The 69,674-nt window shown below is 51.7% G+C and overlaps 3 protein-coding genes and 1 long non-coding RNA gene across 4 annotated transcripts; 1 reads left to right on the top strand and 3 right to left on the bottom strand.

The window, feature by feature from the left end:
* Window positions 1-23,494: 23,494 nt before the first annotated feature.
* On the bottom strand, window positions 23,495-29,386 carry LOC134521173 (uncharacterized). Its single transcript, XR_010072668.1, has 3 exons — window positions 28,321-29,386; window positions 27,184-27,388; window positions 23,495-25,260 (listed from the first exon to the last, which is right to left on the bottom strand). It is a non-coding gene; the product is annotated as an uncharacterized LOC134521173 (long non-coding RNA).
* Window positions 29,387-30,999: 1,613 nt separating this feature from the next.
* On the bottom strand, window positions 31,000-39,189 carry MRPL46 (mitochondrial ribosomal protein L46). Its single transcript, XM_063346741.1, has 4 exons — window positions 38,937-39,189; window positions 38,324-38,516; window positions 37,526-37,699; window positions 31,000-36,831 (listed from the first exon to the last, which is right to left on the bottom strand). The coding sequence occupies exons 1-4, from the start codon at window positions 39,159-39,161 to the stop codon at window positions 36,581-36,583; spliced, it is 843 nt and encodes a 280-aa protein (XP_063202811.1). The 5' UTR covers window positions 39,162-39,189; the 3' UTR covers window positions 31,000-36,580.
* MRPS11 (mitochondrial ribosomal protein S11) lies at window positions 39,124-43,091 on the top strand. The gene is made up of 6 exons (XM_063346742.1): window positions 39,124-39,267; window positions 39,470-39,568; window positions 39,800-39,889; window positions 40,665-40,794; window positions 42,222-42,287; window positions 42,723-43,091. The coding sequence occupies exons 1-6, from the start codon at window positions 39,224-39,226 to the stop codon at window positions 42,828-42,830; spliced, it is 537 nt and encodes a 178-aa protein (XP_063202812.1). The 5' UTR covers window positions 39,124-39,223; the 3' UTR covers window positions 42,831-43,091.
* Window positions 43,092-52,258: 9,167 nt separating this feature from the next.
* DET1 (DET1 partner of COP1 E3 ubiquitin ligase) lies at window positions 52,259-66,333 on the bottom strand. Its single transcript, XM_063346843.1, has 5 exons — window positions 66,202-66,333; window positions 64,306-65,414; window positions 60,664-60,854; window positions 58,827-59,018; window positions 52,259-55,055 (listed from the first exon to the last, which is right to left on the bottom strand). Exons 2-5 carry the CDS (start codon window positions 65,386-65,388, stop codon window positions 54,866-54,868), a joined length of 1,656 nt encoding a protein of 551 aa, XP_063202913.1. The 5' UTR covers window positions 65,389-65,414; window positions 66,202-66,333; the 3' UTR covers window positions 52,259-54,865.
* Between the last annotated feature and the right edge of the window lie 3,341 nt (window positions 66,334-69,674).

The following is a 69,674-nucleotide window of genomic DNA, read 5'->3' as shown; positions in this document are numbered from 1 at the left end:
AACCCGGGCTTGTTAGACGTAGGCAGCTCTTTTGGGCCTGTTTTGTAAGTGGAAACGTTGATGTGTGTCTCTTGCGATGCAAAGAGATGTCTGAGTGCACAGAAAGGAGGGTTACGAACCTGCTTTGAATGCATTTATTATTCCCATTAATTACTATGCCTGCTAAAGAGGACCAGCTGTTCTAGGAGGCTGTGGTACCAATTTATCAGGAGAAGATTCCAACAGAAGTCGCAGAGAGTTTTCCTCTGAACTTGGAAGGATGGAAGATGGAGGTTTTTTAATTAGAACTTGTTATTAATGGGAACGTAGCAAATTAAAAATAGTCTCCCTCCCCCCCTCCCTATTATATGAAGCTCTGATCTCAATTAGAAAGATCAGGGACTAACCATTGAATGGGAATTACTGAGATGAAAACTGATTGAAAGACAAAAAAAAACAAAGACAGAGGCATCACAGGGAGAGAATGGAGATGGGGAGCAGCAGGACCAGGAAACAATGAGCAGAGGCTGGCGGAGGCTGCCTGCAGCTGCCGGGTGTCGGAGGCACAGATGAGAGCTAGTGGCTTTCTGCTTTCCACTGCGGCGAGGACACCCTTTCGGGGATGCTGATAGCAGGGGCTGTCCCGTCGAGAGCCGTGGCAGCTCATGTCTGTTTGGACTGGGGCTCGAATCATGCTGCTGAGCATCGTTTGTAGCCCAGCTTTGCAGTTTCAGCAGAATGGGACTATAGGGTCTGGCCTATGTGGGCATTTCTATAGGAAGGGCAGGTCCCTGTTCTCAGGCTCGAGGCCACCTGGGGTGTTTCTGTGTGAGCCTGTTGGCGGGTACAGGCTCCTGTCTGCTTGTCACTGCATCTGCAAAAGTGTCCTTAGCACCCATCTTGTCTCACCTCCGTTCCTCAGTCCTCCTCCCATCTCACCCCACTGTCATTCTATGGCACCAGCCCAAGGGTCCTCTCCCTGGGCTCTGCCCTCATGCAGGCTATGAACAAGGTTACATAGAACCATAGAACGGTTTGGGTTGGAAGGGACCTTAAAGGTCATCTAGTTCCAACCCCCTGCCCTGGGCAGGGACACCTCCCACTAGACCAGGCTGCTCAAAGCCCCATCCAGCCTGGCCTTGAACACCTCCAGGGATGGAGCATCCACAGCTTCCCTGGGCAACCTGTGCCAGTGCCTCACCACCCTCACAGGAAAGAATTTCTTCAACCCCTCTGGTCCTTGTTCTGCTGGTTCCCCAAATCCGGCAGCATTGAGCATGCCCTGAAGCTGCCGAGTTCTCAGCAATAAATGATCAAGTTGGTCCCCAACCCCTCTGCCCCAGGAGCTGTAGCCCCACCACCCAGGCGTGGAGCAGAGGCTGGTTGCAGTATCAGTCCCTTCCACATCTGGGAAGGCAAGAAGGGGGTAAAACAACCCAGTATGGGTTGGGATGGGGCTTTGTGTTCCGTTTGGGTTTTGCCAATCTGAGTCATGCCAGGCTGGGGAATGGGCAGTTGGGAGTCAGACCTGGGGTGATGCGAACGGGCGGCTGGGTCTGACCAGACCCGTCTTCTTCATCCCGCTGCTTGAAAAACTTGGTTAATGACTTCTTAATGAGAATCTCATCTGCTCCTTTCTCTGGTCACCTGTGGATCAGAGCCCCTGTCTTCCTTCCAGCAGATAATCCATGCCACATTCTAGGGCAGGCAGGGACCTTAGGCTGAAATTACAGCCTTGCTTACTAATTGCTGCATGTTCTCTCTCCGTAGGTATATCATTGCCAGCAATTAGCGCAAAATCCTTTCCCACTCTTGTTAAGTTCCTGTGCTGCAGTTAAATACTCCCAGATCCCATTTAAATGATTTCAAATGCAATTCATTCTGGCTCGTTAAATAATTCCACAGCACTGTTTGTCGTCTTCTCTCTCTGTTTTCCAACAGCCACTTTCTCCCAGAAAGAATATGATGACTGAAGGACAGAGAAGAAGGGGGAAGGGGAAGTGATAGGAAAACTGAGAAATTTGGGGTCCATCCTCCACACCCATATTTTCACTTCTTTTTTTCCCTTCTTCTCAGGCTGAGACTTCTCCTGATTGATAGCTGGATTTTGAGATCTTACGGCCTAGGGAGAACAGGTTGTGCCAGGGCTCTGCCCGTGGCATGCTGCACCTCGTAACCAACCACAGGGAGCTCCTTGTGCTTCCTGCTGTGTTTCCCTCAATCCAGGGCCACGGATGGGCAGGGTTGAGGGTCAGTGGGACAGAAAGTGGCTGCTTAGGTCCAACTCAGGTTGCCCTGGGGACAACCTACCTGTTCCACGTGTGTTTCTCCCACTTCCAAGCCCTTACCCCTCCTTCCTCCATCTTCTTCTCTTTTCCTTCCTGAACCAGCCACCTTCCGTCCCCGTGTCCCCGTGCTGCTGGCCCAGTGCCCCACGGCATTGACCACCTCTCCTAGAAGACATGATCTTTACCTTGACTCACGGGTGAGGTGCAGAGGTAGTGGAGGAGGGAGGCCAGGATGGGCTGAGCCTGGTGCCTGCCCATCATCACCATCTTACACGGCATCCCACAGCATTCGCTGGTCATAAAGTCACAGGACATGGTCACAATCACAGAGTCCTGCCCTTTGACCGGGGTCGCGTATGCCCCCAAATACAATCCTCGTGCTGTCCTTCCTGACACAGCCATATTACATCATCTTTTGGTTTCAGCTCCCGGTGGCGCTGCCAAGTCTCACGCGTATGCTGCACACTTCCCAATTCTGGAGATTTTCCTTAAAGCCCCAGTTCCTGGAGACAAGTGATTCAGTGAGACTCTCAGCTTTCGGTTTATACTGGGGGGGCGGGGGGGGAGGAGAAAAGAAAAAAAAAAAAAAAGGGGAAAAGTTTTAGTTCTTGTGGCTGGGGGAAACATAAATAAAAGCTGTGAGTGGTATTTGAGTGCAACCTATTGGTTCCAGAGCCAGAAGGCAAGTGGAAAGAAAACAGCATTTAATATCTTTGTTTGAATTTGGAGACCAGACCGGCGAGATCTGAGTGTCTGGGGTCAGCAGTAGGGCATCTGTTGTGCCTCTGCGCTGGAGAGGAGGCGAAGGAGCCAGGCTCGTCTCCTTGGGCACATCTTTGTGGCTCCACAGCCAGGGCTCTGCTCACCACGAGGAGGGACGTTGTGGCAGGGAAGAGCTTCCCGTCTCCGTCAGGAATATCCGAATTCCCACTGCAATTTCAGTAGCTTCTTATTCCCTCCTGTATCCACACGAAAGACTGCACTTGCTAAATTTGATGGCTAACCCATTCCTACCCAGAGACATTACCTGAAGTGATCTCCATATGCAGCTTGATAAGTCGGTGGCTTTCAATCCGCAGTCCTTGAAGCCTGGGGGTCCAGCGACTACTTGCAGGGAGTCGTGAAAAGGTTGCCAAGAAAAGCAATTTCCTTTCTGCCATTCAACAGTCCGCGGCTGTGTTACTGTCGGGAAATTTGTAGTGGTCCTTGAGTCGACGAAGCTGAAAGCCACTGTGCTAAATGCATTAAAGATCCTGTGGGTTGAAGAACAAGAGAGAGCGCTGTCAACAGGAGGGCAGCTGCCAAACTGCCTGTCGGGGAAGGAGGAGAAGGACACGTGGGTGGAGGGATTCACGGGGTTCTCGACAGGACTTTGTGTTTATTGCTGCGGGCATTTGTTTGTTTAAGCCAGAATGAGTTTCAAGTGAGGTGCTTGGATGAACTCCTCAAGGCACTTTGTTTCCAGGGTGGGAGCAGGCGACATCAAGTGCTCACAGCTAATGGTCCTCCTGCAAGGCTTGGAGGAGAAACGTGAGTTTGGTCAGAAGGGAATTCGCACTGAAAGGGGTGAAAGCAAACCAGGAATGTCACAACAGTGTTTGCGCAGTAAAGTTTCCTACTGAAAATCAACTTGGCTAGCCACAAACCTCAGACTGGGATGCCGTCTTATTCCCTGGCAGCCATGGCATTGCAAGGATGGTCCTGAAAAACATCCTCTAAAATAAATGGGGCAATGTAAGGGAAATCTCTGCTTGAAAAATGTGTGCCCCCATCTGCTAAACAGTATTCAGGTGCTCCTGCATTTACGCTTCCTCCAGATTTATGCAGCGATGGCTTTCGAAGGCAGATTGTCTACGAGAAGAACAGATGGAGGGAACAATCCTCCCATCTAAGCTTTGCACCAGAACTGAAGAAGTTTGTAATCTGGTTCTTGTTTACAGAGCCAAGGTTTCAAATTAAGCCCCCTCTGGTCTGACTCGCCGGGTAGCTCAGGAACCTGCCACAGAGCTGAAATACTCCTTGGTTTTACTTATTCTTTTATGCTGGTTTCCCATCGAGGGCTATTCTGTGAATGCAACAACGGTGTCAGGGATGTTTTCTGCCTGGGCACCCACTGGGGTCAACAGGGGCCAAACATATGGCGCAGCCGAATCCAAATATCTTCCTTCCCCCTATATAGGGGAGAGAATTTTTTCAGGCGTCTAAGTCTGCTTCTCAAGCTTCATGATCAACTGGTGAGAAAAGTCTCTCCACTACTCTAAACCTTTCATCAGCACAAAATTTGCTGTAAAATGGAAAAAGTCATTTTGTGAAGGCAAAATAATACTCAGTCATATTGGCATCTTAGCTCCAATCTCTGTTTTCTGCATCTCTGTCGATGTTCAAAGGAAAACAATGTGATTGTTAATTACAAACTGTTTTGAATGCATGAAAGAAACCGTTTCAGAGCCAGAGCCAGCCGGAGGCAGGAAAGCTGAGAATACGACGTGTGCCATACTGCTTTAAAGGGCAGAAAGTCCTGTTGTAATGAAGGCTGATGCAATCATTGTAACCGACACAAGGTGGAAACGTTACCTTGCTTAGCTTCCCACTTGTCTCTTCCCTGCCTATTGGGTTTCGCTTTGGACTAGGTGGAAAATGCTGAAATATCAAGGGAGTGCTTTGCATTTCAAAGAAGTTAATGCATAAGTGATGGTGTGATTCACTAGTCGTCTATTGATGCATGGGTATTCCAGGGTCCACGGATAAATCGGCCGGTGGCTCCCCTACGCTCATCTTCTGCTGGCACGTCGGAGGCACACAGGAAGGAAGAGACCAGCTGAAGTCTGGCAACTCAGCCTTGGTGGGAAATAAAACGGAGCTGGAGCTTGGTGCGACAGTTAATGCTCAAAACACAGTTGCTTTCCCTCTCTCTAGATGATCTTTTTAATCCCTTAATGATCCATCCCACCACGGGGAAAGCAATCACAACAACCTGATGATGGATGCGATGAAAGAGAAGCACACACAGCTGTAAACAGAGAAGGAGTCTGGATGCAGTACATGTAGAAGGTAAAATATAGGTATGGAGTGAGGGGTGCGCAGTATCCCCATGACCCAGAACAGGCTCAGATGCAGACACACAGATGTGCACCACACACGTATGGAGATAACACACTCCCAGAGGAGGTCTAGGCATGGACAGCTGTGAAGCAGCAGCTCACAGTGGAGGGATGCTCAGAAGGTCCTGGGACCAACCCTGGGCACGGTGTGTTCCTGGCTTGTACACTCATAGCTCACTTCCTAGCAGAAGGACCACCCTTCTCCAAGCCCGGCTGGAGAAGTTGTGGAGGGTGGCATTTCACAGCAGAACATCTGTGGAGCAGGAGAGGGGGGACGGTGGCTGGAGCACGTGTTGGAGAGCAGGGAGGAGAGAAAAAAAAGGATGTCAAAGGCTGGATTAGACACCCAAACCCAAGGAGACCTTTAGACAGAGCCATGTGGAGGGGCTGTGGGAAGGTCCAAGGAGCCCAGGATGGCTTGCAGCACCAGTTCACAGTGACCTGCTCATCATCAGAGAGGGACTGCAGAGCCCAGTGTGCTTGTACCTGCCCAGCCAAGGACAGCCATGACACTGCCGCTGCCACCTCTGACTGCCCTGGCCTCTTCTCTGCCAGCACCATCACCAGAAACCACCAGCACCCCCTGGCCAGAGCTTTACGCCTGCTGGCTGGCACTTCCACCCGCCTTGAAAATAGGGCAGCTGCCTGCTTTGCAGTTCAAAGGCAGCCTGCTTTCACCTACCAGCTGGGCCGAGGCTAATTCGTAGGGAAGGAGATAGTGCAAGTAAGCGTTTGTGGTTACCCTCTCCTCCAATCTGCTGCCCACGTGCTCTGCGGGACTTGGAAGCTGCAGGTGGAAGGGGTTGGCAGGCTGGGCTCCTCTCCCAGCTGAGCCGTCGCTCCACGCTTCTCGGCTAAGTGTGCTGCTGTTGGGACCCCTTCTTCAGGACAGCCAGCCAGGCTGTCTTCTCATTGTCACCTCTTGGAAACTACCAAAGGGGAAGTCCGTTTGCTCAACCCTGCTCTGATCCCCTTGGAGCCCCCTAAAATGCTCTTAGCCTCCCCACGACTGACTTTCTCTGTCCCTGCTCTGGTTTCTTGCCCACACGGGTAAGACAAACCACCTGGGGTGCTTTGCTCTCCCCTCTCCAGCTCTATCCCCCTGCCCTCACGCTCCTTCGCACCCACCTCCTCCTCCCCAAAAAGGGATGCTCAGAAACGTGTCAGCTCCCTCACAGGCAAACGGTCGCATGGCTCTTTCCCTCTCTCGACCTAATCCCAGCCACATATCCCCACACCAGTGGCTCCATGCGCGGCCCAGTCCCTTCTCTCTGGGGGAGCTGCAGTGCTCCCAGGGTGGTTTATCATCTCCATGGTTGTTGTACTGACATCGGTGCCCCCCAACAACCTGCTCACAGCCCCCATCCAGGAGGCTGCCTGACCCCAACCCAGCCATGCAATTATTTTGTCCCCCCCTCCAGCTCCAACTGCAAGGAGCAGGACGGTCAGCGGTGACACCGCGCCACAGCCGGTGGCTGTCACTAGGGCTGTGGTCTTGCTCCGCGTGGTGGCTCCGTTCCTCCTCCTCCACTACTCGCAACCTTCCTCCTACGGGAACGGGTGACTAATGCTGATGGCACACGCTCCTCTCTGGCGTGCATCATCCCGGCACGCGTGGGTGTGCGAGGGTGAGCGAGCGAGCGCGCGGAGGAGTGGGGGGAGCGCGCTTGCGAGAGTGTCAGACGGGCTGCAGGAGCCTGCGTGTGACGGTGGGAGGGGGGGACAGCCCGGGGACCAGGAGGGCAGCTGGGCTCCCTGGCTGGGCGCAGCAAGAGTTGGGGATCCGGAGGAACGTCCAGGTGGCCCTTTCTAGCGGGACATTGCTCCCAGGGTCTTGTTCACCCAGAGCAAGCAGGGGCACAGACTTCAAGGAGCTGGGAGCACTGGGAAGACTGGGACTCCTGGGTTTCTCTTACATGAGAAACAGAGCAGAAAGCCAGGCAGAATGGCTGAGACCCTTAGGGCAAGCCATGCCCCAGCCCCCTGCCTCAGTTTCCCCCTGAGCAACACTTAATATTGCCACAGCCATTATTTTTAAGTGGTCTTCCAGGCTGCCATTCTCTCTGGCATGGTGCAGCTCCAGGACTCGATACAACACAGCTCATGATGCACCGAGCCATCAGCAGCGACCATGAAGGTCGATGCGTGGGAATAAGGAGACAATGAGGTGGCCCAGCATTGCCCTTTCACGGGCTGCTCCATCACCCACAGCGTGTCAGACCCTCAAGAAAAGGAGCTGCTCTGGATCAGACACTTAGGGGACCCTTCCCTCCCCCCGCAGTCCCACCAGTCTCCATTTAGCCCCATTCCCCACACAGGGCACTGGTTGGTGGCTCCTGAGGGACACGGGGTCCTGAGGGATGCAGGGGGGTAAAGGAAGCAGCCTCATGAAGCCAGATCCATGCAAAATCTCAACCCAGTCACAGAAAAGCACATTGCACTGAGGTCTCTTCTCACCTGCTGGGTCCCGGCCAGCCTTGGGTGCCCACCTGCAACTTATCTGTGCATGGCTGCTCTCATGGAAACCCTGGATGCTCCTCCCAAAGGCTGCAGGACTCCAGCCAGGGCTGCCCTTGCTCTGTAGGAGGACACAGCTGGTGTTTGTGGCTGGGATGCTGCTGGGGTCTCAGGCTTTGGCTGCAGGATAAGTCCCAGCATCCTGGCCACCAGGTACCGTAAAACCCCATCTCTAGGGTCCACTGTCCCCTCAGGCCAGTATGTTACACCATTTATGGCAGCCACAAACTGGTTTGGGGAGCTCATGCCACAACTGCCCACCTTCCATCACCCCACCACGCACCTGCCACCCATGCATGGCTGGGACAGCTGGGAGCGAGGTCCTTTGCCCTTGTCACCCCCGGTGCCATCGCCTCGTCACCGCGCTGCGGGGAGGCTGTCCCGTGGGAGGACAGGCAGTGCTCTTAAACAAGGCAGTTAACCATGCCTCTGGTTTCCAGGCACACGGGTGTGTGTTTTGTTTTTTTACAAGGCCACTTAAGAGCGGAGGAAGGGGCGAGGTGCCGGCTGCCGTGCCGGCGTCCCAGCGGGCTCCGGCGCCCCGTGCTGCCAACCGCAGCCCTGCGAGCCTGGCGTAATGGCCTAAAAAGCGGCGGAGAAAGCCAGAGCAGCCTGCTAATGCGAGCAGAGCAGACAGCCCTGCCCGCGGGCTCCTCGCCCCCCTCCTCTTCCTCCTCCCTTCCCCAGACAGGGAGCCCGGGGAGCCGGGTTTTCTCTCTCCCTCGAGGAGACCCCGTGCCCTGAGACCCCCGATGGGGCTGGATGGGGAGACGGGACAGGGCTGAGGCTGGGGGAAGCCTCTCCTCCCACCCTGCATCCCCCCAGGGAGTGCTCTGACACGGCTGCTCGCTCCCTGCCCTTGCCCTGCCGGCTCCATCCGAGCCAGGCTGAGGGACACCATGACCTGGAGCAGCGAGAAGGGCAGCAGGATCAGGCCTCCACAGCCAGCTTGGAGGCTGGGAGCCATCTAATTGACTAAGGGTCTTAATTACCTGTCTGCTGGATAGAGCCCATGGGGAAACGAGTGATGGGCAGGCAGCTGGACCAGTGGTTAGAAAACAGGGAAGGTCATCGCTGAAGGTTTGGGTAACAATATTATGGAGCGAGTGTCACTGAAACGACATCCGACAGCCGCCATTCTGCACACTGCGTGTCCATGGGCAGGTACGAGCCATCGAGTGGTAACCCTCTTGCACTTTCCTTCTGTAAAGGTCCCCGGACAGACCCTACATGGGGCTGGAAATGCCACCTCATCCCGGCAGATACTCTGTCTTTGAAGACTGGATGGGGATGCTGGAAGGAGCAGCTCACTGACAGGTGACCAGGGCTGGAGAAGAAACCATTTCTGCTTGTTTGGAAGGAAACAGAGCGGCAGCTGTTAGCATCTGAGGGCAGGTTAGACCAAGTCCCTGTTACTGGGCAGGAAGGAGATTCAATGTTCACAGCCTTGGCCCTCCCATTTATCAGAAGAGTGTTGTCTTCAAGGGAGACAGGATGGATCCAGAGCACAGAGGGCAGAGGTGGAGATCCTGCCCAGATTTCACCAGAGACATGCTATGGGACAACAAGGACAGATTTAGGGATGCTGAAGGTGTTCAAGCTTTTGTTTGCAAAGTTTCAAGGCACAACAGTCAGCGAATGTCAAGGCAGTAGGTCAGCATCAGCATTGACTTAGAGGATTTCTCAAGACCTAAAGAATCCCCACAAAAGCCCTCAGACCTCAAACCCCATCATCAACCCCATGACCACCGATGGCAGGTTTCACTACCTAGCAGCAGCAGTGATTTGTGACATAAACCTTGTCTTTTAGCAGAAGGATGGAGCCCCAACCAAGAGGTTTCATAGTGGGTCCTGAGGAGTTTTTGACACCTCCTGTTTGGATCAGACACACAGTCCTCAACAGGCACCTCCAACCATAAAAATGGACGGGAGAAGCAACAAGTACTCCTCAGTCTTTGGCATAAAAGAACTCATAAAGGAGGAAGAATAGCACTTCAGCGCATGTGGCAAGGACACACCATCTGCCAGCCCAGCCCCACATCCCCAGAGTCCTCCAGTGCAGGTCCTCATGCCCTCAGGCTCACCACAACCTGTCCCCTTGGCATAGAATCATAGAATCATAGAACCATTGAATGGTTTGGGTTGGAAGGGACCTTGAAGATCATCTAGTTCCAACCCCCCTGCCCTGGGCAGGGACACCTCCCCCTAGACCAGGCTGCTCAAAGCCCCATCCAGCCTGGCCTTGAACACCTCCAAGGATGGGGCATCCACAACCTCCCTGGGCAACCTGTTCCAGTGTCTCACCACCCTCACAGTAAAGAATTTCTTCCTAATATCTAATCTAAATCTACCGTCTTTCAGTTTGAAATCATTACCCCTTGTCCTATCACTACACTCCCTGGTAAAGAGTCCCTCCCCATCCTTCCTGTGTCCCCCTTTAGGTACTGGAAGGGGCTATAAGGTCTCCCTGGAGCCTTCTCTTCTCCAGGCTGAACAACCCCAACTCTCTCAGCCTGTCCTCATAGCAGAGGTGCTCCAACCTCTGATCATCTTCATGGCCCTCTGCTGGACCCATTCCAACAGGTCTATGTCCTTCTTGTGCTGAGGACTCCAGAGCTGCATGCAGTACTCCAATCTGCATGTCCCACCCTCAGCTGCCCCACAACATCCATCCATAGCACCGGGGACACATTTCCCAGTCAGCCCTCATCCGGAAGGACCTCAAAGCTTTTGGCAGCTGCTGCACCGCAAAGCATTTTCCCGGCTTCTACGTGAACATCTCCATTCCAGGAGAGCCCATAAACACCCGGCAGTGGTTTCGGCATCAGGGTAGACGCGGGATGGAAGACGCTGCCTGCCAAATGAGCAGTGCTGCGTACGAACGCCTCGGAGGGGTCTGTTGCAAGCAGAAAGCTGTCCAAATCCCGCTTATCAGATGGGATCTACCAATATCCCTGCTCACAGAGGTATGACTGCAGGTTTTTTTGTCAGCCGATGATATGAGGCTGAAATGAAGATAAATGAGAGCAGAAAAAAAAAGAGAAATCCCTCATCAAAACACATTTCAACTCGGGATAAAAAGCAACTCGGCGACAAGGATGTCTTTTTTTCTTCTCCCCGAACTTTGGGAACTCAGATGTGGGTGTGAATATCACTTTAAGGATTTATAAAATGACACATGGCCTCACCTGTCAGCATGCCAAAATCTGAATGTCGGTTTTAATTACACCGAATATTTTACTTTCTTATGCAGAGGCATAATCAATTATCTTATTTAAAGGCATTACGATAATGTGTGTGTAAAATGGAGCCATTCCCTGTATTGCATTAGATTCTCTAATTATAGGAGAATGTTTGGAGCTAAAATGTCAGCCTGTCATCTGGCGGGTGTGTAATTCATGATCTGCATTCGCCGGCGCGGATGGAGCTGACAAAAATTGTATTCATTCCCTTCCACTGCTTTGGCCTCAAATTTCCCTGGTCTGCAGGTGACAAATCCCACCCCATCTTCCTTCCTGGAGCAGAGTGAGTCCATCCCATCCTGTCCCGGGTGGATGATGCTGGGGGGAAGCTGAGTTTGACAAAGCGCTTTCTGTTGGTGGGTGTTTCTTAGATAAACCTCGGCGTGCCTGGAGATCAAATGTGGGGACATACATCAAGCTCTGGGCCAGTGTGGAGCTGTTAGGATGTGGTCGTGAGCTCTGCAAACGGCTTCCTCGGGGTCCCACCCAGTGGGAGGAGGACCCAGGCATGAGCAGAGCCGGAGGCAGAAGACAAAACCCACCAGGGACTTTTCAAAACACCCTCATGTGAATTACGAATAATGAAAGCCCTCCAACTCTCAGTTATTAAGGCAGAGGGATTAGATAAAAATAGTGTGCTTGTTCCTTGGGAGCTTAGTCCTTTCTTTAAGCGTTACCCAAGTGAAAGCAGCCGGGATGACTTCACTGCCTGTATTTTGCAGGACAGTTCATGATTGCATCTGTGTTGTCACTTCTAGGTGAGCAACCACAGAGCTGCGGGAGGAGAGAAACCCCTTTGGTTTGGGGCAGGGGGAAGGAGGAGCTTGTGTTTCTCGGAAGTTCGGAAACTTTTTCAGTAAGTGAGAAACACTGTCGGGGCGGGGAGGGGGGGGTGAATGCTGTGACAGCACCAAAACGGTGACCGCCATCCCTGCAGGGCAAGGGGTGGTGAGAAGCATCGCCCTGGAGGTGACACTTCAGCAACACCATGGCGAAGGGGATGCTCCTGAGGAGGGAAAGATAGCTGATGGCTTTGCCATTGACCAAAGGGACAAATCTCACAGGGGACTGCCATCGCTTTGTCCAGCTCTGGGTGATGCCGCTCCCTGGGCAGTATCTACCCAGTTACCCCAAAACCAGGCACTGTAGGACCAAACACGCCACACCGTGCGATGCCACCGGCTGTGGGCAGTGCAATCTCCCGGCCTGCCCCCATTCCTGTGTCCCGGCTCTCAGACCAGGTCACCTTCTTGATTTTCTGCAGTGACCTGGATCCGTGCAGCAGAGCAGGACCTGGGCACCCCTTTTTGCTTCCTGCATCACCCCTGCCTCCCCAGCCCCCCAGTTCCCAGCACTGCCCTCCCCGCACACGGGTATCCCAACGCAGGCATCATCCCAAGGCTGCTGAGGATCCACACGATGCCATTAAGCGGCTTATTAAAAAGTGATGCTCCAATTTAACACCTATTAGCCAGCACGTTGCCCTTTAGCGGTGCGGGGGAACCTGCAAATGGAAGCCCCGGCTCCCAGCAGAACCCTAAGTGGCTGAGTTTAACTTTATGGCTCCAATTAGAGGAACACTAAAGCAGCACCGGCGCTGCAGATTTATTAACACTCATCCCATCCCCAGGCCGCTGCTGGCCAATGCTAGCAGCAGGCACAAGCGGGTGCTTTGCCGGCCATGCCCGTGCCACGGCAATGCTCCATCCACCCCAAAGGAAGGTTTTGGGGAGCTTCTAGGGAAAGGATGGCATCAAAAAAAGGGGTATCAGGGGGAGCAGAGGCTGAACCCATCCCTGGCGGCTGCTGCGATTTGAGTTTCCTATTTTGGGGGGATGTCACCCTGGCAGGATGCTAAGGCAAAGCAGGGAAAAGTCTCTCTGGGTCCCAGCTCTTCACAGAATGGCAGGCATTGGAAGGGACCTCTGGAGATCATCTAGTCCAACCCCCTGCCAGAGCAGGGTCACCCAGAGCAGGTCACACAGGAACGCGTCCAGGGGGGTTCTGAATGTCTCCAGAGACGGAGACTCCACCACCTCTCTGGGCAGCCTGTGCCAGGGCTCTGCCACCCTCAAAGGAAAGAAGTTCCTCCTCATGTTTAGGTGGAACTTCCTATGGTCAAGTTTGTGCCCGTTACCTCTTGTCCTGTCGCTGGGCACCACTGAAAAGAGCCTGGCCCCATCCTCCTGACACCCGCCCTTTCAGTATTTATAAGTGTTGATAAGGTCCCCCCTCAGTCTTCTTTTTTCCAGACTAAAAAGACCCAAATCCCTCAGCCTTTCTTATGAAAAGCCCTCTCTTATGAAGAGAGAGATGTTCCAGTCCCCTAACCATCTCGGTAGCCCTTTGCTGTACCCTCTCCAGCAGTTCCCTGTCCTTCTTGAACCGGGGAGCCCAGAACTGGACACAGTGCTCCAGATGCGGCCTCACCAAGGCAGAGCAGAGGGGGAGGATGACCTCCCTTGACCTGCTGGCCACACTCTTCTGGATGCCCCCCAGGATGCCACTGGCCTTCTTGGCCACAAGGGCACATTGCTGGCTCATGGTCATCCCGTTGTCCCCCAGGGCTCCCAGGTCTTTTTCCACAGAGCTGCCCTCCAGCAGGTCAGCCCCCAACCTGTCCTGGTGCAGGGGGTTGTTCCTCCCCAGGTGCAGCACCCTACACTTGCCCTTGTTGAATTTCATAAGGTTCCTCTCTGCACAACTCTCCATCCCGTCCAGGTCTCTCTGTATGGCGGCGTAGCCCTCTGCTGTGTCAGCCACCCCTCCCAGCTTTGTGTCATCAGCAAACTTGCTGAGGGTGCACTCTATCCCCTCATCCAGGTCATTGATGGATATATTGATGGATATATTGTCCCTTCCTTTGGTGTGGACGAGCAGGGCGAGGTGCGCTGGGAGAGCGGGAGGGAGAGCAGCCGCCTTCACCCGCAATCTGGAGTTACTTAAAAAGCCTGTTTGTTCCAGGAGGTTTATGGGCTGCCTTCGCCCAATAAAGTGATTTTTTAGCATGTCACATCACCCTAATTACTTGTCACAATAACGAGAGACAGCTCTCGCGTGTTGTGCTCCCTGGCCCGGACGGGGGCAGGCACGGCTGGCAGGACAGACAGCAGGACGCACAAGTCTGCGGGGAGGACGGAGAAGCCATCATGCATTCCCACCCCTCCGCCCCAGCGTTAGAGGTCATTTCCCCACGCAGCTGCTGTTTCCCATTCCCCCATCACAGCTCCCCAAAGCAACAGCCCAAAGACCTCGCGAGGGGCCCGGGTTGCGTTGCCGGTGAGAACCTTTGCCAGCTGTGAGGATGAGAGCAGCATTTTGGCACCGTGCTGCTGCTCCAGGGTTGTAAAAGTCCCCACCCTGGGACAGAGGGATGTCCCCAGCCCTGAGCCACTAACGCTTGTTAAGGAGAGCTGGAGGGAGGCAGCACAGCAGGACCAAGCAGGTCGTATTCTGGACCCTCCATCAGCGCACCGTCCCCCGTGCAAACCTCCCATGGGGCTGCGGTCACCCCATGGCGCTGCTGCCCCAAAGGCTCACCCCCCCACCAGCCCTACCTGCCCCAGGGAGCAGCCACTGCCCACACCGCTGCCTGCACCGGCAAAGCAGGCAGGGCAGCTCCCACCTCGCCATCTCACCCACCCTTCTCCGGCTGCTGTGAAAGCCCAGGCAAGATTTTCATCGCTGCAATTTTCTCCCCGTCCCCACTGCTGGCTCGTGACCCGGCATGCTCCCACCATCATTTCCTCGCCGCGAACAACATCTAGCAGCTCTTTTTCCCCCCCTCTTCATTCAAACAAACAAACCAACCAACCATTCCAGGCCTTCATAACCAGAGGAAAATTAGTAGCAGGTGAAAGCAGATGTTAATGAGACCAAACTGTTCCTAATGTAGCCCAGGAACAGAGTTTTGTTCCCCTCCTTTTTGCTGTTCTGCAGTTTGAGTGGGTAAAAAGCAAATTAGCATAGGGAACACTTAAGCTTTTCCTGAGCAAAGTACAGGTCTAATGGCAAGCTTGTCCTGGGCACCTGTGTCTCCCCTTGCTCTCCATCATCCATCCTCTGGGGGCGAATCCAGCCCTTATTCATATGCAAAGCTCCACAAAGTGGGAACTTTTCAGGCTGAAGGGATAGAGAAAACCAAAAAATCTCATCCCAGTTCAACACAAAATGTTTTGTCTAATTCTTGTATTACTTCACTTGGTTTTTTTTAAGCCTTTAAAAGAAAAAAGATCAACTGCAAACCCCAAACCTCCAACATTTGGGAACAAAAAGTCTCAAGTTTGGAGAGGGTAATGGACCGCCTGGATGTGGTCACACGCTTCCCAAGAAACGCTGCATCTTTGAGCCAAACCAGGGTGTTTGACTTGAATTCATTAGTACCTTTTGTTCCTCCCGCCACTATTTTCTCTGCATTTGTTTACACGAAGAAAATCCCCCCCCTTCCCGTTCCCCAGCTCTCCTCACACACTAGAGGAACATTATAGAATATTTATAGCTCAGCTGAGCTTGCTAAATGCCTTCTTCTAGGAAAATAGTTCATCAAACTGTCTATCTTGACTCTTTGTTTAATCTCTCTTGCTCATCTGTTCCCGCTGCTGGAAGCTGGGCACCGCCTGAGCCCGGACCGGCACCGCTGGGCACGGATGCGCGGCTCAGTTTGGGGATGTCACCTGGGTCTAGCGAGGAGCAGCGAGTGTGAACACCAGCCCTGCTGCTGGCTTTGTGGCCATCCCTTTGGTGTCATCGCACCCCTGCAGCCGGGCTGGGCACAGCAAGGGAGCTAAAGTAGCCCCTGGCTAAGCCGGGGCGAGCCGAGTGCCCCATTGCTGGGGCTTTGAGTGGCCACGGGGCAGCTCAGACGGGAATAAAGGGACTCACAGAGAGGTTTGCCTCACTCCAAGGGAAATCCCAGTCCCTTGGAGCAGTTCTGGCCAGAGGAGAGACGATGCACTACATCTGCAGGAGAGGAGAGCAACTTTTTAGCTGGCTGCACCCGTTTATCGCATGCTGGGCAATGCAGAAATGGAGCCCCCCCGGCACATAAAGCAACATGCCACCTCCCACCCGGCCAGGAAAAAACATCCCCCCGGCACAGGACGCTTCGCTGCACAGCCCCACTTTCACTGAAAGCCTGGCAAACTTGACAAACTTTGAAGAAAAATCCTTGTGCTCGCAGGCTGCCAGCGCCAGCTGTAACATTTGCAAAGCGGGGAGGGGGACGCCTCCAAGAATCCCACAGCGCCACAGGAGGAACAGCTCGATGGGGGAAGCCTCGGCTTTTTTTTCCCCACCAGAGATTATTCGGATAATTTCAGAAAGGTGCCAGCCTCCTCCCTGTCCCTTTGCTAGCTCTGAGGCCACATCTGTACCGCCACATCTGTACCACCACATCTGGCTGGTGCCCCTCAGTGCAAAAGCTCTGCTCACTGCCCAAGGACACAGCTCTGAGACACGCCGCTAATCCCCCCACATCCCCACCTACGACCACCTGGACAAAAGCTCCTCCACTCCCCTTTCCCTTAATACATAGGAGGGAAACATCTGAGATCACTGCGGTTTTATTGTCAGATTTGGCAGCCTTTTCATATTTGCTTGGATTGAGATATAAATTGAATTTGGTTTTCTCCCGCTGACTCAGTTATTTGTTATAAGAATAAGCATGTGGTAATGGATTAGGCAGGGGAAAGAGATTTCTCTTTCAGCCACGTGCACGAGGTGGGGTTGGCCATGCCCTGTCCCGTGTTTTCCTGGTGTGGCTTTGCATCACCGACGACTTTGCGAGCTCTTTCCCCTCACTGTCCAGACACAGCTGGACATACGGGTTTGGCTTTTTTCTACGTGGAAGACTTGTGCTTCTTTCCTCAAGTTCTGCAATGTTTTAGCGCAGAGGAAATTTCACCAACAGTGAAATCATTTTCTAAATCTGGTCCCCACCCATATCCTTCCCCCTCCCTCGGTCCCCATCAGCCACTTTGCTGGAAACAGCGCAGAGCATTTCTGGGGCTCTTCAGCGGTGCCTGCAGTGATCTCCCTGCCCAAGGGGCTGCCAAGCTCCCTTCGCTTTTCCGTCTTCCATTTGTGCAGACCCGGAGCAGCACATGGTGCTCTCTGCATCCCAGCAGCATCCTTCCCCTCTCCCTGCTTGCATCGGGGCCACACCGCACCACCACCGGCAGAGGAGGGCAGTATGTGCAGCTTCAACCCCTGGATCTGACCACCAGCTCCGGCATTTCTACACTCCTAGTCCCAGTATCGCAGCTCCATCCAAGGCCCAGCACCCCTGAGCTTCCACCAGTTCCCCTGGATGCAGGCAGAGCCCCCCAAATCCCTAAGAATGCTGCAGGCAGCAGAGCCCAGCTCCGGCTCCCCGGCATCCCTCCTCCGTGGCACCTGCGGGGAGTTTTCATGGAAAACCCATAAAATCCTCCTGTCCCCGGCACTTGACGGGGCTGCGGGTGCTCGCAGCATCCCTGAAGCCACAGCACACTCTGCAGGCGCTCGCAACCGCAGCACCGACCCCAAACCCTCCGCCGGGTCCATCCATCCCCACAAGCGGCACAGCCCGGAGCCCCAGCCACCCCCTGCGCCCCCGGGGACGGCAGCACTGGGCTACAGAGGCGTCCGTGCCCAAAACCGGCCCTGTTCAACAGGCGGTGGGGCCACGCAGAGGCCGCGTCTGCCGACGCCAGGGGGGCAAGCAAAGGCGTCAAATAGAGCCCACCACATCACCCTCCCCCCTGACCCCACGGCTCTGCCTCCCCACTGCACCCCCATTGGCAAACCACCGGGCGCTCACTGCCTGTGGCTGCCCCACAGCAGGGCTTGGCAGCTGCCACAGGGCTTTGCCCTTTCCGATGCCGACCCCAGCCGCAGGGCCCCGGCACAGCACAGCCACGGCTCCCCTAATTGCATCAGCATAAACATGGTTTATAGCGCTGCCGCTGCTGCGTGTCAGCTTTTCTAAATCACCCCGCGCAGTGGTCTCCATCCCTTGCCGGAGCACCAGCCCCTCTCCCAACCCTTTGCTGAGGGTAGAGGTGCTGGGAGACCCCCCGCAGCAGCAAACGGTATCAGAGGAAAGCCTGCAAAGGGCTGTCTGGCAGGGATGGGGCAGGTCGGAGGCACCAAGAGCAGCCTCCAGCAAGGAAACTGTGTCTTCCTTGTGTGTGTCCAGTACTGTGTACAGTACTGTGTCCAGTTCTGGGCTCCCCGGTTCAAGAGGGACGGGGAACTGCTGGAAAGGGTGCAGCGGAGGGCTACAAAGATGATTAGGGGACTGGAACACCTCTCTTATGAGGAAAGGCTGAGGGATTTGGGTCTCTTCAGTCTGGAAAAAAGACGTCTGAGGGGTGACCTTATCAACGCTTATAAATACTTAAAGGGTGGGTGTCAGGAGGATGGGGCCAGGCTCTTTTCAGTGGTGCCCGGGGACAGGACAAGAGGCAATGGGCACAAACTTGAGCATAGGAAATTCCACCTAAACATGAGGAGGAACTTCTTTACCCTGAGGGTGGCAGAGCACTGGAACAGGCTGCCCAGAGAGGTGGTGGAGTCTCCGTCTCTGGAGACATTCAAAACCCACCTGGACGTGTTCCTGTGTAACCTGCTCTAGGTGACCCTGCTCTGGCAGGGGGTTGGACTAGATGATCTCCAGAGGTCCCTTCCAACCCTATGATTCTATGAAACCTCCAAACCAGCCAGAGAGCAGGTCAGCCCCTCCGCACCCTTAGACCACGTCATGCAGGAGGTCATTATTTAGGGAAGCAAAAACAAAAAAAGGGAAAAACAAAACAGCAACAAAAGCTCTAATAGAAAAAGAAAGGAAGGGCAACACAACTCCAGCCAGAGAAGAAAAATAAAACAAACACAACTCAAATCCCCTTCCCAACACAGCTGCTGATGCCCCCACCCCGAGCTTTTTCTACTTTGCCCAGCTCTCCCAGGACATGCCCAGTACCTGCTCCCAGCTCCTAAGGGCAAACACCCCATTTAACAAGCCCACATCAAGTGGGATACGAAGCAGCTGTGGCTTCTGATCCCCTCACCACACCCAAAAAGTCCTCACATCAGTGGTTTCACCTGCAGAAACCATCTGGCCCCAGCTCCTGGGCATCTCCCCGTCCCAGTGCCACATGCCCTAGTGTAGGGAAGAAGGCCAGTGCTTTCCAGAAAGCAGCAGCGTTTCTGAGCAGAGCTCTTGCAAAATCCCCATCCTTTCCCGCACAATGCGCAGCAGAAGCAGCCGCAACATTCCCACCTCGGAGGAAAGGAGCTGCGAGGCAGACGGAGTCTCTGGGCAACGAAGCACTGCGGTGCGGGCTGCCAGGAGCTGGCCAGGATCCTCCTAAAGAGCATCCGGCAAACCTCGACAAGGCAAATGTGCTGCTGAAGCCCCATGAGGAGGCAAAGCCCTTGGCTGCAGTTCCTACTGGGGAGGCTGATGGCCAAGTGAGCCACTGTGGGGTGTCCCAGGGCTGGACCAGTCCTATTGATGGCCGCTGCGGGGCCACTCTTGATGTCTGAGGAGGCTCCCCCAGAAGAAGTGTGAGGGTGGTCCCTGGAGACAACGAGGATGATGGGGGCCCTGGGGAGCGGGGCATTGGGGAAATCTGGCTCCAGCACGTCCCCACGCAGCCAAGGGGGACATGTGGGATGCCAGCTCGCTGCCTGCAGGGCCCGAGCCTTCAGAGATGCGCGCATGGGGGGTTAAAACCCGTGGCTCAGTTTGCACTCGCTGTCGGAGGCGGTGGGGTCCCCTGGGCTGCCGCATCCTCCCCACCGGAGATGCGCACCGCACCGGGAAGGGAGCTCAGCATCCCTCCCCAGGGGTACCCCCGCGCTGCCCCCCCCATGGCGGCCCTCGTGGCTGGCATCGCCAGGGCACCACGCTCCTAATCGGTCCTAGACGTGGAAAACTAAAGAGCTAAAGCAGCATGTTTCAGCACCTTGGGGACTTTTGTTGCCAAAGCTGCGGCTGCAGCGGGGCCTCTCGGCTGGCCCCGGCCACCACTCCTGTCTCCGTTGGGCCGAGCCTCCGTTCAAGCACATATGCCGCTCACGGGTATTTAAAAATAGAAATAATAACAACCTCTTCTCTCTTTCCTGCCTGGTTGGAGAAATAGCTTAATTAGTTAATAAGGGGTTTAATTTGTTGTGTAGCTGTGTGAAGAACTTGCAGAGGGTGAGCTAAGTCAATAAGCCAAAGCAATGAGCCTTAGAGGCAGGCTGGGGAGGGGAGGGGAAGGTGTCCCCACCGTGACCAGCCGTGTCCTGCAGGGAGACCTGGCGCTGCCTCCAGCCTCAGAGAGGATCTCCAGGCCAGGCCTGATGAGCTTCTCTTGGTGATGAAATGACTGCGTCCCAGCAGAAAAGTTGGGGCAAATCCACTTTTTCTGTTTTGCCGAACAATTTCTGCCCGCTTTAGCAGGGCAGCTGGATCTCAAGCAAGATGCTGCTGGCCCCAGACATGGGGGATCTCCCCCTCTCTGCACTGAGATGTGGGACCCCCAGTGACTCCCCAGCACTGGGGAAAGGCAGGGAGATGACCAGAGGATGGCTCTTTGTTCCCAAACACTCAAACCCCATGACAATGAAGATGCTGACTCTTGAATATGGATTTCAAAGTCTTTATCTCCAAGTGCACTGGGCTCGTACACCTGGGGAAACTTCCTGCATCTCCTGTGCCCCTGTCCCACCTGTAGTGGCAGGACCTGGTCCTTCAACACCTAGACCCTTTGGCCAGCGAGCAACTGGCCAGGGCATGCACTGTCTCAGCAAGCTCCTGCCTCGTCCAAACCAGCCTGGCAATTAGTGTTTATCCATAGCAACATTTTAAAAGGCGTAAAAAGGGTCTTTATGTGGAGTCACTGCCACACCACAGAAGAGGTTTCAGCAATCCTCATCCCCAAGACTGGGGCAGGGGACAAGGACCCTGCGACAGCAGCCAGGATGCTCACCAGCGGTTATAGCTCTCAGAGATGTCCTTACCCCCCTGGTTTCTGCTGGACCTCGTTAAGGGTGAGCTTTTAGACGGAGATGAGCAAGGTGAAGAAAGACGGAGGCCTGATCTAGCCTTTGGCACAGCCTTTTTCAGACTGTTAAAGCTCAAAAGTGCTGATGGAAAAAGCTGCACACGCACATATGTGCACACAGACCACGCTGGCAGATCCTCACCCTCTTCTCCACCTGTCTTCCCCATGAGGCACGGTCGTGCAGCCTTGTTGATTGATGGCTCTGGACCATATCGCACAGCACCGCTCAATTTAACACACGGCTCTATCAAGCCCACGGTGTCTGGGCTGGACTTCCCAGATATGCTTCCTTGACCCCACGGAGCACCGGCTGATTTCCCAGCAAGCGTAAGGGTCGGTGCTGGGATGCTGATGGAGCCAGAGCCGGGGAGAGCTTCTGAGGTCCACCAAGCGCCACATCAGGAGTTGGTGTTGTTCAGCCTGGAAAAGAGAAGGCTCCGAGGAGACCTTATAGCAGCCTTCCAGTACCTGAAGGTGGCTACAGGAAGGATGGAGAGGGACTCTCTATCAGGGAGCGTAGTGATAGGACGAGGGGTAACGGTTTCAAACTGAAAGAGGGGAGATTTAGATTGGATCCAATTTAGACTGGATATTGGAAATAGACGCAGAAGAAATTCTTTACTGTGAGGGTGGTGAGACACTGGAACAGGTTGCCCAGGGAGGTTGTGGCTGCCCCATCCCTGGAGGTGTTCAAGGCCAGGCTGGATGGGGCTTTGAGCAGCCTGATCTAGTGGGAGGTGTCCCTGCCCAGGGCAGGGGGGTTGGAACTCGATGGTCTTTAAGGTCCCTTCCAACCCGAACCATTCTATGATTCTATGCCGGAGGAGCCAAAGGTTTCTCCCAAGCCATGGCAAACTTGTATTTCTTCCCACATGGCAGCTCTCCGCATCCCGTTTGGGTGTCATTATAGGTAATTCCCTGCTTGACGTCTCATAAGAGGTTGGGAAGGGGGGCACCATTTCAAGAAAAGACAAAAGGGTTCTTTCTTCATCAGCATTAACCTCAGGCAGCTCTCGAGAAAAATTCTGGGCAATTAGTGGAGCATAAGAAGATTTATAATTGAAATCCAGTTTGTAGCGCTACAGGCGGCTCCCTCGAAAGACATTTCTCAGAGACAAAAAAAAAGGGGGGGGAGAGAAAAGAATAGAGGGAGACAGAAGGGGGAGAGGGAACTAGTTAAAGAGTTTTAAAATCTCGCTGAAAACTCCATTTAGTTTAACATTGCATGATAGCTTTCATAATTCAGAACAAAGTGCAAAGCTCTTTAATGAGGCCATTAATGACCCTTTAATTTACTCCACCAGGGCTGAATTCATAAAACATTTATGTTCCATTTACACAGGATTTTCCTGAGACTCTTCGGGGCAAGTCACCATCACAGAGCAGGTGGGATGAAACAGAGGGCTCTTCTCTTCTGTTCCCTCTCTTCTTCACCCTGGCGCTGAAGCTCCGCGTGTGTCTTTTAATTCTGCTGGAGAAGCTGCAGGGACCCGGGAGGGAGAAGAGCCATTTTTGACCCCTCTGCATGGTAAATAGATGCAGAGCGCTCTCTTGTATTTCTGCTCTAGGAAAAATGAAAGCCTTTTTAAGAACTAGCTGGGGCATCGACAGCCAGCCTTAAAAAACATATTTTTAAAAAAATCATTACAGCGCAACTCCAGTTCATTACTCTCCTGCCCGCTGGGAGAGGTCTCGCTTGCGATATCAGATTTGCTCTTGGGGTAGTGCTGTTGATCTCGGAGCACCTGGGGGAGATATGTCCCACCAGCTTTCCAGGCTGCTTCCCACCGCTTTGGCTGGTGATGGAGGAAAGGATGGGGAAGGCTTAAAGGATGCAGGTACGTAGGTGGGTGCTGAGGCTGCCGATGACTGCTCCGTGTGCTGGGGAGGAAGGGCTGGGAGCTGCTGCCAGGCTGAGCAGAGGCATGCACTGGGCTGCTGGTAGAGGTAGAAGCTGACATCGCCCCTTGGCATCTCAACATCTCCTGTCCCTGGAGCTGTGGGAAGGTCGGAGCGCTGCCAAGGCACCCATAGGGCAGCACCCTGCCGTTAGAACAGGGCTGGTTCCTCACCCCTATTTGGTGCTCTGTGAAGGCCACACCTGGGCTGCAGGTGATGGTCCAGTCTGGTTGTCCCTTAACCCAAACTACATTATTTGTCTCCAACATTTTTTCTGCTGTTACAAATGGCAAACAAGGAGAGACACCCAGGAATGTGTAATTGCTTGTATTGTCTGAAACAGCTTTTTTTTAAAAAAAAAAAAAAGAAAACAAAACCAAACAAAAAAAAAACCCCACACAGCACCTCTTCCTAGTTTATTCCAAAGACCTCACTCTCATTACTTCAGAAAACGTCAGTTTCTAAGCATCTTGAGATAAAGAGAGCCATAAATCATCATAACTGGGGTTCACAGCGTCTTAAGTTTGCTTTTATCAGCCTTCTCATCTGCTTTCTCAGCTTCAGGACTGTTAAGCACTTCTGGGCTGCTTGTGACCTAAGGAGGGTTTCTCGCACCAGCGGACATAATATTCATGGCAAATTCAGGAGGACAGAGGTACCAGCCCACAATAATCAGTCCTTCAAAAGGCTCTGCAGAGAGAGGAGGGGAAGATGCTCTCAGGCTGTCAGCAGAGGAAGAAGTTAGAGCCTGTTGGAGAGCGTTGTCAAAAATGAATGTTTCCAATATCCGTAAGTGACGGGAACAGTCCATGCCTGAAGGTCTGCAGAGCTGGGTCTCCCTGCAGCATGTGTCTGGTAAGGAGTGGGGACACAGGCTCAGGCGGAGTTTTATTTTCCGTATCACTTGCCGTCTCCCCCTCAAATTCAGGTTGGGTTGTCAATCTCATTTCCTTCTTCACCCCTGATTTTGCTGACGCAGGTTAGAAACCTGATGGACCATCGAGGTACTGACACCACTTGCGTCGGTATGGTTCATGAGTCATCCTCCTCGTTTCACAGCTAAAAGGACGGCTGACGCTGATGCCCTCAGAAAGGACACATCAGCAGGAGCATTTGAAACCATGTCAACGCTAATCAGCAGCAGGCTGCGTGCACGCTGGTTTGTTATTGTAGGGTCTCTTGAATGCACGGGGTTCTACGCACCGGGTTTGTGATTGTAGGGTCGCTTTTTACTTCAGGGGAAGGAACCAGAGAGGAAGATTGCTTGACCTGCCTGGTTCATTCGTGCAGAACTGCTTTGCAGCGTAGGGTCAAGTTTGTCAGAACACTTACATCACAAAAAGAAATTATGTCCAAAAGAAATTTTAAACATGGACAAGAAAGAAATAACAAAAAACCCCACAGATATACACTCCAATGGAGAGGAAAAAAAAATAGACACCGTTTTTCAAATATTCCAAGTGACTTTGGAATCTCACACTCAAAAGTGATCTAAGCACTAAAAGCAGCGGGACCCTGACAGGGTAACTGGTCCCAGTTCAAGTCCAAAGTGCCCAGTGTCAGCAATGCAAGTGGTGTTGCAGGAGATCAGTGAACGGGCACTGGGGAGGGAACCTGTGGCAAGAAGGACGAGGCAAAATGGAAGTGGCTGCCCAAGGGACCGGCACATTCTGGCAACAGAAGGTTGCCCACTGCCTGCCATAGAGGGATGCTCTCCGTCCCGGTGCGGAGATGGGACGCAGCTGCGTGGATGCATCTAGTCTTTGCAGACCACAGAGGCAGGAGAAGCCAAATTTCCTTGCCAAAATCACCCCCAAAGGAGAATGGAGAGGCAGGAGGTGCGAAAGCAACCGTGCTAAGGGGAGCCCACGAAGGGAGCCCAGGGGTAGGGTCATTCCTGGGACCCATCAGTGACGGGTGACTGACGGAGAGCAGGGAAAGGAGCCAGGTCTGGGCAGCAGAGGGACCTCTCGCAGTCACACAGAGCTGCCTGCGGACTTGGATGCTCCAGGGGCTCTCACTCCCTTCGGCTCCGGCAACAGCTCCGGGCAGCTCCAGCAACAAGTTGCCTTAGCTCGATTCTTATTTTATTTCCAGAAACATCAACGCAGGGATCCCATCCAAACTGGACCCCGGATTGTTTACTAAGCACAGGCTGCCATTTAGTTAGAAACACATGGGCTCTTATTATTACATTTTCCTAGGAAAAAAAAAAAAAAAACAATGGTTTAAATTAAAGAGGAAAATATTTAGTGAAAAATCAAAACTTGCGCTCACGCAGTGTCTCTGATGTTTCATAACCCCTCCATTCCCCGCTCCTCCATCACAGTTTCCTGCTCAGCACGTCCCTGCTTACAAACACCATCCCTAGGGAAGCCCACAGCCGAAAGTTTCAATTTGCTTAGGTTACCCACGTTGATCGTGTGGCCAGCCACATGGGGTCAAGACTTGCAGCCTACGAAGTACAGGCAGGCTCTTGAAGCTGCCTACACCCGCACCGATTTCTTAACATCGCCAGGTAGCTCACGCACATCCAGGGCTTCAAGAGCCAAGACCTCGCAGCTACTGCCCTTGAGGGCACGCGGTACTTGAAGCCAACAGACACACCACCTTTATGAGGATCGTTTTGTACTTTAGCTAAAACCAGAAATGCACGGTTTCAGCCACACTGGAAGACCCCTAACGCGTATATCCAAGAGTGCCCGGAGCTCCTCTGAGCACTCCAAGACCTCCCTCTACCACTACAACTGAGCGCACAGACACCTGAGGATCCTCATGCACCCATTTTCCTTCTTCTGCTTTAAAACCCCCGGGAGAGGGCAGCTGAAACATTTAAAGCCTCAATTTGGTCACTTCGATGGGTGATCAAAAATCCTCCCCACTGCGGGCCAGTGCTCGCAAGGTGTCTGGCCTACTGGTGGTGTTGATGCTGCCTGAAAATCAAGGTGGTTTCCCAGCCAAACCACGAGCTACAAACAGGAGAGGATCAGCAGGCCAGTGGGAAAGCCCTCTTTTCCTTAGTACAGCTGCTGGATCTTATAATCAAGGCTATCTGATACCCTGATGTCATGCTAGTAATGGCATAACTCTGTATCAGCCTAATGCCACAATGGGTTTACGAAAAGAGCGGTATATGCAGCAACACACATTCATGCTTGCTAATCTCTCGTAAGCCTGTAAATCCTGATTCTTTCTTTCCCAAATAATAAGTGCAGATCCATTAAGACCCTATCACTAGCTGCATGTTAAATTCTCCTCTTCCTGCCTGGAATCTGCTGCATACCCTACATGTCGTGGGGCAGGGGGACACTTGCCATCCCCTTGTAATGACGACTGCGATGGTGGATGCTTGAAAATCCCACCCTGGGGTTTCTCCCTCACCGGTACCAGGGGGAGCACACGGAAGCAGCCACTGCTTCGCTCCCACTTGCTTTCTGGAGGGTCTGAGGATGCTTTCCAGAGGGCATTTCTGCATCAAAATGAAACGTATTTACTCACAGGCGTTCACCTAAGCAAGGGGATACCTGCCAGTGTTTGTCGGCCTCCTCCAGCCAGTCCTGGCAGAGTTTTTCATGCCCTTCTTGCCAGCTGTGTCCCAGCGCTGCCGAATCCCCACCTCCACCAGCATCCCCAGCCACCAGCAGCTACATCCAAGGAGTCTTGGTATCAAACAGCACTTCATAACCATTCCCCAGCCACTGCATGCGTACATACATACATACAACCTGGAAATAACCTTTCCAGGAGTGACAGAGTAATAGTCACTAATTACACAATTAATTTATTCTTTGGCACTAATAAAAAAAATTAATTTGAGTTACAAAGGAGGAGGGGGGAAAAAAAACAACCTAAGGATTTGTTTAATTAAAACTACAATGTACTGAAAAACCAAGTAATTTTAATGATACAAAGCTGCAATTGTATAATTAGTAATTAATTACATACCGAAATGACACTTTCCTTTCTTTAAAGCTATTCATTTTTCTTCTTGTTTGTTTTTTCTTTTTTTTTTCCTTTTTTTTTTTTTTCTTGCATACAACTGTCTCCAGGGCACACAAATCATGGGAGCGAATTGTGGCGTGGAGCGTCATCTACCAACCTGGCTCTATGTGCGATTCCTTACCTGCGGGCAGAGGTGCCACGTCCGCTCCTCTCGCATCCCGATCCCCACCGAGAAGCAACCGCAGACCTCCCTCCCCGGCCTCTCGCTGCCTGTAAGAGCCGCTCTCTGTGCCGAGAGCCGAGCAAAAGCGGGCAGCACTGCAAATTGTGACTCCAGCCACGAAGAGCCGCTGGGACAAAGCTGACAGGCAGAACAGCTACGGCTTCTGTAGAGGGAGTCAAGGAACAGACTGTTAGCCCAGTGCTATATATATATTATGCTTATATGTCCTGATGTTAACCAATGTTATATATATATATATTTTAAGTATTCATGTATTCATAGCTATAAAGGCCTTTTCTCTACTGGAGCTAAATTGTATAACCGTGACCTATTGTCCCAGAAGGCTTTTTATTCATGTTAAATGGGTACTGAGATTATAGCGCTCCTTGATAGTAGGTGCAGAAGCCTTCTGGAGGAGACAGGAGAAGACGGATGGTCCTATTGAGGCTCAGCGAAGAAACCAAAAACATGAGAACCAAGCAGCTCTGCAGCACAGCTGGCTACGCATCTGAAAAATCAGCTGGGGGGTTGGCTCACTCCTAGGAGAAGGAGTCACCCAACCTTGTCCCCTCCCCAGGGAGGTGCTAACTGTACCCATGGAGTGGGGACACCAGCACCCAGCACGCAGCCTTCGCACATTCACATGCCCCCATTTCTGGTGGCTCCAGCTTTCCACGGTGGTCTCAGACTGCTCGCCAACCCCATCTGTTCCCTGACCTGTAAGCCAAGGAGACTGAGCCAGGCTGGCCCCCGTGGTGCCACTGCTTCACAAGCATTCCATGCTGCCTCTCCGACGTGCTCTTCCACCCTGCCCTGTTCCTTGGGGACAGCGTGCCCACTCACATGGCCCCCCACAAACAGCAGGATTTATCACTGGCTCCCTGATACTCACAGGAGCCTCCAGCCCCACCACAGAGCCCAGATGCAGCCTGGCAGCTCCCAATTAATATTCAAGGGGAAACACAACCTCCTTGGAAAAAGCTCTGCATCAGCAGCCTGCAAGGAGCTCCTGTGCCCTCGTCCCTCCCTGCCCAAGCAGGAGATCACTACAAATCACGTTAGTGAGATTGGCAGGTCCCCCGCTCAGATCTTCACCTTTCTCCGAGGCGTGGGCACCCCTCTGGCTGCTGACTTTGAGTCTCATGGTCACACAGGCGCAAGCAGTGAGATGTTCCCAGCCTGTCTGTTCGTTTCCAGCGCACACCAAGGAGAGACGTCAGTTCCACAGAGACGTGTTACCTCCACGCTGTTTTAGGAAGAAATAAGGACAAGGCTGGCCCAGGCGCCTGTGCCAGGACACACAGTGGTGGCCAAGGATGCTGGTGTCCCTTCGCCGTCTCTGGGACTCCAGTCGCTCCGACACAGTCAGGGTGGAAGCAGCAGTCAGCTGGCTGCTGGCTGTTATGCTGGTGCCAGATGGCGGATGAGATTAAAAGAATTTGATTTTCAAATAATCCATAAACCTGGCTGAGCTAATGTCGTTTCATATGCATTATCTTGTAATCCCAGGGAAGAGAACGTTTCAGAGCAAAGAGCTTTATTCTCCCTCCCTGCAAGGACTCTAACAAGCTATAGATAATCCCCTTTTTGTTGGAAGGTGCTTACAGGGGACCTACAACACCCAGAGCATGACACAGGGGCTGCAGCTCTGTGATGGTGCCTGAGAAGAGGACAACCAGGCACCCCGCACCACAGAGGCTGTCTTGCCCTGAGCATCGTAGGGGTGGGAACAGCGCGTAGCAGGGCCCAGGGACACCTTGAACTCAGACCTCTGGCTGATAAGGGAGGATAAAAGAGGGATTTTGCCACCCCTGCCCTCTAACAGCCCACGGGAGCCCATGCTGCATCACTAGGGTAGGGAGGGAAGTACATCCCTTCTTCTAGGTAAACCTACTTTTATAATCACTTTTGGGGATAAACCCCCAAAGCCCAACCCAAGTAAAACAAGGGCATGCTGTGCCACCTTGTGGAAAGGATCAGGCCCTCCCTGGTGACTGAGTTGCACACCCAGGGTCCATCAAACACACTCCCTCTCGCAAGGTGAGGGACAGCATACGGCTGAAAGCTGGACACTGCTGGAAACACCTTCACTGCCCTCTCCAAAGCAAGCGCTGCACAACAAGGCCGTAGGAAATTCATCCTTGACTTCTCCTTGCCCATATCAAACACCTACAATCATTTTTTGCCCCTATCCCTACCCCATATGGAGGCACCCCTTCTGCGCCTCCATCCCTCCCTAACGCCCTGCACAGCACCCACCCACCATCCCCCCCCACATGCTGCCCGCCTGCTCCCTGCCTCTTTTCTCTGCCCTAGAAACTCCTTTGAGCCTCCAGTTACTTCTCAAGCCTCCGTGGAGCAAAGATGACCCTTTGCCAATCGCTGGGATCCTTCAACGTGCCAGGCACCAAGCTTAGGTACAGCGGTTAAAAATCAGTGATCCTTACTCCAGGCTCCAGGCTCCCACGCTGAAGTGTGCGAGAGCAAGAGCAGGAGGTGATTTTAAGGGGAAAAGGAAGGAAAGCTCCATGGATGGGATTTCCCAGTCACTGCCTGCCATCTAGTGCCTCGCACCGAGCTGTTTCACAGGCAGCAAGCGACATCTGCCTCCATCCTCGGGGGAATTTAGCTCATAAATTAGAGCCAGCACTGGGGAGGTTCCCATAGTGCTCCTTGCCCTGGGCCAGGGCCAAGGCCAGGGTTTTGGAGTCAAACAGCCCAAATCCTGGTGGGACTTGTCAGGCAAAACGGCCCAGGAGCAAGTGGAAGTGATGATGTGTGCTCGCCCGGGTTGCAAACACAAAGCCCAGCTACAGCAAGCTAACTAAATACAACACACCTTGCTTCACCGCACACTGTTACCTTCAAGGTCATGTCATTGTCGTCATTGGCTCCAAGCAAAGCAGCGCACACAGGCATTGCGTGAAGAACGCCACAGAAAGGCTAAAAATAGGGAGACAAATGGAAGTGCAAGGGAAAGGGGCGAAGGACGAGGGTTGTCAGCTGGGCAGGAGAGTGAAAACCTACAGAAAATCAGGAAACAAAAACAATCAAGAAACATTGACTTTGTGACTCGGATATTCCGAGCACTTGGAGACACTACTGGAGTTTCCCACTCAGTTCAATCCATGGGCAACTGTTGCAGCAGGAATATGGTCGCTACAAGCCACTTGTAGCCTTTGGGTCAGCACCAACAGCAGGTGATTTGGAGTGTTTTACAGAGCTTCAGGCAATTTGCGGGGGCTGATGGTCTCCCTCCCCTCCCTTCAGTAGGGGTCTTCCTGTTCCAGCTCACCTTAGGGGCTGGTCATCTGTCAGCTTCTTGTCCCTCTGAAAGGGCTCTGATACCTAGCTACCTACAAAGGCAGGAGAGCACAGGCAAGACGGCTACAGCTCATCACAGTCCTGTTTCCAGCCAGAGAAAATTCAGGGATATGAAATCCAGAAGGGTCTGGGATAGGATAGGCAACATCCATCCTGCTCACTGCCTCCAGCCCCTGCTGGAAGGGCACCTTCTGCTGCACCACATCCCCTAGTTCTGCACAAGGGACAAGACCGGACACTGAGCTGTGAGCAGTGGTAGAGCGGAAAAGCGCGTCCCCATGGGTGCCACCTCCAGCAGTCACCCATGCCACACCCTGAAATGGGGACATCGCTGTCCCTCCACGCAGGGCGTTGGTGGGATCAGACACCCCCAGTGCCCGGCCTCCCTCCTCACCAAGCCCCTTATCACTTGGCTGCCCGCTCCCCATCCCACCCCGCTGCTTCCCTTAAGCTCATCCAACATTCGCAGCCTGTGCCCTTTGCTAGTACCACAGCTCGGGAAACAATTGCTGTTTTGTGGAGGGGGGCTTTGGGTCTGACACAAATGGGCTGCCCTGGTTATTTGGAAAAGGCAAGGAGGGCAGGGCAGCAGCTTACAAACTCGCAGAACCAGATTTACTGATTAGCACATGGCTCCGATTTCCTCCAATGCTTCCAGAAAAGCAATAGGCGACATTAACAAAAGGATTACTCAGAATTCAAAAGCAAATGGGATTTGTGACCCATTATATTAACCGGGGACTGGGGAAAGCTCTACAGAGAGAGAGCACTGCCGGCAGGTCACCAAACCAATTATTAAGAGCTCACAGATCACGAAGCTAGATATATACACACATCAAGATAAATTTCTATTTGCCTGCAGATGCAGGACACTGGCTGAGCCACCCTCTCAACCCAGTGTGCTTTTTCCCTATGTGCCCATTAAACCAGGATTATATCTAGTTACTTTCCCCAATAATTCACTCCCCCCACAGGTTTAATGCTGTGGAATAACATTTGGGAGGGTAAAACCTGAAAGGAGAAATGTAATGGGCATAATTACTTTGATAGATGAGAAAGAGCGGAAAGCAGGCAGGCAGCACATGGCGGGAGCAGGCCAGCAGCGCACACACATTCGCTTGCCACATCCTCCCCAGCAGCAGCGCTGGCCCGTGCCTCACGCCCCGATGTCCCCAGCTTCCCTCTGCCCAGATGCTCGAGGGGGAGAGCAGCCCTTAGACACAAGATAACCCACCTCCGACATCAGCTCTCACCTTAATCTCCGGTAGAGATCAGCTTAAGCTGCAAATTGTTAGCTGTAAAGTCTTTTCCTAAAAACTTTTGCCCTGGGCGATTATGAGATTGGATGTTCATGGCAGCCAGGTAAAGGGCCAGCTCCTGTTAGCACACAGTCCAGCTTCTGGAGTAGGCTGTGGTGGTGAAGCCTTGTAGACGCTGCATAAAGGCTTTATTACCTTGCCTAGGTTTTGAAGAAGCTTCGTTTTAATGTTGCTGAATAACCCTTCATATTTCGATGGAGAAATGCCCCTGGGTCTCCAAGCATTGCCTATGAAGTCTTGCCAAAGGATTTTATCCCCCCCGCAAGATCTGTTGGAGGAAAGTAGCCTTGACAGCAAAGCTGTGTCTAGAACTACCTGGAGGGGCTTCCTGATGTCAACATTTTGTACTCGCCTCACAAATTCCTGGCTTTGCTTTTTGAGGGCTTGGTGTTGAGGATTGGGTATTATCAGCAGAGCTTCTGAAGTAGCAGATATTCACCCAAGTGCTGCTTTCTGCCTGCCCCACTCTGCGTCCTTCCAGTGTGCTGGTTGTGTCAAAACATAGGCATGCTTTCACAAGAAAAGGGAGGAAAAAGGTGTCCTCAAAATAGAAGGATGAGACCTCATCCACTCCTATCACTGGTGATCTCAACCAGATTTTCCACGCCATTTTCTGCTGGGTCTCCGGGCTGCCACAAGCAGAGGACCCCACACTGCTTCTCCCCCTGGCTGCTGAGCACAGCAGGGACGGGCAGCGCTCACAGATACCCCCGGCACTGCCAGAGAAACCTCCATCCAAAGAGATGGATCCCTTCCGACACAAGCATGGGAGCTTGAACAGAACAAAAGCAAAGTGACTGATGCCGCTGGAGATGCCTTATCCTCTGGGACAGGGAGTGAGCCCAGAGGCTGCCCCAGCCGGGACAATCTAACTCCTATCGTCCCCGAGCCAGCCCACCCCTTGTCCTGGCAGAGAGGGACACCACTGGGTGCTCCCTGTACCCGAGCAGCTCTCCCTGCTCTAACAAGCCCACGGCTGTATTTGGGAGCAATAGCAACTCTCCTCCTACAGGTTTTTAGAGAGCAGGAAGCAGCGTAGCCCATGGCTCCAACAGCCTCTCCTGGCTCTGCATGTGTTTATCTTCCAAATGTTGAAGCCGTTGGTTGCTTGGAGCCAGCCAGGAGGAGCAACAAACAGCAGCTTCCTATGACGCGAGAAAGCACACTGTTCTGAAGAGTTCACAGTGTATCACAAAACACGCGAGCAGGGCTCTGCTTAGAGAGCACCAATCCCCAAAACTCCCGCAGACAGAAGGGATATCAGCTAGGGAAGGTATTTTGTAGGGGAAGGAGAGGAAAGCTGTATCTGTGAAGTGGTTTTATTAGGACTTGTTATCACTCGTTTGCTGGAGGGAAGTGCAAGCATCAATTTGTCACAAAGAAAACCATTTCTCTCTTCTAACATGGTGACATAAGCAATGGCTTAGATGCTTGGTGGTTTAGACTGCAACTGATCCTTCCATTTGTTTCTGCTCCTGAAAGCTTTTAGCAATAGCTGCTGGACTGCATCACACCAGAGAAAGGTCATCTTGATGAGCCTCCTTCCCCCTTGGAGGGGCGAAGGATCTGGCTTTTGAGTATCACCCTCATGAATGAAAGCATCCCATGCTGAAAATGGCTTCGAGGAGCAGAAAGTCCCCGCAGTCCGACTGCTCTCCAGCTTCCTCCCCGATGCGCGCAGTCAGGGGAAGACAACGCTCCGACGCTGGCCCCAGCAGCTGCAGCACTGATCTTACCTTGGACTTCTTAGATGAGCCCCGCGTTGCTGCTCTCAAAGCGAGGAGTCACAGGCCCTTTCCAAAACGCCCCTGTCTGGTGCACACTTCACAGCAGAGCTCTTCGATTGATCTGACTGCGCCTTGCGCTAAAGAGCCACAGCAAACTCGGTGCCTTCCCAGGTACTTGCCGCGGCTTCAGATTTTAACAGAGACCTCGTGTGAGGAGGCCTTTGCCAAGGCGAGAAATACCCTCCAGGCTTTGGATGCAAACAAGCTCCAGACCCCCTCAGCACCCGGGCAAACGCTCCTGCGGTTCTGTGTCACATTTGCAAGGGGAGTTTTGTGTTTCATGCTCAACACAGGTGAAACGTTCCCCCTGCTCTTTGTGCTGGATCACAGGAGGCGCAGCGTGGCTGCGGCAGCTCTCTCCCAGCTACGACTCAACAGGTTTTTTTCTGCTCCAGGAGAGAGAAAAGCTCTCTCAGAAAACGTTTTACGGCTTTGTGCTATCCTTTCAGGAGTTACCAGCAAAATATATCCCACCAGCCTGCCTGATCCGACTTCTGCAACTCTGCAAGGAGTACAGGTATAGATTTGCTCTGTAGAAAAACAGCCTGCAGCCACCAAATTCTCAAAGGAAAATAACAGCCTCACTGATCTATCATGGGACCTCTGGGAGTAGAGAGGAGATGAGAAGATACAAACCATCCTCTCTGCTAGGAAGCCTGCATGATACGCTTCAGCCTTCTCTCTCACTGAGGCTGGGGGCAGAGAGGAGGCCACATAGAAGAACTGAGCAAAAGCTCCCGTGATGCAGGATCTGGGATTATTTAGAGCAACTGTCTGAGGGTTTTTAAATAAAATCAACTACAGGGGGACAAAAAAAAAAAAAAAAGACACTGTTCCTATGCAGACTGCAAGCAGGAATTTAGCTTGGGTGATGAGAAAACAACAATTTCTGCTTCCAGAAAAGCCCAAGCTTTTCACACACCTGTTACCTGTAAGAACAGAGGCCTGTGCCCAAGAGGAAAAAAAGTAATAAAAAAAATGGAGGCGGCTGTTGATTCCGACCTTCACAGTGCTGGAGGGAGCTACACCTCTCTCAGCACAAACCGTGCCCAAAGACTCGTAGCTTGAGCAAACCAGAGAATAAGAACTGCCTGGGTTTGTAGATCAGCAAGCTTTCAGTACAGCCTTTTCTTGCTTTTGTGCTCCTGGTTGTGAGAGCAAGCAAGCACTGATCAAACAGCATTTTATATGCTTTGAAATTTTCCCTCCAGCAACATAAAATCTGCCTTTGGGAAACAGGTCAGAGACCTTTGCAAAGGGCACGCCCTAAGCCTGTGCCCACAAAGCTCTGCTCTGGGGCTGTGCGTTGCAGAGCCAGCAATGGCCTAAACCAGGGTGACAGAGAAAAGCCTAATCCTGAGCTGAGTGCACCTATAAACCCCCTCGCTGGTGGGACACAGCCTGAGGGGAAGGACCCACCTGTCCTCTCTGCAGGAGCTTTCAGTCCTGGAGAAGGCAATAGCCTCCCCTTCGGCAGTGCTGACCTCAGACAGAAGCCAAAAAAATCGGCCGTTTTTCAGGCACATATTCTGCTTCACATTTATTTCCTCTTTGTAAGTGCTCTCTGTCGCAGACACAGCCTCCTTGCCAGGCCTGCAAGGGTGCTTCAGGAAAACAAGTTTTGTTTTGTTGGTAATTTATGGCAAACCTGCAGCTCCCAAACTGCCCAGCGTTAGAAAACAGAAGGCTGCTGTGCTACGCCCCCACCCCAATGGCTTGTGGAGTGATTAAGGATAGCTTTAATTTGAGGCCTGCAGCTCAACAGCTCCCAAAGGATTGATAAAATATATATAGCAATCTCCAGTTCCACCTCTGGAGGCCGAACTCTCTCCCGATGATTAACGACAGCTATTTCCTCCCTCTCTCCCTGATGCTGAAGAAGGCTGATTCTCTGAAAGGTCCAGACAACACACTGACTACCAAACAGCAACGTTAACAACCTGGAAAAAAAAAAAACTCCAAGAAATAGAATCAGCCCCAGAGAAGTGAGAGAGCACCATATAAGCCCAGGATAGATCTTCTTATAAACAAATTGGGGTAGTAGGGTCAGGCTACTTGAGGCAGACCTGGCTTAGCTGGGTTAGCAGCACTAGCCTAACACCCCAGGAATGGGAGCCGAACACTCGCCAGAGCCACCTTTGAGGCTGCTCCTGGGAGCAGCCTTCCCCCACCAGCAAAAATTAGCCTCTCGGCCCAGACTTAAAGCTGCTGCTCAAATGTTGCCCTCTTTCAGTGTCCGTTGCTACAGCTTGAGGCTCAAGAGGAGGGCAGTGTGGGTGGGGAAAGCAGCGCTCATCTAAAGAAAGAGCTGCCGACTATTCCTCATGCATCTGTCCCCTCCACAGCCACCGTGTATCACAGACTCTACACCAGAGGCAGCTCCAACACAGATTAAATGTAAATAAACTGTGAATATCCCAGTTTCCAGCTCTCCAAAAACCCACCTTGGCCAGCCTTATGTCCAGGAGGGTCTGTTCCCACCTGGACACACAGACAACCCTCCAATGCTGCTCTTATTAAAGAGCAGGTGCCAGAGACAAGCATTAGCCATTGCTCAGAAGCAGCCACTTGAGCTCTAGACTATGACAGGAGTCTGGTGAGGAAAGCGAGCCTCCCGGCTACCACAGCCCCAGGGAGTTGCACGCTTGGGAGAGGAAAAGATCATAACATGTATTTCCAGAAGAGTTGGAGGAGGATTCAACAAGAGCAAAGAATTCCCTGATGTGAGCTTCACTTCCTAGTATAAGTTTTAATATTTATTTAGTACAGGCCCGGTGAAGAGAACTGGGAAATAAGGCAAAGGCAAATTATCCTCCAGAGCCCAAGTTAACATCTCATACACACAGACCATGCAAAGCAGCAGCTGTGTTCCTCCCTGGAGTCGCATCCCACGTCTTCCCCATCTGCTGGAGCACAGCCTATCGCTTATAAGTCCAGAAGGAATCGATTGACTTTTTTCAGGTATTCTGACTTCAAGTAATCTCCCAGCTCATCCTTTGTGACCCACAGGTAATCTTTCTTCAGCTCTGCCTGGGGCAAATCATCACTTTGGAGGAAGGCTTTGAAGAAGAATACTTTGGCTCCTACGTTATCCTCAGTCCTGATGGCCCTGGGGAATTTATACTTGTAAATCCCATATGGCGCATTCCCCAGGATTTTGGCTTGAATGTGATCTCCTGCAAGACCCCAGCAACATGAGAGAAAGAAAACAGAAAACAGACATAAGAATACAGAGCAACAGTAACCGCTCTCCTGTAGTAACAGAAAGACAGCATAAGCCACTCCTTGTTTCTGGTTCAGACCAACTGTTCCTCCTTAGCAGAAATATTGGCAATTGTCAGCATTTTCTCATGAAAAAAAACAACTTGTCCTGGAGTCTAGCAAGTGAGGTAAGAGAGTTTTACCAACCCACAACAAAAAGCAGGGACACGTGGGTTTGCCATCACCCATCTGCCACAAAAGCTGCTACAGGGTGACAAGGGGGAAAGAGAAAGCGTATACCCGGAGCAAGCCTAGACCATTCAGGGGGCATCTGGTGATGCTCCAACATCAAACCGTGAGCGCCAGTTCTGGCACCGTGGCTACTGGCAGCCAGAGATCCCAACTCACAGTCTGACAGCCCAGTCAGCCCCCCACATGCTGCAGTTGCTCTGCAACAGTGCATAGTTACAGAGCTGATTACCCAGGACCATGGCTCTTGCCAGAAAGCCCACCCCATTGAGCTTCACCTCTCTGCCATGAAATGCCTTTACCCAGCAGATGGGAGGTGATTTCCCTACAGCGGATGGCAAATATCCCTCAGACAGGGCAGAGGAAGAAAGCCACTGGGATAAAGAGGAGGGAGGGTCAGGCACACAGCAAACTACACACCCAAAAAGGTCGCCATGGCTCGCTCAGCTGTGCTTCGCAGTGTCTCTCCAGGCTGCCATTCCACTTGAGGCAGGAGCCACAGCTCCTGGTTACCGATTTTCTGTTTCACCAGAAGCATCAGGTTTCTGTCCAGCTTCCTGTTCAACGATGTTCGATTGTTGTTTTTATCAGCATCTGCCAAAAACCAACACATGCTGGAAACAAAGTCTCCTGGCAGCACTGCTCTGCTGCCCTTGATTCATCAACGCTCTGCGTCAAACACCCTTCCAGCAGTAATACACAAACACGGATACATGGAACTATTCAAAAATCTACACAGAAATGCTCTCAGTTGCTGTGGAAGCCAGTGCAGGATTCAGCTGGAATCCACTGCTAGACTGCACTCCAACTGTTTCATTTCCAAAGGGAATTTACAGCAAGCAGCCTGGGTCTACAGCTTAACAAAAATCAACAAGAACGCTATGCAAATTCAAGAATCAAATGGGCCAAAGTTTCTTGTCTGGAAGCAACATCCATTTTCACCACTTTGCTCTAATAAGGTTGCGTGAACATGCATTTTGCAGCATGGAAACACTGATTCTCTTATCAGACAGTTAACTCCTCACATGCTAACGCTGATGCCATGAAGTCACAATCTTCTTTAAAACAAAAAAGGCTCAGCAAATGCCTTCTCTCCACCGAGTTACATTCAGCTGTGTAAAAAAAAGACTCAGTAAATGCCTCCCCTCCACTGAACTCCACTCAGCTGTGTTTGGCTGACAATTAGTGTTCTCACCCCCCATGAACTTCAGCCTGTACCTGTTATCCGCGGAGCAGGTTTGAATCGCAGTAACTTCTGTTCCCACTTGTCCTCCAGGTCTTGAGCCATGATGACCGTTTTGCCAGGTGCTTCATCATCATCGTACATGCTTTCCTTCCTCCTCCTGAGCTTCTCCTCCTCCTCCAGCTTGCGGATTTCATGATCCGAGTACTGGCTTTTCTCCAGCTCTATCTAGAAGGGCAACACAGAGAATTGTTAAGACGCCAGCACGATGGGCTGGACTTGGCAAGGAAAATCAAGTTATTTCTACCTCAGTAGGATGCAAGACGACGGGAATTTCCCCGAGCATGAGCAGGACTTCCCTGTTCCATCAGGGACACCAACAGCATTGAGGAAGACCACGGGAGCGCTACCAACACCCACGATACCTGGTGCAAGCAGCAAATCCAAATCGCGCACAGGGCACGCTGTATTGCTTCATGGCGGGGAGTAACATCACTCAAGGTCCCCCCAAACTGCCTGTACAGGGACATCAGATCCTCCCAGCCCTCGGCCTGTCGCCCCCTCGGGGCTAGCAGCCGCGGCCAGCTCCGCAGGGTGTCCTCCCCTCCAGGCCTGAGGCCATTTTCCTGTCAGCACCCCCTTCTATACCTGCCCCATGAGGGCCGCCATCTCTTCCTCCTCCTTCTCCAGGGGCTGCGTGATGCGGGGGAGCCTCAGCAGGCACATGGCCCCGAAAAGCCGCCATGGCCGAGGCGCGGCAGCGGTACAAAACCACCGACCCCAAGCCGCCGCCGCCGCCGCCACCGGCTGCCTGGGCGCCGCCATGATGCTGCCTCGCCTCCCGGCATGCACCGCACTCCCGCCGGCCGCCATCTTTCCTCCTCGCTCCCGTCGTGCCTTGCGGCGACCTCTCCGGGCGCGCTGCGGGAGCCGCCATGAGCGCGGTCGCCTGGCAACGGCTGCTCGGAGCGGCCTGGGGGTGAGCGGCGGCGGGGACCGGGCCCCGGTGAGGGGTAGGGGGGGATACCGAGCCGATCCCCCTTGCTTTGGGCTGCCTGCTGGGCCGCCTTTCCTCCCCGTGATGGCGAGGCCCGGCCCCCTCCGGGCCTGCGGCTCGCCCCCCCCGCAACCAGAGCCACGGGGCAGGCCCCGGTATCCTCCTCACCGTTTCTTTCCCGCAGGGGCCGTGCTGCCGCCCTGTGCCGTGGCCTACACGCCGGCCCCCCGAGGCTGCAGGACTCTGCGGAGGCGGCGGAGAAGCAGAGCGCGACCGACCTGAGGTGAGATACGGCCAGGCCGCGCCGGGAGGGCTCTGCCATTTGCCTCTTGCTGGGAGGCTTTATCGCCTTCGGTGGTGTTTCAGGCGAGGAAGGAAAGGAAGTGACTTGATTCAATCAAAAACGCAGCTTGTGTCTTTCAGAGACTTGGTGCCTTCTTTCTTTCCCAATATGAAATGAAACTTTGCAAAGTTTAAAGAGTAAGAGCTTGATAACTCTCATTTTGCTCCTCAGCCCTTTAATCCTGCAGAGGAACTCCATGAGATGGGATGGAAAGATCTATGAAGAGATCCCAATAGCTCACATCAAAGCTACGTACAACAAGTAAGCAAATCAGCTGCTCCATTCCTCCTCTCATGCAAAATGAAAGCTTACAACATACCCAGGCTTTGGCCAGTCATCATCTTGATCAAAAGGCTCAAAGGAAGAAAGCCACAGGAGGGATGTCCATGACTGGGAAGATAATAATACCGAATCCGAACCTCTGTGCTGTTCAGAAAGCATAACTGTGCTTATAGTGTCTTTAACAGCAAGAAGATTGTTATTACATATTTTGACTACATTCTGATATGAATAATTAGATGCTGACAGCTTTAATGGAGGGTTACTTCCTCAGTTCTAGCACTGTTGCTGTACAGCTGTTGAAAAAATTGTCATATTCTCTATGAGAGATTGTTGTGTTTCATTAGCGATCCCTAGTGTGACATTTCACTGTTTCTTAAAGCTCTTTCAAATTCTAGAAATGTTTTGTGCTTTTTTTTTTTTAATGAACAGAAGAGGTAAAATACTCACAGTGAGAGGTGCGTCTGAAAGGGCTAAGTGGTATATGAGAAATACCTAGATAAAGTATACCTTATCCAGAAAGCTTTTGCCACCTTGCTCAGGTTCCCTAAGGTGACCAGAAGGTCACCACTGGGAGGTCTCTGCAGGGGGTTTGTGAAAGTGGGATACCTCGAAAGGGAGTGCTGAGTTAGGGTGGCATGGAGAAGGGAGGCAGGACTTCTGTGGCAAGCCGTGCCAGTAAGGTGAGCAGGAACAAGCTGGAGAACTAGAGCTTTGTTCTAGCTTGCTTCTTTCTTCTGCCCCTCTCTTTCTGTAGCACCCACATCCAAGTGGTCAGCTTTGACAACAGGCCATTTGCCCGTACGTCCTGTGGCACAGAAGGCTTCCAGAATGCCAAGAAAGGAACTGCTATTGCGGCACAGACAGCAGCCATGGCAGCAGCAGTGGTGAGTCCGCACTGATGATTCTTGCACTCCCAGAGGGGAGCACTGACTGCATCTCCCCATTGCCTGGGTACACACCTCACTCGTGGGCAGCAGCAGCCCAGAGCTCTCTTTCTTAGCGCTCGAGCAGCACACTGCTGTTTGCTTACAGTTTCCCTAGCTTCATCGGACACAGTGCACATCTTCGCACAAAGTGTGTTCAAAACAGCAGTTGGAAATGCCGAGAAGGTGAACTTAGCGGTACAGGTTGTGATTGGGAAATGTAACTTGGAGTATATTCTTTTCTAGCTCCAGTTTGCAGAGCTCCTTTTTTCTAAGTGAACATCTTTCAGCTGTTTTGGAAATACAGCCCCTGAATCAGCAGCAGTTCAATTTTTGCACTGTAGGGGACTGAGAGGTGGCTGTAATTACTGCCTGAATGTTTTATATTTGCTCTCAGCCACAGGAGAATTGAGCTGCTGCCAGCAGTTCCAGTCAGAGAAAGTGCTGTCCTCGCACGTGTAGTTTCCAGCTGCATACAGTTTACTGCAATTGTTCCTAAAAAAACACATAGGTGTCCAGGTGGCAGGAGAAGATGAGGCTGGCTGTGTCATGGTCCTCATTACAGCAGAATGAGGCAAGGTTAAACTGAAAATCCGTATCTTAAATTACGCAGAACTTGCTCCAGCCTTTCATGTCAGAGGTGCTTGGTGCCACTGCTGGCCAACAGCTTATTGTGGTTGACTCAGAGGAACATAAGAACATCTTCACTATTAATCTGTGCTCATCAGAGCCTCATAATAGCTGCATAGCTGTGCTTGGACAGCTTTATTCCACTGCTGTTAAAGTTGTGGCACATTAATTGCACCAGAACACAGAAAGCGAGAGGCCCAGCAGAGCTCCATCCACTTGGTGGCAGCACATCTATGCTTTACAGGAGCTGTTTTTCAGTTTCAATTTGCAGGCCCCTAGAATTTTTGCACTGAAGGTGTGGACTCCTGCACAGCAAATACAAAGCTTGCCTGCTTTTCTCATTTACCCTCTAGAAGGAATCCACTGATCACAGGAGAGAAATCACTGCATTAGAGAAGGGGAAACATCTTTGAGTTAGCCCTTGTTAGTCTCTTGCCAGTTCAGTCACGTATCCATGGATATGTCATTTTTGCCCTGGCTTTAGGTCACAGGTATTTTGATGTTCAAGCTTTCTCTGAATGCAGAGTTGACAGCCAAGCACAGAAGTTGTCTTCAAACTGCCATGGCTGTATCCAGGCCTCCTTTTCTCCTAATGTCTTTGTTCAATAATCCCCATATTTGTCTTCTGTGTCCATTACTACCTACTCTTTATTTTTACTTAAAGAATACTATGATAGGGGGTCAAAAGGGAATGAAAGACTCCAGGGGAGCCAGAGCAGCATATCAAAGAGAACACTAACCAGTTGTTCTTTTTGCAGAAAGCACGTGGGAAGGGAGTATTACATGTACGAGTCATGGTGAAAGGACTGGGACCAGGACGCAAAGTAAGTGTCAGAGTTTCTTTTCATTTTTTTCTTTCTCAGGTTTTGTAATTTCAGGCTGGTCTCATGCCTACATCTATTAACTTGGTTTTTGTGAAGGTGATTTAAGAATTCATCACTCAAGTGCCTAGTAATAAAATTTTAAAATAATTAAAATTTTAGAGCAATTTCACTTTGGAGGCAGAATAAAAAGCTCTATTTGGGAATTCTTCCAACTAAAGTAGGAAAATTGATGGGAACTCTGATGAAAGGACCGGAGCAGATAGGTTTAAACTGGGTTTTCTCATATGAATTACTTATTTTTATGATAATTACAAAGTAGAACCACTGGAAAAATTTGATTTTTGGACAGGGGACCAAACTTTCTCTGAGCTTTTTCCCTTCTCTGCTGTTCATTGTGTTGATAACAGCATGTCGTCTGCTGTTTTGTTCTTCCAGGCTGCCATCAAGGGTTTGACTATGGGAGGTCTGGAGGTCATCTCCATCACCGACAACACCCCCATTCCACACAACGGCTGCCGCCCACGGAAAGCCAGGCGAATGTGAGAGGAGAATGGAAGACACACTGCATTCAACATCAGTTCATGCAACAGGGACTGGGTTGAGTGTTGCTCCTGTGGCAGATTATGGAAAGACACCCTCCCTGGAAATGCTTTCTGAGGGAAGCTTGAAAAAGAGAGCCCATCCTGGGCCTTAAAAGCCCAGGTAGTAGAAGCTGGTAGTAAAAGCAGGAATACGTGTACTCCCTTAGTGGGAAGCCTCTTGTGTACAAAGTTTGCTGATTAAAATGTTGGTCTTTTGACAGCCGTTCCTGCTGTGTTTGCAGAAGTATTTTGGATTATTATTGCCTCTTGACTGCTCTCTTCCTGTTACCACCATATGTGGCTCTAGTCTAGCCCTCCATGCTATTATTGCCCTTGTTAGGCAGAAGGGAATCTTGAGGTCTGTACCGAAACAGATCTCCTTCCAGTCATCTGTAGTAAACAACTGCATGGGGTCACGTCATCTTCCTTCCCTCTTTCTCTCACTGCACACGTTTAGGAACAAGGGATGGGGTAACTCTTCCACTTCCCCCTGGCTTGCAGAGCTCAGCGTGCCGTGCGAGAGGCAGCTCTCCCTCTTCGCACAGTGTGGAGCACTGTAGTCTGGATCCATTATTGGCCAAGATCTGTTGAGATGCTTTGTTTCATTCACGCTGTAGCTGGCCAGCCAGTGCTACTGGCAAACGGAAAATGCCGGTCTTTCTAAAGGGGCTGGGATCTTGCCAGTTTTGATGCTTGCCCTCTCTTTGGTCCCGCCTTGTGCACCACGAACTGGATTTTCTGAGGTGCTGGGTAAAGCAAGCAGGGGGTTAGTAGGCCTGAGGAACAATGAAATGCTGCCAAGGAGATTTAAAATACTTACGTCCCGAACTGTACCTCTGTATATCCACAGGCGGCATGAGCTTGTCATGGGTCTGTGATGTATTATTGCTGTCCCAGCTCCATCCAGAGAGAATTTCTGCCAAGCAAATATGTCTGAGGCTCTCTGGAGCATTAACCAGGGCAGGCAACAGCAGTAACTGACTACAGGATTGATTTCCCGGATGGCAGAGGCACACCGCCCAGCAAAGGGCAGCTCCTTGAAATCCACACTGCCAGAGAAGCCCTGGCTGTACACAGCATACGCTGGGCAAATATTTCACCTGTAAACAGAGTATTTTGGTGCAGCCAGCAGTTCTATCATCAACCCAGAATCTTCCTTTCTATTATTTCTCTTTCTGTCGTTCCTCCTTAGTTTCTTAAATTGCATAATTAACTATTCCTCTTTAGAGAAAGGGTACCATGGCAACAAGGCAGTGAACCTCCTTCATGGGGCCGAATGGCATATGATAGGTTTTGAAAGAAATCAGTCTGCTGAGAAGAGCCTGTTGAGTTGCATTTGACAGAAGAGAAGAAAACAAGACTCGGATGAATCCTCTACCTTACTCCAACTGTCTGAATTTGAATAGAGGGTAGGTTATCTTAAAGGGAAGTTCCTTGAGCTGTCACAAATTTGACAGCGAGGAAGAGACGTTCTTCCATAGGTGTTTGACACCCTAGAAGAGCTTCCCCCTCGCTCCAGAAATATGGATGAGCTTCTAGTGACTTCATAGCTCTCTTTTTATGGAGAAGATACCAGGGCAGCTCTAAACCGCAAAGATTAACTCCCCGAGTATCCGTGCAGCCAGCTGGGGAAGCGTGTGTGAACGCCGATGTGCCTTACAGCCAGGCTGGGCTGGCTTCTGCGCCAAGCACAGTGACCAGCCCTGCGACAGGAGGAGCACCGGTCCGTGCTGGAGGCTTGTCAGCGATGTACTGTCTAACACACGGAGAAAACCAACCACTGCCGCTCTCCGCCACAAGCCGCTCCTCGCCTCCATGCAGCAGAAGTGCCCACGTCAGATAAAGATGACAGAACAAATTGAAAAAAGAAGCTTGGGAAGAGATTTGCAGTCCTTCCGAAATTCAGGGAAGAGTGGGTGGATGACTTGAGAGTCAGAAAGCAACAAGAATAAATCTTTTGTCTCATCCAGACTTAGAATCAAGGCTGTGCCCTTTGTAAAGGCCACCTCTTAACACTCTTGGTTTCTGAGCGTTTGGGAACATTTTATGAAGTCTACCAATACAACACCAGAGCTTATACAGTGGGAAGTTTTATCTGCCCTCCCTAGTTCTGGTACCTATCCCTACTTCTTCCTCCAACTGATATTTATACAGCACACTCTGAGCTGGACAGGAGAAGCTGACGCTATTCTCCATGGTTCAGTGGTTGGATCTGTAGAGTACCACCAATATTTGTCTTCCAAACCCCCAGCTCCGCGTACCCTCCCCTGAGCTCTCCGGCACAGTACTTCAGCCGCACAGCTTTTTGTTGAAGTCGTGTTTTCCACCCACCATCTCTCCTGCCCTGATGGAGCAGCCCCAAAGCCACGTCCTCCTACCTCAATGCTCGGTCTGAGCTCTTTATCCTGCAGCACATCCCGGGCAGCCGGCGGTGAAGTGGGAGAGCGCAGCTGTACAAAGCAACCTCTCCCACCTCGTGCAAGGGCTCAGCCGCTCCTTCCTGCACACGCTGTAGGGTGAAAGAAGTCTTAAAACTCTGTTGTTGTTTGTCTTGCAGGGAATTAATAGACACCAATAGCACTTAATGATTTCCTTACCCTTCAGATGAAACTATTAATTAAGGGCCCGGTTTTAGTCAGCCACTGGTGTTTACCAGTTCTAATTGCTTTTCTTGGCGCCTGGGTGGAATACTGTTTTCTGCTGGCTCACATTCCTCCTGAGCAGCAATTACTTGACTTGTCAGTAGCAGGGCCACAGCATTAGCACCCTCATTAAGGTCACATCCTCTCCCTTTGGGCTTCCCCATTGCTTTGGGACATTCTTCTCTCCGCTCCCTCTTAGCTTTTAATTCCCTGCTCTCAAAGCAGCCCTTTTCCTGGAAACAAGCTCAGAAGCTTCTACTGACCACAAAGCTTCATCATGGTTCAACCCTGGTCCTTCTGGGGTATTGCCCTCTTGTTTTAAAATACCACCTGGATTTTTCTGCATCACATAGGGGCTGAAACACAAAACAGACCTGCAGATAAAATGCTACCTCAGGTCTGTTTACCCCCTAATGAGTGCCATACCACCCTGGGGAGTCAGTCTAACCCAGTTACCCTTCCCTTGGACAGGGATGGCACCTGGTAGCTTGGAAAAATGGCCCCCAGCCTCCTCCCTAATAGTACGTTATTTTGAAAATAGGAATTATTCCCCAATCCCCAGCAACAAAGACTTTTTACCTAGAGCTGCAGCTTTATCTGCTGAATTGGTGATTTACTATTTCTTATGTGAGCATCCCCGTGACAAGTGTCAGGCAGCCAGTTTCGATCCCTTCATGAGATTCAATTAAACCATTAATTAAGTGATGTCAGTGTCCTTTAACAGCTGACTGTATACACAAGCGAGCAAGGAGAAGGGGACAGACCCTGCAGTGCCAATAAACTGTAGCAGCAGGGGTGGTTTACCGCAGCCCAGCTGCAGCTGTTAGGGACATCTGCGCAGGTTTTGCCGGCTTTCCTTCTGGTGCGGGAATACCTGGCTGGAGATGTGCACAAAGCGGGTCAGTGAGTAGGTGTTTATAACCCTAAATCACCCCTGGGGAGCTTTTGAGAAGTAACGGTTCAAGTCAGGTTATGTTTTTGCACTCAGGCTTGGGCAGATAATCGCGGTGCTGCTTTCATGCCTGGCATCCATCCCTGCCTGGCCCCTCTTCCCCTCCCAGCTGCCCCTCCAACCTCAGCCCATGACCTCTCAAGACCAAAAAGAGATCAAGGACCCTCAGATTGTTTTTGTGCTTTTCCGATGTTCTCCTCTCCCCTCAAGAGGCATTAATGGGTACTCAACAGCAGTGGGAACTGCTCAGAGGTTTTACTAATGAACTGCCTAATAGCATCCAAGTTCCCGTGCTGATGGTGAAGCGGGGCTGCGGGGTCCTCTCGGGGAGATGCAGAAGGGAGCCAAGCCTCAACACTATTCCCTTTTTTTTGAAACCACTCACACCTCCTCTGCTGGGGTCTCCAAGCTCCCCCTGCGCTAGTGCCACTTGGCGGGGTCCTTTCCTTTCCCTGGACTTCATAGCTCTCTTCCCATACCCACATCTACTGAGAGTCGGAGGCTGAGCACAGATCCGGGACCTGCACCCAAACCTCTCGGCAGCTACAGAGCCCTGACAGCCATAACTTGGGGTAGCTGCTCCTGACAGCAGCTTCACGGCTTGTTTCTTCCGGAGAAAGGAGGCAGAAGGGAAAAAGGGTTGGGTGCGAGAGACTCAGTTCTAAGCAAGGATGCGGGCAATGAAAAGGTGGGTCGGGAAAGGGAGAGAACACGGAGGCAAAAATGCAGGAAGTGAAAATACGACATTAAAAAAACCTTTTCCTAAGGCTAAAATCTCCCATCAGGTGGTTCAAGAGCCAGCAGAGATTCGGAGAAGGTTACAGGGAAGGGCTCTCCCGCAGCAGCTGTGCTTCAGGATCGGGCTAGATGCACTCCCCTTTGCTGTTCTCCCAGTCAGACCTTCACATCAGAAGCACGGGCTGGCTTTGCTCCGGGGCCCTCCCTGCCAGCATGACCAGCTCTCTGGGGCTTTCACTTCACCATTTTAAAGAGGGCACAAAGACCATCCCAAAGCTGTATTTAGAAACTGCTCCAAAGCCTCTCCAATTGGCAATGACAGTCCTCAAAACCTTCCTTCCCCTTCTGAGCTGGCTCCGAAATCCCTCCTCTGTGCTTCACCACTTAACGATTCATTTTGTAAAGCCAAATTCTAAGCCAGAGTGGCCGGGATTGACATCCACATCACTAAAGACTCTAGCTTTTGGCCCCTTCTCCCTCTGCCTGCTCCTCTGGGCAGAAGCAGACCAGGTTTCCCACGGCATGCAGGATTCCAGGTAACAAATAAAACTTGGGGCCCCAGGCAGGAGAAAGACACATATTTCATCCCTCAGCAGGTCCCAAGATGAGGTGGAGAAACAACTCTGACCTCTTCATGCACCAGCCTGCAGGTAAACAACTTGCTCTCCTAATTGCCTGCCATGGCTCTCACGCAGCCCCTTGCCAAGACCTAGATGCTGCCTTTCATTTTGCTCCTGCCAAATCCATTGAAGTAAATGATCAATTTCCTGAGCTGCCAGGGTCAAACCGACCAAGGAATGCAAATGACTGTAGATGGGCCAACCCTCTGGGCTTCTCTGTAATGCCAACAGGCGGGAAGCAGCCTGCTCCAGCGCTGGGAGATGCTCTGAAACAATCTGCCCTTGGACATGGTTGTAAAACCATCCCTGTTTACTGAAACCCCTGCAAGAGAAGCAGCGTGGATGGCTGGGAAGATCCCCTTCCTCGTGATCCTGCAGCCAAGAGCAGCAGCGCTCTCACCAAAGGGACAGTGTGAAACTGGGACAAACCCTGCTGGGTCTCAAGCAGCCACACGGCAGGGCTCCTCTCCCCAGCCCTTATCGGAGCCAGCGGGTCAGCACCGACATCTCCTTCAAATCTGAGCCCTCTCCGGGGAAGAAGCTGGTGTGGGCAGAGCCCCTGTCTGGGGGGATAAGGGGGTAGGAGGCAGGAGGAGGAGAGATTAACTCGGACTTTGCTGCCCGAAGCCAGATGGGCTGCACTGCACAATCGCGCTGTCAACACGACATTTGTCTGCCCTATGTTACAGGAGACCTTGTTTGGCTGCCAGCTGCCCCTTCTCCCTTACAAAGCGGGATTTTACTGGCATTAAGGACTCACCGGTCAGGGCTGAACCAGCGACCTAGCTACGCTGCCACAGGTATCAGCACAGCTAATCTGCACCTTACCCAGCCCTCAAAAAATAGGGCAGCAGCAATGAAGACCACCCTTCACGGCTGGAGATGCAACGGGGACGATGCCGGTGTTTCAGGAGGGGTGTCCCACCACGGGGATGGTGGGACACCATCTGCTGCAACATCCCGCAGGATGTGGGTTCAGCCCAGTGGAGCGGGCCAGGGCTCCCCGCCAGCTGCCCCAGGGATGCTGGTGCCCCCCACCTCTCCAAACTCACCATTTGAACCGTCTTCCCGAATCGGTTGCTGGGCGCAGCAAGGCCGTTTCCATGTGAATGGCTGTTTCTCCCCGTTGCCGTGGTGACTGCGCTGGGTGCCAGCAGGCCGGAGGCGGGAGGGCGAGGACCGTATCTCCCCGGCGCTTGCCAAGGGCAGCAGGTACATCTAATCCGGCATCGCTCCATTTTACGCCTTTGAGGAGCACCAAGGAGTTATCAAATGATCAGCTCGGCGGCAGCGAGCAGGCGGTCGGAGGGATGCAGTGCTGCCCACTGCTGTTATTAACACCCTAAAATCATGTCCATCAGCGGCCAGCTAGCTCTGGTGGGGCCTCCCTGCTGTCCATCCAGCTCCCACCCCCACAAGACCTTCTCGCACAGTCGAGACAGCCGGTCTCACAGCTGTCCTCCAGCAGGGCTCAGGCCTGGGGTTGGATGCCAACACTGCCAGCACATCCCCACCAGCCCCATCCAAGGTAACCAGAAGCATCTACCCAGGTCATCAGGCACTGGGATGGAGACAGGTTGCTGGGCCACCCAACTCTCTTGTACCACTCTGCCTCCCTACCTGGGGTTGTCACAACACGCCTGGATGGTGGAAGGACACCGGCAGATGAGAGGACAAACCTGTGCAAAAGCAGCTTCCAGAGGGGGATGGCGCACTGCAAAGAGCAGGGGCTCAGGGAGTCCTCCGGGCAAAGCCAGGGCTGCTTTGGCCCACGCTCTGCATGTTGCAAAGCTGCTGGTGAGAAACAAAGAGGAGGACAGCCATGGAGAGTAGAAGTAGCATGTTGCTGGCTTTAAAAAGGCTGAATTCAAACTAGTTCTGTCACCCACAGAAAATAAATTCCTCCAAAGGCTCCAGTTTGTACCTGGACAAAGCCAAATGCAGAAAGTGATGGGGGCTTTGTGTTACCTCCAATTTTCCATTGCCTTGTTGGCAATGGATTTTCTTCCACAGTGGCCAAGTGCTGTGCTGCTTCTCCTCTAGGAAAGCTCCCCTGGGAGACATCTCTCCCTGCGGTCCTCATTCCTCTGGCCTGACAAGGGCCCTGGGCACCCACCAAGCATCTCTCCGCCACGTTCCTCTAAAACCATCCTCAAATTTTCAGGTGCACTTGGCAAAACCGAGGACAGCAATCACCCTGCTAGCAAACTGCAACAGCTAGAAGGTGCCCTAGGAAAAGATTTGACTTCTGGGAGGAAAGAAGAGACACAGTGAAAAATTATCTCTGCACAAATGCAGCAAAGCCTGTAGGCTCACAGAATGTCCTTGACTCCTTGTTAACGAAGCAAGGGCCAACATGCTACGTAGATGCTGCAGCACAGTCCTAAACGGTTGGGACTAGGGGCACTGTGCCCCTTTTCAGTTCTCCTCGCATGCAGGACCACGATAGTCACCCACGAATTACTAGTTTCCAGATTAAAAAAAAAAAAAAAAATGCGGTATTTTCATGGCAAAACATCAGGAAAAGAATGTGCAATTCAGGGTTTTTCCCACATCGGTATTTTTCTGAGAACTCATTTCCTTACGCAGTAAGTACAGCTCTTCCCCGAGACAAACAAAGGCAAATCAGACCTCAGCCAGCGACCGGCTCTAGCGGGGACGCTGCTGCCTGATGAGCAGTCAGCCTGGTGGGCAGGTAGTGCCAGGCTGTTGCTGCTACAATGACCGACTTTGCACAGCTCAGCCCATGTCCCCCGCAGCCCCAGAGCAAGGGAAAAAGAAAAAAAAAATAAAAATAAAAAAAATAAAAGCCCTTTCACCATTCCCTCCTCCTGGCCAGAAAAGCTTGTACAAGCATATAACAAGACAGGGAAGCACAAGGATTCAGGCACATCAGCGGCCAGGACTCTGAAACTCGGAAAGCAAGGCAAAAGCAAACCCACAAAATCCTGTCCCGTTGTTTGCCCACGGGACCATCTATTTGCTCTGCAGTGTCTGGGTTATCGGCCATCTGATAAAGGTCCACACAAGGACAAAAGCTGTCAGAGGGCCACATGTCCCATTGCCATCCAGCCTTTACCATCTCTCTGCCTACAGCCCCGAGAGATCCTGCAGAAAAAGCTGGCAGAAAAGCAGCAAAATAGAGGACACAAACAAAAAAGACAAAGAGACTTCATAAAGCATCAGAAATCTGATTCTTCAGGCTGGGTCAAAAAGGACCAAGGGCAGCATAATAGACGCCAGCACCTGAGCAAAAGGAAGGTCCTCTAAGTACACCGAGAACATCAGGGAGTTAAATCAGGGCCAGCCACTCAGTGCTGGAAGGTTAATTGAAAGGAGTCTTTAGTAAGGACACACCATTAATGGATACATAGGTTTGATTCTAACGGGATTTCCGTGGCTTGCTGTCTAATGCAGTTTATATAAGAAATATTGCAAGTGTCCTGCTTTTACATTTTTCTGTTTTCAAAAAGCAAAGGCAGCACAAGAAGTAACAAAAGATGGGATTCTGCTGCCAGTCAAACATGGTTTCCAAGTCAAGCATCTCCTTGTCACTCAGTGCCTGTCTGAAAAGCCACAGGCTCAAGAGCTTTCTATGTGCTCATGGTCTCCAAAGAAAAGCATCAGAGAACCGCACACGGGAAAACGGAGGAATGGTTCAAAGGAAAGTGGCTTTCATGCCAAGATGTGGATGCTTAGAGGAGCTAACATAAACAGGGATTCTACTAGGTCGTTACAGAGCAGCAGTGGATTACAACGGGATCCCAGGCTTTGGGAAGGTCCTGTCTGCATGTTCTCAGCCACAATGTTCTGCAAAGCTGCATCACAGCTGGGAGCAGCGCGTAGCGGAAAATCCAAGTGCTTTAGCCCAACCTAAAAGCAGTGGGGAGGCGATGGCTCTTCTGCCAAGCAAGGTGTGTTGTTTAACTTTCATCTTTCGATCATGGAGCATCATCATAAAATGGCCACAAGGTTAGACAAATGCTAAAGGAAGTGTTTCTGAATACAAGTTGGGCTAGTAATAATACACAAAGGGGAAAACGTAACTGAAGGCCAAGTATTCGTCCCCCAGCATGAGCTCACGTAGACAAGAATTTGAGAAATTCGCAGTAACTACGGAAATGCCTCAGGTAGGAACATCCTTGAACACGCTGGTACTCCAAGTGCCTGGAAGAGGCAGCAAACTCACATGCGATATGTGTGCATGGTCCGAGGCACACCCCTGCCCTCTCTTCTTAGTAAAGGGATTCCTGTCCGCACGCACCATGAAGATTTTTGGAAGACAAAGACAATAAATCAGGCTCTTAAAGCAAATTCTGTTTATTCCATTTTTGTCTTGTGTTGCTAACAAATGTTCATCCTAGCCTAGGAAAAATATCTGGTAGAAAATATCTCCCCTTTCCTCCCACCCTCCCCACCACACACACACTTTTTGTTTCTTAAATTAAAGAATCAAAATTTCAAGCATGAGAGACTTTTCTTTCAATACATTTCTGTAATAAAATTAACTCTGTTGTAGATATAAAATGCAGCAGCCAAGACCAGAGGATCTGCTATGCTACTCCAAGGCAATTAGTACCCAGAATGATCAATCAGTTTGTCTGCAAACATAATAAGAAAATACTTAGCACTTATCCAGCACTTTTTATCCATGAATCTCAAAGTGTTTTACAAAAGCTGAAAATATGTTTTTGGCCTCATTTACGGAGAAGAAAACACCAGCTGGAACAGGAAGAGATTTGCCCCCAGTCACGGAATAATTTAATAACAGAGCTAAGAACAGATCCCTGCCCTCTCAGTCCCAAGTCCAACAATCCGTGCCACGCTCTCTGCTTCACACAGGACAGCCTGAATTTGGCAAAAAGCCCCAGCTGCAGAAATGCTGAAGTAGTTTATATTTTTTGCAACAACAACAACAACAAAAAGTCTAAATGGAGATCTGACAGCTATTTTAGTAAGCGCTGACCTCCCAAGGCTGTGACGCCAAGGAGTAAACTCAGTCTTGCATGGAGCTGCTGAGAGCTTCGGAAAAGAAAAAAAAAAATAGTCTCATACTGGAAGCGTGAACAAATGTGAGAGTGGTGCAGAAGGAGGTAAATCCATGATCTACAATGTGCAAATGATTCTCCACTTGGAGCTTTAATTGAATGTTTGAGGAACAGATCACAGGATAAAAACCTAAAACCTTGACAAATAGTGTTATTAGACGGAGAGGAACCCGGAGCTAAAGCACACGTGGCCTGACACCTCCTCTATTAGCAGTCTTCTGACCTGAAGTCGCTCCTGACAGACCTGAGAAACCAACAGTGCAAACAACAGGAAAAGAGCGGTGAAATACAATGCCTTAGCCTAGAAACATGTTTAGCAAGACCAGGAGAGGAGAGAAATACCGTAAGACAGAGAGTAAAGGCTGATTCAAGGACCCCAAGGCACCCTCCATTACGAGGTCCACTATTCATCCTATAAGCAGGCACCCACACGGTTATTTTCCTGTGCATTACCATGAAAAATGAATGTATGACTTCAATACTGTTCTTCACAGGCATGTGGCCACGACATATCACCTACAGCTCATTTTGGTCCAAACAAGACAACCACAGGGTCCTTTGAAGTAGAGCATCTCCCATCTATAAGCACCAATTTTTTAATGCCCCCTCTGTACCTCCCATGGGAATGGGACAACGGCGGGCTCCGGCTTCCAACAGGGGCACCTCACGATGCCGGGATGGTTGCATGGCCTGGCAGCACACAGTCATATACCAGCCTGCATGCAGAAAAACCAAAATGTTGGCCTACAACCGAAAACTCCCATTTTTTTTTTTATGAGAAGGGCAGGCCAGCATCCTCACCAGCCCACAGTGGCAGGCAATATTACACCCAGGTGCTTATTTTGTCAGCAGCATCAACACCGCAGTGGTCCAGTCAGCACTGACACACCAGCCAGCTGTGCTTTGAAACCTGGGAACAGCAAATTGGGTTCTCACAGAGAACAGCATATCAAACAGAGATAGGTAAGCAACCTAAGTCAACAAGCTCATCTTCTAACTGCAAACCTGCAGCAATGCACGTTAATTCAGGTCTCCTCCCTCCTTTGTGAGCAAATCCAAACGCTACTAATTCTCCATGCTCGTACTCCAACACGCAGGAGGGTGCCAGCAGCTGGATCTCCCTTCCCCTCAGCAGCAGAACCTGCAGATGGCCATGGGGATTCACCCCCATGCTGCAGAAAAGCCCATCCAATGTGATCAAGGAGCTGCTGTTGCTCCTCACACCCTTCCCAGCCACCCATCTTCTTTCTGTGCCCACCTCCTCGGGCATTAGACACACGGCCAGCTGCCCTGGCTTTCTGGTATTAACACACTACCTTTCACTTAGGAGCTTTTAGAGATACTAAGGCACAAAGATTAAGTGACTTGCATAAGAGTCAGGAACACACCTCACGTCTCTCAATTGCAGTGATTTCTCACATCTTTTTTTCCTGACCTCTTGCATATTAAAATCAAGCAAGTAGATTGTGTGGATGAGAATAGGATTTCATTTCCCTAGTCATACTGAAGATACAAACTCATGTAGCTGTATTTCTAAGACCTCCCCATGGCTCCCATCCACTTCCTCTACGAAAGGCTGTTTGTCTCAACAAGGTAGGAGAACGTCAGTGCACTCCACAATGTGTTGCAAAGCTCCATCTTTGCCATCCTAAGACCTATAACAGGAGAGAAAACGGACATGCCTCTGGGAAACCACGACAGGAACCTCTGCTACACTTTGTTCATCAACAGGAACAGGGAACAACAGCAGAGCTTAATGCAGTGGGGACCTCTGCAACACAAACAGGGTCAGAAGAAACATTCACAGTCCTAATTTGACTGGATCGGCTTTCCACAGCCGAGGTCCCCGCAAGATGCCAGCTGGTAGGAGCTCCCAGGTCAGGTTTCTTGACATGAGTGATGGTTTGGTTTCCTAGAAGGCGCAAGCTTCTGGCTTTGGTGCATCTGTGGCAGAGGCCCAGACTCAAAGAGAGCAGCCACGCCAGCTACAGGTCGCACTACGTGCAGCTGTGCCTCATGTGGAAGTTAACCACGTACTCTGCGTTAGTGCGCTGCACTGAGATGGCAAAGGGCTCGAAGGGGTGGAAGGTGAATGCAACCAGGCGTCGCACTGTGTGATTGATGGGTCGCCCCAGGAGTCCCGCCTGGATCTCAAACTTCAGGAGGCCAGAATCACGAGCGTAAAATCTGAAAGGAAGAGAAAGTCAATTATGGCTGTTTCCGACTATTGACTTTTCCATCTGGGCTCTTCACACACAGAGACAAGTGCCTTGTTCAATCTCTGGTACTCCCTCAGAGGCAGGAGATCCTCAGCTGGGTGTCTGGCTCTTGGCTATACAGGAAAGTCCCTCCCAGGGCAGCTAGTTTTCCACTGTCTAGAAAAGCTTGACTTCATTTTAGTATCACCAGTGAGAGAACTCTGCCTGACATTTTGGTGGATGTAGCTGACTTCACAAGAGGGAATAAGTTTGGTCCAGACCTCACCTGTGCTGGCTCTCCATCCTCTCTTAATGCAAGCTGCTCCCCTTGATTCCTAAGGCAGATATACCGTACAGAACCGAGCTCACTTCCTTTAGCAATGGCCTTCACTCCGAGTGTAAGGCCACCCCTTTCCTCTCCTGCTGCTGCCACGTAGGCTTTACACTGCTGCTCTTGTGCCTCGCTATATCCCCATTCAGTCAAGGAAGGCAAACAGCTGGATCCAATTCTGCTCAAAGGCACCAAGTTGTACTTTACAGCTCAAGCAAGGCTTTGCAGTTCCTTTTAGATTTCCAGCAAAAGCATCAACAAGATAGGCTGGGCAGAAAGTACCTGGAGGATTGCATTCAACAATCACAGCAAGAGCAGAGGTCAAGGAAAACCTTGCGTCCTTCTGCTGTCACCCACAAACCTGCCTGCGGGTCAAGCTCATTTGCGTCTCCAAACAGGTGAGCTCTGGGAACACACTTTCAGCACAAAGCAATCATCGCCAGGAGATGAGGCAAACAGCACTGAAGAGACAGGCGAGTCTGGGAAGCTCTTTGCTTCTTGAACCTTCTCTGCATACTCTGTGTAACCAAAATAAACCCAGGTAACACCACTGTCCTCTGCTGCTGCGGGAACAGGAGACTGGGATGACCCCACCCTCCTAGAGACTGGTGGAGATTTCTGGGATGTCGTGGTGGAGGTTTCTGGCTGTGGCACCTTCACAAAGCTGCTGGGCTCTAACCCAAGTCCTCACCCTGAAGTTGTCTCAGTTCCTTATACCATTTTCTCTGCTCTTTCAGTTTCAGGCGCAGAATTGCCATTTTGCCTCCCAGCTGTTTCTTTTTCCACCATCACTTAGTACATGTGAGTATTTTGCATTTTCCTCTGGTTTTAACTCCGACAATGCTTTTAATCTCAGAGCACATTTCCCCCCTGCCAGCAATACGATGCACTCCGCTCTCAGCCTGCAAGAACGGGTGATGACAGATACAGGCGATGCTGTTTCAGGAGCAGACATACTCCACATTTTAACAACACAGCCTATTGAGAACCTCATGTTCTTCCTGGAGGGCCACTCTCCTCTCCCTTCCTTGAATCGAAGTGCCAGCCAGCCCTGCCTGAAAATTGCACACAAGAACCGAGCAAAAGAGTCACAATCTTGGTATTTGGCTTTTCAAAAAGCCCTTTCCCTCCTACACAAGGCTGGGTATGCAGAGGGTCATTCTTTAAATAAAGCACAGTCCCCCATCTGCTCCTCTCTCTCCCCTATTCACAATAATTTACTACTCGAGATGAAGCTCCCTGTAATCTCAAAGATGTGCTCAGTTTGGTATTTTTAAATCTATTTTTAAAAGTGCTCTGCAATCAGAGGCCATTTCCATGGGCTCTCACTCTGGGGATAAATTAGGCACTGCAATATAAAATTGTATGTCAACAGAAACAGCAAGACCAGCCTTTTCAAACTGTATGAAAATGGAAGATTTATCCGCAGACCAATTTTTTGGTTAAATGGCTCCTTATTAGCCATCTAGATGGATTTTAGAGACCCCCTACTATAGGTATGGCTGTGTTAGAGCCGCTTCCTCACAAGTGCCATCATTTCACACAGTGAATATCTCTTCAAGCCTCCTGAAAAGATACTGGAAGACGACAGTGATGGAGAACCTAAAGTCCTTCCCTCCTGAGAGCAAACAACCCCTGGTCTCTCAAGTAGCCAGAGAAGAGAGTTGAACCTTCTGGGGTGCAGAAACGCACTAAGGGTTTAAAAGGACACAGTGCACAGCGGCACTGAAACCGACGTGTAAAAGGTATGAAGGCTTTCCTGTCGCACACATCGAGCCAGGAAACTGCACAGAGATTATAACACCCTTAGCTGCTGAAGGGTTTTGCACTCCAGCCAATTATAGGACTTACATTACAAATCCCGTGGCCCCTCGTTTCCAAGCCCTCTACCCACAAGAGGCAGCAGCATTATTTTATCAATCCCTTTGTTTTCCATGTGAGAAAAACAGCAGCACTATTTCAGCTACTGAATGGTTAAGGTTAGCCCCTCGTCTTCTGCTTACTTTCCAAAAACCAGGAGCCCCACTGCTCCCAGGCCCTATTCAAGTCCTAATTGACTCTGCAGAGCTTTGAGCTTTAAAAGCTCTGGCTCTGAAATGCCGGTTTGCTCAGGGGAGGGAGGGAAGGTGGCACTTCGCTTTGTTTACTACAAAGACGTAACCGCAGCAAATGACTGCGGTTTTGCTCCCTTTTGTCTGCGGGAGCCATACGCAGGTTGGCGCTGGCAGACAACTGCCGCCCTGCAAGTTTTCCCAACATCAAGCACGACAAGGGAGAAAGGGCAGGCTTTTCTCTGCAGATAACATGGGAGCTGGAGATGAAGCCAAATCATACAGGCAGAAAAATCAATTAAATATACATAATTTGGGAATTGAGAGCACAGGAATAATCAGTGGTTCCCCGCCACCTGAGTCAGGGCCAGGGGAGACATGAAACCACTTTTTGAGAATGCATTGATGAAAATAAAGTGGGAAACCGGCCAGAATGGTCTCTCTAGGCTGCCTGAGCCCCCAACATGTGGGCAGTCACTAAATAAAGCACTTAGGCATTGAAGGCTCTCTTTGTTTTCAGAGCATAGGTTTGATTTTATGGTACTGTAAGTGGAAACACTATTCTGCCTGGAGAACCCAGCCTCTTTGAGCCTTTCAGGACAGAGATGGTGGATTTTTAACCACTACTACTTGCAGCCATGGCTGCAATCAACAAAAAGAAATAAATAACCCCAGTGTTTTTGCAAGAAGCATTGCAAACCTCCTTATTCCCAAGCTTAGACTATTCCTTCTGCCAGCATCAAAGACTCAGCCAGGAAAGGCACAGAATGGCCCTTACATCTGGCTAAAACTCCTACTACGGAAACAAATTTCCTATGCGTCACAGAAAGAAGAGGGTATGAAGAGGAGTATAGCTCCCAGGGTGAGAACCGTAAACAAGGAAAGTCTGAAAATAGCTAAATCAATACCATAAGGATTCCAAATAACACCTAACCCAGCTGCTATTTTATTCACAGGACAAACCAAATCATCCTTGCCAGCTAAACCCATGTGCTCAAAAGGGATCCCTCCAGCAGAGGAAAGCAGGCATCCAGAACCCTATCACTCTGCAGCCCAAACACAACGGCAGGACTGCAAGAAGAGGAGGAGGAACAAGAGCATTCATACAGAAAAGACTCAGGCTTCGCTATCCAAACCTCCCCCAGGGCAGCTCAGCAAGACCTGAAGAGCCCTCCCACACATACAAGATAAAACAGTTACCGCAAGGAGAGAGGCCAAGCTTTGTGGGACAGCTGAAATAAACCTTCTGGTGAAAGGATGCCGTAAGAGAAAAAGGCCTTCATCTACTGCCTTTTCTGCACATTTGATGCCACATGGCAGGTTTAGAGATACTCTCACACTGCTCTCCTCACATAGAGCTTCTTGGCCTCTTCCATACCTTATAGGGTGATCACCGCAGGTCTTGGGCCGCTCCATGACTGACACCCACTTGTCATCATAGCTGAAAAGGGAGAGGTCGAGGTACGGGCTGCCACTGTACGACTGGGCGCTGATCGGGAGCTGGCCCAGCAGCCTCCGCACAGCCTCCGTGTGCCCTCCATACTTGGCATTCACGATAGTGTCTTTGAACCTGTAGCGAACCAAGAAAGAGGTTTTACTCACAAAGGCCACAGGTGAACAGCGCAGCCTAAATAAACTAAGGAGGAAAACTGATAGGGAAAGAAAAACAGCAGCAGCGTAAGAACTAAAACAGCTCATTTCCAAAGATGTATCACAGTGATTCAAGCATCGAACAGTTCTGGTGACCTTTTTATCCTCCCTCATTGTTACTGTTTCTGCTCTGAAAGCCCAAACTGACAGAAGGACAAGACTGTGCCTACCCACAAGGTCTGGCCCCAGCTGCCCTGCGGTACAGGAAATGAGCAGGATCAGAAACAGGGAGAGATGGATTAGCAGCTTATCGGTCAATCCAAGTTTTACCATGAAGCCTGGAAACAGCACAAGCAAAGGCCAGAGGGTCTCACAGTAACAGCTGAGCCCTTAATGTTGACTTGAGAATCTCCCTCTCTCTAGCTGCTATGTTTTAAACGCATAAAGGGAGGAACCTAGACGAGAAGCCTAAAGCTCTTCAGAAACAACAGTGAGATGAACGTTCTTCCTACTGGAGAGTTAACACAGGCTGGATTTCTCTTTCCAAGTAAAATTTAAGCTTTCCATGCACAAGAACAGTCAGATCAGCTGCATGGATGTCATACATCAAGGAGGGTAAAACATTTCCATTTGACCAGAAACACTCAGCCAAAAGCCACCTCGCTGTGGATTATGCTCTATTATACTTCGCTATGTAAGTTAAACACTCCTGTTACAGGCCCTTGTAGCCAAAGGGATGAAAAGATTCTCCCCTCTACTCCACAAGGCAGGAGTTGTTCTCCAGGTGTCTGCGGTGAGCTCTCTCATTCTCTCTCCCAGTAAGCATTATGAATTTCCTGACAGGTAGCTCTACAAAGTTACAGACACTGTCAACTTCCTCTTACTTATGTGACGTCAACCTAAAATCAACAGAAGCTTCATGCCCATAAGTGATTGCCAAGTACCTTGGAGGATGTGAAACAAGTCACTGGAAGAACAAAAACACCCTGAGTCATATAAAAATATATTCCAAGAGAAAAAACACACTCAGCCTCATTAAAACCACATTTGACTGTTACAGCACATTCTAGAAACCCAGGTTATTTTGATATTTTGCTCAGCTTTCACAACAGGTCTAGGCAGACAAGTTTCCTTTCTCCTAGTACGGTCTGACAAGAACCACAAGATTTTGACTGATGTTAGAAAGAATGATACAGAACCCAGTTTGATACACACTAAATTCAGAGAATGCCAGTTGGCAAAATACATCCAATTAGATGACGCTAGGATCTTGACAAATCTTATCTTCAGGGACCCAAGCTACTGGGCAGTAACAGTTTAATAACCTCCAGAAGAGTTACTACTCAAGGAGAACCGGAAACATCTTTCCCTCAAAATTCCTCTTCCTTCTTCTAAGCACTGGATTGCCACTGCTTTATTCCTTCCTGTAACAAGACAGATGCTGTGGAATATAAAATCAGATGCATCAGGCTGCAAGATCAACCATGTAAAAGCCAGATCCTTGCACCACCCAGCGACTAAAGCAACTGGTTTTCTCAGTGTTGCCATCGTTATTTGATACTAGCCTTAGCTGACGGGGGCGAGCGTGTGTCTATACGGTATAAAGCATGCTCCGAATGGCTCACCGGCGCTGGATCTGCCTGGCAAAGTTGTTGCTGGAAGCTGAGCAGGGGAACTGGACCGCCTCACTGTGCAGGGTGGCATTCCTGAAGAGGTCACAGAAGTTCTCAAACAGCTCCAGCAGCTCATCGGACGTATTCTCAAAAACGGCAATAACTTCTGTGCTCACCATGTTGTACACGACGAAGAACGAAGGCTGGAGAGAAAGGCAGAAGCAGCGGTTACCCAGGAGAACACACGTGGGGAAGCTGTCCCTTCCTTCTCCCTGCATAACACCACTGACCCTATCCAAATTTCTCTGCAGTGTAGGAGAATCCCACGTCCTCACACCAATTCATTCTGCTATTCTAATGCCCCAACAGGTACCAAATTATCCACCTCTTAACTGTGACTACTTAGCAAGGAAACTTAATGGTCTTCCAATTTTTCAGCTCAAACCTGATGTCAATATTTCTGTTTTCTCTTCCTCTCTGCCCTCCACCAAATCCAAAATGCTTTCTGAAGTGCCAAAATTAATTTTCATTCCTGCTGACAAAATGATTTTAAATCCAGTGCAAGCTGGTCACAAATTATTTTTTCCTTTGTGTAGAGACATTATTTTCTTCCCCTTCTTAATATTTCCATCACGTAGAGATCAGCCTTTTCAGTGTACTGTGCACTACACCACTGCCCACAAAAAGTTGTGCCCTCCAGGTACCCTGCCAGCACAGAAATGAAAATCTGAAAGACACTAACGACTTCTTTTTAATGCCGACATTCACCTGCAAGAATGGTGCCACCCAGGCACCGCGCTGAGGATTGGCAATGGCAGTGTTTCATGGTACGAACGAGCAAGGAAAGGGGAAAAACACGACATTGTGTCAGAGCAGCCACATCGAAGGGAGAGGACATTCCTATCCCATTGGGAAGGGGCAGATTTAATCTTTAGTGTCCTGGTTTGAGATAGCTTTCTCTAGAGACAGGAATGCTAACACCCCAGCACGCCAAAGTAAGAACCTGCCCCTACTTCAAAGGTAACTAATTCCCATGGTATAGGCACGTATCTGGTTAAATCTTCTGTCAATAAAGGCAATTTCTAAATGCTTCACCTCCCGGTCCCAAACAATGCTCAGGGATGACGGCAGGAACCCTGCCCACCTTACCCACCTGCAAATATCACAAGGTTTGTTTGTTTTACAGCCTCAAAATAAATTGTGATAATACAATCCAGCCCCCACATGTCAAAATGAAGCACGCTAGATGAGGTTACTCACTAGACTACTGCCTGAGGAAAGGAAAGCCCTTCTGAAATACAGGGTTGGAGCAGAGAGAAAATAAGAGGAGACAGGAGAAGGAAAAAATATTTACATCATCAAAGATTGCAGAGAGTATCCTCCAACCTTAAATAAAAAAGTTCCTTTGCCAGGTTAACACACAGACACATCTACAGGATGCCCTTGACCACAGAAACTACCCTCACTGCTTTTTAGCAACACCTGTTAAGACAGGCAAAACACCATCACAGCACGGGTGGTGGAAGTCGGGTGTCACAGAAATCATGCAGCAAAGCTGGCAAGTCTAACACAAGCCTAAAACAACAAAAAAACCCCACGCTACATACACACAGCGCACGATTAAAAACCTTAAAGGATTCAGTGCACACCTTGACAATATAAAAGCAACCCACGAGCATGAACAGCGCCTTTCTTGACCTTCTTGGCAGAGAAATCAGGCAGAAGACAGGAGCCTGAAACCGGATGAAACCTCATGTTCCTCTCTGATACGTGAAAGAAAAATCAGAGGTTTAGTTATTTTGCGAGCCAAGTTTTCTCCAAGAAGCCCTAACAGAAAGCCTACGTTCAGGCAGGTCTGTAGAGACTGCTCCGCATCTGGAATTATCTCCTGAAAGAACTGAGAAATGAGATGCTTTTCCTCCAGCAGAAAACACACCACCTGAGGAATACTGCAAACAAATCACAACCTGCATCTTAAAGTAACCCTCAGGTGAAGCAAGTCAAGAGCACGCTGCAGCAAACCAGCCACAAAAGCCTTGGTAACCACGGGAGAGAGCGGAGCCGAGACTACCTCAAACGTTTACACTGGGGTCAGGAGCACCGCTCCAGGTACCAGCAAAGAGCGGAACGCTGCAGGCCACTTCCACAAAGCTTGAATGTTTTTGAGACAGCCACTCAATTTTACACAAATGGGTAAAATTCATTAGATTAAGCCTCACCTATTCCCTCCCAAAGTAACTCCACCGACAAACACCACATAAGAGAAAAATAAAACAAAACAGTCATCTTCCAGGAAGAATTAAAATAAGGCAACACAAAGAACTACTGTTCATTTCTTCTAGGATCCAAGTCCTGGATCTGGCAGATAGGGAAGAAGAGAAGGGTATGAAAGAAAAACAAACATAGAATGGTTCGTGTTGGAAAGGACCTTAAAGATCAACTTGTTCCAACCCCCTGCCCTGGGCAGGGACACCTCCCACTAGACAAGGCTGCTCCAGGCCCCATGCAGACTGATCTTAAAACACTTCCAGGGATGGGGCATCCACAACCTCCCTGGGCAACCTGTTCCAGCACCTCACCACCCTCACAGTAAATAATTTATTTCTAATATCTAACCTAAATCTCCCCTCTTTCAGTTTAAAACCATTCCCCCTCATCCTATCATTATACTCCCTGACAAAGAGTCCCTCCCCATCCTTCCTTTAGGCCCTTTAGGTACTGGAAGGCCACTCGAAGGTCTCCTCGGAGCCTTCTCTTCTCCAGGCTGACCAACCCCAACTCTCCCAGCCTGTCGTCACAGCACAGATGTTCCAGCCCTCTGATCACCTCCGTGGCCCTCAATCAGACCTACGTGCAGTACTGCAGTTTTATTACAAATTCTTGCTAAATACTTTCAACAAAATAAAACCCAAGCAGACTAAAGGAACAGAACAGATTAAAAAAATATCTTTCTCAGTTTCACAGAGCTCAAAACCTGACCACCACTCTAAAAGTAGTGGAAAGAGATGATCAACCTGTGGGCCGGTGAAATGCCTGGAGGGACCCAGCACTGACTGAGCTACGTTTGCTCTATTTCGAGTTCTTTAGTACCAAACTGAAAGGAGAAGCAATTGGCACATTAGCGAGATCTAAGAGCTGCTACTCCAATTTGGAGAGATCATAAATACTAGCTCTGATAGAAACTTGAAAGAGTAAGTATGTGGCCAGGATAGGAAAGGTAATTCTACTGGGAAAAAATGAAGACTATTATATTTGAAAAACATGCTTGAAGATGCATGAGAAAAGAGAGAGACTACAATATAAGTGTACTACATGAAATAGCAGCTGAAAAAAAAAATTAGCTGGAGTTTTGGAAGCAGAAGAGGGTTGTACAGCATCTGTGAGAACAGGGAACAATCCCTGGACGAAGGGGACTCGATAACCACGTCAGAGCTTTTCTCTCTCGTTTTTAGTTGAGAAGGAAGCAATGAAATTGTGAGAGCAAAAGATAAGGAAGTTATTCAGTATCAGAGGCTTCAAATGTTCACACAAGAATGAAGTACTGGGGATCCTAAACAACAGTCACAGGTTCAGCTAAGAAAGGCAGCTCACAGCATTGTACCTGCTTGAGCACTTGCCCCAAAGCAACGAGCTGCCAGAAGAGGCAAGCAATACCTGGGATGGATCCGTCACCCGCAGCGTGACCACGTCTTCACTAGTGTATTTGATAAATAGATGGTTCTCATCCAAAAGCTGCATCTTCCACATGCGGAGCTGCCTCAACTGATCAAAGTACTGGAAGAATCTTCTTTTTGCTATTGCGCTTCCATCCTGCTCAGCCCGTCTCCACAGGTACACCAGCAGCCTGTGCTTCAAAGAGTTTATGAAGGGCTCTTTGTAGGGGTTGGCCATCCCCGTCTGAGTGTCCCGCTGCACCTCGGGATACACCGCAGACAGAGTCAGGAGATCGTCCTCGTAGCAGAAGCGGCCAATAGTCCGTACATCAATGAACGTACCCTCGGGTGTTACTTGAAAGACATGAATAGTCTGCTGCTGCACAGAGAGAATGGCCAAGATGTTCTTATAGAGGTACAGCCCCTGGTTGTGAGACAGGATGACTTTGTCACATTTGAAAGTCCGTGTGTCACAGAGCCTGCCCGTGTGGAGATCTATGATATGCAAGGAATAATCCTCCAAGGGGGAACGGGGATTAGGGGTCACCGACTCGCTGTTGCGGTAAACTTCAAAGAAGGGAGGGTGAGGCTCCTCGGGCAGGTACGCAGCAGAGCCCACGATCACATACCGACAGTCGTCAGTGAACAAGCTGCACTCACGGTTCAAGTGCTCCCCATTGGAGGCCACATTGGTGATATGGAGCAGGACAAAGAAGCGTTCAAAAAGCCGCCCCCGGATGTTGACAGATCTTTGGTCATTGCCATTGGCCAGGATCTCTCCCTCGTAGCCTTGCAGGAGGTCTTCTGCTGCCTGGCAGCCTTGATACTCGTAGATCTCCAGAGAGGTCTGATCAGAGGAAAAGGCGATGAAGTAGCGGCCATCAGGGGAGAACTTGCGCAAGAAGCAGGGTGGCTTCTCCACATTGACCACGGTGAAGTTGGGGAAGACATTCTGGTGGAAGACGCGCACTTGGTGCCAGTGGGTGCCAGCTTTGCCCGAGCTGATCCGGCGGCGCTCCAGGCGGTGGATGACATTCTGGTTCTGGATGCGGCGGGGCCTGATCGTGGGGGCATCATGGTCCATGATCAGAGCTCTACTTCATCTTCACCCTGCCGCAGAGGAAGCACATACATGCCATGGGACCACACAGAGACAAGGGGAGAATCCAAGATACTGAGGGACCTGCTTGCAGGGATGGGGTGTAGGAAAGCCCCATAGCACTCAGGGTGCAGAGGGGTCAGCTGAGAAGTGCAGACATGCCTTGGGAAAGTGGGGAGATAACACAGAAGGACACTGTGGAGAGGTGGAGCAAGAGAGAGAAACCTCAGCGGGGAGTACCAAGGAAGACAGAGGAACTCAGAGGGAACCCCAGTGCACCTGGAGATGATGGTATCTGCAGGCCTGTCTGCTGATGGAGGCACAGGGGGGCATCGGGAGATGACAGAGGAAGTCAAGGAGGGGGGGTAGGTACAGGTGGGCTCCAAGGGAATGGAGGGAGCGCCCAGGCACCAGAGAGGGAGTGAGAGGAGCCAGAAACAATCCATAGACCTGCCTGCTGACAGGAAGGCACAGGGGGGCAGCTTGGAAAGGATGAAGAAAGCTGGGGGCGGGGAGACACATAAGGGGTCACCAGGAGGCCCTACGGGCCTGTCTGCCGAGGGGGACCGCAGAGAGGACCGGGTACCCGGTGGTTGTGGGGGGACACCGAGCTCCAGGGGAAGCCTAGGGCAGGCTGCAGGCCCGCCCGCCGATGGGAGCGGGGCCCCCAGCAGCTCTCCCACCATCCCGAAGAGTGAGGGGACACGGCGGAACCGGGGGCCGCGGGGGCCTCCTAGCCGGGCAGGGACCCGGGTGGGACCCGGGAGCGGGGCGGGAGGAGGCCGCAGCTGCGCTCACCGCTGTGGCCCGGCACTGGGTCCCGCCGCCGCTCACTCTATGGCCGCCGCCATCTTTCCGCCACCGCACGACGACGCGCCGCGCCGGGGACGGCGGGAGGGTATCACCCCCCGCACTTCCGCTTCCGACCGGCGGGTCAGCGAGGCGGGCCGTGCCGGGCCACACTGTCGGCAGGGCGGGGGAGACCGCGCCCCCTGGCGGCGGGAGGGAGCGCTGCGGGGCGCGCCCGCGCACCCACCCCGCACCCCCCGAAACCCCGCACCCTCTGAAATCCCACACCCACCCCGCAGCCCCTGAAACCCCGCAGCCCCTGAAACCCCGCACCCACCCGGCACCCCCTGAAACCCGGCACCCCTGAAACACCGCGCCCGCCCTGCACCCACCCTGCAACCACCCTGAACCCCCTGAAACCCCGCACCCCCTGAAACCCCGCACCCCCTGAAACCCCGCACCCACCCGGCACCCCCTGAAACCCGGCACCCCTGAAACCCCGCGCCCGCCCTGCACCCACCCTGCAACCACCCTGAACCCCCTGAAACCCCGCACCCCCTGAAACCCCGCACCCCCCCTGCACCCACACCGCACCCACCCCGCACCCCCCTGCACCCACCCTGCACCCCCTGAAACCCCGCACCCCCTGAAACCATGCACCCACCCTGTCACCCACCCTGCACCCATCCTGCAACCTTGCACCCACCCTACACCCACCCTGCACCCTCTGCACCCCCTGAAACCCCACACCCACCCTGCACCCACCCTACACCCATCCGACGCCCCCTGAAACGTTGCACCCACCCTGCACCCCGGGCACCCCCTTCACCCTTCCACCCCCTCACCCATCCTGTTCCCTACCCCACTACTCCCTGCACCCACCCCGCACCCCAACCACCCCATCACAGCACCCCCTCCACCCCCATCCAACCATCCCCAAGCTCCCTGCGCCTCCCTGCACCCCCATCCCAAACACCCCCTGAACCCCGCCATGCCTTGAGCATCCCACACCCCTCCATCCCCAGGCACCCCCTGCACCCCGAGTGCCCCGCATGGGGACACCCCAGGGGACATCACACCTGCTGCCACCCAGCATATTTGGTTTTTACCCCAACATCTCAACTCCGGCACTGGCAGCAGAGGTTGGGGTCACCCCCGGGCACACCTCTGGGCTTTCCAAGGGCCTTGAAAGCTTTTTGCTCGCCCAGGCTTTTAGCAGCATCCCCCCTCCCACCCCATGCATTAGCAGCCGAGGCAGCGAGGGCAGCTCCGAGGGGCACTTGTCCTTCAAAGGGAAGGAAGGAGGAATGTCAGGGGGGCCCTTGAGATCCATTTGCCGGCCTCTTGCCGATGCCGAGCCGCCATGCCGGTGTTTGGAGCCACTCCACCGGCGGGCGAGGGAGCTGGGAGCGGGGGCCACGGGGCAGGATGCTCGAAGCAGGGTGCCGGAGAGCCCACCGAGGCGCCCCCCCACCCTCCCCACCCCGGGGTGAGTGGCCCTGCAGGAATGCAGCAGCGGTACCCAGCATGTCGCACCGGGATGGAGGGGGGATGCTACTGCTGCTCCAAAGCTCTCGCTGATGAAATTCCCGGGGATCCTCCGTGTGTTTTGGGGAATGCTTTAGGGTCCCATCAGCAGCAGAGAAAAGCGGGACCCCACCGCCCCAGGGGATGGGACCTGGGTGTTTCCAACAGCCTTCCCGAAGGGATGGGGGAAGGTATCCTGCCTGGCACTCCCAGGCAGTGGGCAGCGGACCCTGGGGGACCCAATGACCTTCAGGGGGACCCCGCTGCCATCCCACCTGCCCGCCCTGTTCCCATCTCCTGGCAATTTCATCCCAAGCATCTGTATCCCGTGTCCCTTCCTGCTCTCCCCACTGCCTCTCAGTTGCAGAAGGTGCGATGACAAGACTAAAATTAATGTCCCCGGCGTCTCTCTTTGTCTCTCAGCCTCCTGCCTAATTAATTGAGATCCACCTTAATAGGATCAAACTAAATACCAAAGAGCATCCAACCACACAGCAGCTGGCAGAAAAACAGCCGCCCGGCACACACACACAGAAAGACAGCTCGCCGGACAAAAGAGCCATTAATACAGCGGCAATTAGTGCTTCCGGAGCTAACAACTTCATCACTGCGATCTTCCCACGGCCGTGCCCCCCCACCAAGTGCTGGGGAGGAGGTCGGGGGACCCTCGCTGGAGTGGTTTCACCCATTGTCAGGGATTTGCATCACGTGCAATAAATCTCATTGCGGGCACAAGGCTGGGAGTGAAGTTAATTCCCACTTATTCTGGCCCCAGGGGAGGCGGGAGGTGGGGGGGGTCGTGGGGCCAGATTCCCCCCGATTCCCCCCAGGTGGATGCTGAAGGCTCAGGGCTCCTGGGATTTTTCACCGGTTGCGATTTCCCCCCTCTCACAGTGTTTCATGCCGCCCCTTGGGGGTCCGGCGCCGGTGGGGATGGGGAACATGTGACTGTCACCATCCTCATCTGCTGGGGGACAGTGGGGAGGAGAGGAGCCCATCTGCACGTCCCCAGGCCAGGGGTAGACGCAGAGCCCAGAGCACTGGTATGGGGGTTACTGGGGGCTGGCACAGGGGTTGCTGGGGGCTGATATGGCAGTTACAGGGAATGGGTACGGAGGTTACCGGGAGCTGGTCCAGGGGGTTGCTGGGCTCCTCCAGCCTTACAGAGCAGCTGTGGGTCCGTGGTTTTCGGTCTCATTGGGCTGGTTTTGGTGGAAGAAGCGGTGTTTAAAGACAAGCCCTGCTCTCCCCAGGTCAGAGCCCACAGCCGGGCAGCTGGAGCGGCCAGGGGCGTCCCTTTCCCAATTCATCCCTTGTACAGCTCTGAGCTCCCCACTCCGGCTGCTTCCCTATGCAAATCCCCCTGTTCCACCCCAAACGCCCTCCAGCGTGTCCCTTCTTCCAGAAATGAGGGATTCCTCCCCGTGAGAGGCAGTCCCTTACCTAGGCTTTAGCAGCGTGCGGAGGAGCGGGATGCTCGGTGCCTTCGCGGCAAACCCCAGCGCTGGAGCAGCATCACCAACCCCACCACCGCCCTGCCAGTGCTGCAGCCATCTCCAGCCTGTTTCTCAAGAGCCAGCAGGTGGGTTAAAAGAATTAAATGAATAAATCGCAGCCCATTTGAGCTGTTTTGGATGATTTCTCCCATTCCTGAAGCAAGGACCCTTCTGCTGTTCTTGCTTTGGCTGTTTACCAAGAGCCTCCTGGCTTTGCATCCTGCGGCTGCTTTCCTGGGATTAGAGAGGGTGTGTATGGAGGACAGAGCTGGGGAGATGGCAGGGGTGGGCTGCTCCCGTCCTGCCTGCCCCACCAGCCAGGTACAACCCCCAGCATGAAATCACTGCCGGGAAAAGCTGGACCATCTTCTCGCAGGGATGCTTGCAGAGGAAGAAAACCCTCCAGGTCCTGAGCATCACCACCTCCACCCTCCCCACAGCCGCCGAGCTCGGTCGCTG

This window comes from Chroicocephalus ridibundus, chromosome 9, assembly GCF_963924245.1.
Source record: "Chroicocephalus ridibundus chromosome 9, bChrRid1.1, whole genome shotgun sequence".
Lineage (NCBI taxonomy): Eukaryota > Metazoa > Chordata > Aves > Charadriiformes > Laridae > Chroicocephalus > Chroicocephalus ridibundus.
This window is presented reverse-complemented; position numbering and strand designations above follow the sequence as displayed.

Bases quoted from the DNA above. Each gene is read 5' to 3' on its own strand.
- MRPL46 (XM_063346741.1), bottom strand. From the start codon at position 39,161: ATGGCGGCCGGCGGGAGTGCGGTGCATGCCGGGAGGCGAGGCAGCATC. The intron at 37,700-38,323 runs GTACAGGCTGAA...GGTTTTTGGCAG, and splicing joins ACCTGCTCCGCGGATAACAG to ATGCTGATAAAAACAACAAT. The intron at 36,832-37,525 runs GTGTGTAGTTTG...GGGGTCTTGCAG, and splicing joins AGCCATGGCGACCTTTTTGG to GAGATCACATTCAAGCCAAA.
- MRPS11 (XM_063346742.1), top strand. From the start codon at position 39,224: ATGAGCGCGGTCGCCTGGCAACGGCTGCTCGGAGCGGCCTGGGG. The intron at 39,268-39,469 runs GTGAGCGGCGGC...TCTTTCCCGCAG, and splicing joins CTGCTCGGAGCGGCCTGGGG to GGGCCGTGCTGCCGCCCTGT. The intron at 42,288-42,722 runs GTAAGTGTCAGA...TTGTTCTTCCAG, and splicing joins GACTGGGACCAGGACGCAAA to GCTGCCATCAAGGGTTTGAC.
- DET1 (XM_063346843.1), bottom strand. From the start codon at position 65,388: ATGGACCATGATGCCCCCACGATCAGGCCCCGCCGCATCCAGAACCAG. The intron at 60,855-64,305 runs GTATTGCTTGCC...CTTTCTCTCCAG, and splicing joins GGGTGACGGATCCATCCCAG to CCTTCGTTCTTCGTCGTGTA. The intron at 59,019-60,663 runs GTGAGCCATTCG...GGTTCGCTACAG, and splicing joins GCCAGGCAGATCCAGCGCCG to GTTCAAAGACACTATCGTGA.